This window comes from Alosa sapidissima, chromosome 2, assembly GCF_018492685.1.
Source record: "Alosa sapidissima isolate fAloSap1 chromosome 2, fAloSap1.pri, whole genome shotgun sequence".
NCBI classification, from domain to species: domain Eukaryota; kingdom Metazoa; phylum Chordata; class Actinopteri; order Clupeiformes; family Clupeidae; genus Alosa; species Alosa sapidissima.
The window spans coordinates 22,560,744-22,632,832 of NC_055958.1; the positions used below are offsets into that span (position 1 = coordinate 22,560,744).

General features: G+C 42.6%; 4 protein-coding genes across 10 annotated transcripts; all 4 read left to right on the forward strand.

Annotated features, from left to right (window-relative positions):
• The first annotated feature begins 2,074 nt into the window (after positions 1–2,074).
• On the forward strand, positions 2,075–42,602 carry frmpd4 (FERM and PDZ domain containing 4). 6 transcript variants are annotated; one of them, XM_042084174.1, is made up of 18 exons: positions 2,075–2,141; positions 6,802–6,948; positions 27,848–27,967; positions 31,680–31,840; positions 32,322–32,424; positions 33,210–33,255; positions 34,229–34,333; positions 34,583–34,690; positions 35,177–35,308; positions 35,661–35,780; positions 36,058–36,194; positions 36,499–36,625; positions 37,185–37,274; positions 37,387–37,569; positions 37,706–37,829; positions 38,062–39,090; positions 39,456–40,661; positions 41,100–42,602. In XM_042084174.1, exons 2-18 carry the CDS (start codon positions 6,872–6,874, stop codon positions 41,102–41,104), a joined length of 3,873 nt encoding a protein of 1,290 aa, XP_041940108.1. In that variant the 5' UTR covers positions 2,075–2,141; positions 6,802–6,871; the 3' UTR covers positions 41,105–42,602. The 6 variants fall into 6 exon arrangements, with proteins under 6 accessions (XP_041940108.1, XP_041940107.1, XP_041940106.1 ...); XM_042084173.1 differs by lacking the exon at positions 2,075–2,141 and adding an exon at positions 6,152–6,280; XM_042084172.1 differs by lacking the exon at positions 2,075–2,141 and adding an exon at positions 6,252–6,280 and having other exon boundaries at positions 6,715–6,948.
• Positions 42,603–43,621: 1,019 nt separating this feature from the next.
• Positions 43,622–48,055, forward strand: tlr7 (toll-like receptor 7). The gene is made up of 2 exons (XM_042084179.1): positions 43,622–43,934; positions 44,635–48,055. Exons 1-2 carry the CDS (start codon positions 43,929–43,931, stop codon positions 47,770–47,772), a joined length of 3,144 nt encoding a protein of 1,047 aa, XP_041940113.1. The 5' UTR covers positions 43,622–43,928; the 3' UTR covers positions 47,773–48,055.
• A 10,010-nt stretch (positions 48,056–58,065) lies between these two features.
• LOC121702816 (toll-like receptor 8) lies at positions 58,066–64,796 on the forward strand. 2 transcript variants are annotated; one of them, XM_042084222.1, is made up of 3 exons: positions 58,066–58,201; positions 58,624–61,616; positions 64,549–64,796. In XM_042084222.1, the coding sequence occupies exons 1-3, from the start codon at positions 58,199–58,201 to the stop codon at positions 64,652–64,654; spliced, it is 3,102 nt and encodes a 1,033-aa protein (XP_041940156.1). In that variant the 5' UTR covers positions 58,066–58,198; the 3' UTR covers positions 64,655–64,796. The 2 variants fall into 2 exon arrangements, with proteins under 2 accessions (XP_041940156.1, XP_041940155.1); XM_042084221.1 differs by lacking the exon at positions 64,549–64,796 and having other exon boundaries at positions 58,624–61,972.
• A 2,417-nt stretch (positions 64,797–67,213) lies between these two features.
• tmsb4x (thymosin beta 4 X-linked) lies at positions 67,214–68,964 on the forward strand. Its single transcript, XM_042084180.1, has 3 exons — positions 67,214–67,355; positions 68,211–68,322; positions 68,463–68,964. Exons 2-3 carry the CDS (start codon positions 68,223–68,225, stop codon positions 68,495–68,497), a joined length of 135 nt encoding a protein of 44 aa, XP_041940114.1. The 5' UTR covers positions 67,214–67,355; positions 68,211–68,222; the 3' UTR covers positions 68,498–68,964.
• The last annotated feature ends 3,125 nt before the right edge of the window (positions 68,965–72,089 follow it).

Sequence of the window (72,089 nt, forward strand, 5' to 3'; positions counted from 1 at the left end):
AAAACATCAGGCATCAATATTATATTTAACTTCTGTAAATGACTGAAATTGGTATATGGATCTAAACATTTGTTGTGAGTTGAATGTTCAATTATCTTACCTCTGTCCTGTGCAAAGGAGGTGATCCACAGCTCAAGGACGCAGACATTGCTGACATCTAGAATCCCTAATTCAATCCTTACTCCTCCCTGTCTGTACTTTGTCAAGAACCTGAGAACAAATTTGCCTCCTCCTCTCTCTCTCTCTCTCTCTCTCTCTCTCTCTCTCTATCTATCTCTTGCATGCACACCCTCTCTTCTTTCCTTTCAGTCTTGTAAAATATACGTAACCGTCTCACAGATTACAGGTGCATGTCAAAAAATTAGAATATCAGGGAAGAGTTAATTTCCCCCCCGTAATTTATTTCAATAATTGAAACTTTCATATAATCTAGATTCATTACACCCAAAGTGAAATATTTCAAGCCTTTTTTGTTTTGTTTTAATCTTAATTATTCTAGTCCTGATTATTTCAGTTTACAGCTCATGGAAATCAAAAATCCAGTATATCAAATAAAATAAAGAATTTGTAATACAAAAATGTTGACTTGAGAAAAGCTCTAATCAACTAATTAAGTAAAAATATCAGCAATGCTGTCCTGAGTTTTTAATCCCTCAGTCTGGGCGGGACTATGGACATTTTTTCACAATATTTTAAGACACGCACCTGTATGAACAGTTACAGTAAGCTGATGTTGAGAAATTCAGAGAGTTTTCATATGTGATTGTGAAAGGTTTTAAATGTGAATATGTCAGCATATATTATTCTCTGTGCAATGATCTACTAACTTTTCTCTGTGAGTTTCATCCTGAGATCCAAAGACAAGGGAAGGCATCACATGTGTTGACGTGCATTGACCAAATGCCATAGTGAAGGCTGATTTCTTTTAGTGTTATTAGCTCCTTCTGCAATTACAATGGTCCGTGAATCAAATGCTACATCACTGCACAGATACTAGCAGACACATATGTGGTGACATACAAAACATACAAGAGCCCATGCATAGTCTATGTGAGGGAGAGGCTTCACATTCCAGCACAATGCATAGAGAGACTCAGTCAGTGTAATACCCCACATAAACACTGGTCTGTGCTGATGGATAGTGTGAGTCTGATCAGCAGTGCTGCATATGCAGTACAAACACAGGCACTTTGAGAAGCACCGGCTTCAATTGAGGATGAGTGTATGCTCCGATTTAAATGATTTGGGTTAATCCCTTCTCAAAGACACATGTTTGTTGTTTGTGTGTGTGTGGATGTGTGTGTGCTTGTGTGTATTGCATGCAGCCAGATATCCAGCAGTTAGTATTTAGTGTTTAGAAATGTTGTCATTGTTATTCCTAGGTAAGCAATTCATAGCTTAATGATGAGGAGTTCTAACTAAAGAGCCTCCAGCATGAACACTGAGCTCTGTGGCATCATCTTTTCAGACAAACATTGCCTCAGAATTGCAGTCATGAAGCTTAATAGGTGAGGAAAGAACAGACCATGTGTATTTATATGATTTGAATTTACAGGATGATCTAGTGATGTACTTTTTACTTACATGTGCTGTAAATATAAATGCTGGGGTGGCTTTGATCTACCTGAGATTGTTTTGCCTATTTTTGCCTTTAAGCATGTGAAGTGTACAGCCTCAGTCTTTCTAAAATCTTGCCCAGAACAGTTGATATCTTTCAGCTGACCCATTTTCATATACAAAAAAAGTAAATGTCTATAAACAGAAGTTGACAGCCATCTAACCAAATTTCTAGAATCGTCTCCAACATCAACTCTGCGGCACTTCTATTCTTGCACTTCTATTAATTATCTTTAGTCCTCTCTAGAAGAGAAACAAACCATTTTCTCCTTGAGCAGGCCCGGCCTCTTCCTGTGTTATCTATCCCGGAGCAGAGCACCGCAGCGCCATGGTGACAGAAGCCTTGTAGTTTATCATGCCTGTCAGCCAGGAGGGGCTGCTTTGCTGAGGCATCTGACCTGAGCAGGTTCTACCGATGAGCCCCCATGAGGATGAAGACAGCTGTGACCCAGTGGGCTACTGTGCTTAACCAAACCATAGGGGCTTCTCCTGCTGCGATGATGTCTAAATATTTCATTGAAAGGGTGAGCGAGTGAATGATTTGTTTTGCCACAGCGTAGACCATGTCAGACAGTGTGACAGGGTTTTGGTCAATTATATCCCTCTCTTGCAGTTGAAGGGTTTCACCACTGCTTGACAGCAGGTTAAAGCCGCTCCCTGCAGTCAACACGGACTCAGTCACAGCGTGGAACAGGAAATTCTTTTTCATTGTGACGTGCATACTACCTCGTTAGCTCTGGATTTACGAGCGAGTGGCAGATAAACATAACTACTGTAAGAACTGTAAGAAAATCACTCCTCAGAATATTTTCTTTTTATGCCTACAGGATTATCATTTATTCTGTCTAATTGGATCTAACACTTCAGATTTACCCTGTCAGGTCAAGTCAAGTCAAATCAAGTTTATTTATATAGCGTATTTCATACACAGAGGTCATTCAGTGTGCTTTATATAGAAGGGCAGTCAAAGAGTAGTTTAAAAAGTAAAGATCATAAGGTAAAATCATTTAAAAATAAAGAATTAAAAATACACAAGGTAGAATAATTTAAAGAATTTGTAACTCAGTGCAGTTAGCAGAAGGCATCTGAGAACAGTTTGGTCTAGATTTAAAACTGGCTACAGTTGTGGCCTTTTTGATGTCATCCGAAAGTTGGTTCCAGAGCTAGCAGCTAAAAGCTACTTCACCATGTTTAGTTCTGACAGCAGGTTTTACTAACAGGTTTTTCTCCTGGGACCTGAGAGGTCCAGAAGGTGTGTACTGCTGAAGCATGTCTGATAGGTATTTAGGTCCTGCTCCTTTAATGATTTATAAACAAGCCGTAGTGCTTTAAAGTAAATTCTGTGACTTACTAAAAGCCAGTGCAGGGACTTAAGAATTGGAGAAATGTGGTCAATTCTTCTAGTTTTTGTGAGAACTAGCTGCTGTGTTTTGTATCACCTGAAGCTGTTTGATAGTCTTTTTAGGAAGGCCTATGGAGATAAATGCATTAATTCGTTTTTCTAAATCATGTTTTGACATCAGCCCTCAAAGTTTGGCAATGTTTTTAAGGTGGTAAAACGCTGATTTATGTATTGTTTTTATGTGGCTGTTGAAATTTAGATCACTGTCAATTAAAACACCAGATGTTTAACAGTATCCTTTGTTTTGAATCCTTTTATGTCAAGGAGAGTGGCAACCATAAGTCTTTCCTTTGTTTTACCAAATATAATTACACTATTACCATAGTGATTTGGTGACAGAGTTAAGTAATATTGGGTGTCATCTGCATAGCTATGATATGAAATCAAATTATTTTTTATGATTTGTCCAAGTGGGAGCATATAGATGGCCCCAAGATCAAACCCTGGGGAATGCCACAGGTCAGGGTACAGTTGCTAATGGCAACAAGGAAGCTCCTTTCTTGTAGATATATTTTGAGCCAGTTGATAACTATACCTGTAAATCGAACCCAGTGTTCTAATCGGTGTAGTGATATGTTTTGATCAACAGTGTCAAATGCTGCACTAAGGTCCAGTAGCACTAGGACTGATGTATTGCCTGCATCTGTATTGAGGCGTATGCTATTTAAAACCTTAATAAGAGCGGTTTCAGTGCTGTGATTAGCCCGAAAACCAGACTATAAATGTAATCAAAATACCCATTTGATGTTAGTAAGGTAGTTAGTTGATTAAAACTACTTTTTCAATACTTTTGTAAATAAAACGTAGATTGGATATGGGCCTGTAATTGTTTAGCATGGAGGCATCAAGGTTATTCTTCTTGAGAAGGGGCTTTACGACAGCTGTTTTCAGGGCCTTTGGAAAAGTGCCATACAGCAATGATAGATTTACAATGTGAAGGACATCTGCCGCTAAAAGGTAAAAACAGTTTTGAAGAAATTGGTAGGCAGACTGTCTAAGCCACATGTGGAAGAGGTGAGATTCTGTACCATTTTTTCAAGAGTTTCGTAGTCTATTAAACTGAACTCTGGCATGAAGTTAAGTTTCCCTCCCTTTGTAGCTGGAAGTTCCGGATGTTAAGTTAGTAATTGAGAAGATAATGTTGAGACTGTCAATTTTACCTTTGAAAAAATATGCAAACTCATTGCATATATTACTTGAGAGAAGTTGAGGTGCTAATTGTGAGGGGGGGATTTGTTAACTTCTCAACGGTTATTTGTACTTCTACTGATGTTAGAGAAGAAAGACCGTCTTGCTTAGCATATTTCAGAGTTATACTGTGCAGAGCATGGATTTCATATCTGAAGTTTGTATTTGCGCCATTTTCTTTTGGTCTTCCTACACGCTCTTTTTAGGATGTTAACCACTGGATTTTGCTTCCATGGTGCTTTTTGTTTGTACTTAACTTTCTTGAATTGTAATGAAGCAATGTCATCCATAATATTTGCCATTTTTTAATTAAAATGATCCAACACGTCGTCTACTGAATCTGACAGTTGAATTGATGTCTATGAAAGTGCTTGCTCAAATTGTGTGATCATTTATGATTCTCCTTTTTACCATCATTCTGATCTGTTCTGAGTGTGTGAGAATAGGCACATCAAAGAACATGCAGAAATAATCGGATAAGGGCAGGTCTTTAACAGTTGTAGAGACATTGAGACACATTTGTGTGTGAGTGTCACGGTACACAGAAGGAGGACTAGGAGATACTGAACACGGTTATGGAGATTTATTGAATGGTAAACAGAAAAGTACTTGCAGGTCCAGAATTCAAAACAAAGCAAACACACAGGAGATCAGACTAAGGCAACTAAAGATTGAGGGCTACGTTTAGTGATGTTACGGTTGATACCGAGGCTCTGGAGCGTGTGTCGAGAACGTCAAGCCATTCCCAGCAAAGCCCTGTATCGAGGCCTGAGTTGTATTGGTAATTTGACGTCAGACGTGACGTTCGAAGCCTCGTTTGGCTCCACTGCTTCGAGTTGTGGTTCACTTTAGGCAGGACGCTTCGACTAAAGATGCCCCATACTCGGATACGTAGCCTACTCGCGGGTAGTTGTCAGTCGTTGGTTGGTTGTAGGCCTATATTTCACTTCTCTCTGTTCATCGAAAATACTACCCAGTTACCAAAGCACTTTCACTGCCCTCTGTTCTTCAATCACACTCAGTTACAAAAGCACTTTGCTCTCTTCTGGGGCATTTTACCCAACGTTAGCCTACAATTTAATACAAATTCTTTTTGCAACTGGGTTCGATCCTTATCTTGAGTTTCATGAAATTCATGAAATTTCACACATTGCTTAGCTAGGGTAGCCTACTAGGCTACTTTGTTAGGCTACAAAGAGAGGAAATATTTCAACATGGGAATCGCTTGTATTCCCCAATGCCTGTACTTATGAATGTATCAAGCATTTGTGGACCAAATGGCGCTTTTTGTATTGCTTTTGTGTTTTTTTATGTGTTGTATTTTTATTGACCAGTAGGCAGGGATGGATTACTGCAGGGGCCCGAAAGTTCATAATCCGCCCATGCCAGTAGGTGTCCTAGGGTGCATTCGAAGCCTCGAGAAATGAACCACTTTCCAACACATTTGGCTGGAAAGCTTCAAGGTTTCAGGAAGCTTCATCTCGCCATGACTAGCTACGTCCAACAAAGTTCATAAGTCCATAACTTAACTGAATCCAATGAATACTGACGCGCATGCGCGGGCGCGAGTCTTTGGCTGGGTCCTTCATACAGCATTGACGAGGCCAGACAAAGTGTGCGTGTGGAGGGAGGCTTGATATAGTGCAGCTGATCAGCTGATTGATCAGCTGCTGATCAATCAGCTGCACCTGCACCTGCTGAGTGAGGTGCTGCTGAAGAACCTGGCAAAGCTGTGACAGTGAGAGAGTGCCAAGAGTGTGTGTTGGCCCCTGTACTGTTTTAAGAAGAAATTATTAAGTTTTGCAATTAATTCCTTAGCATAATTGTTTTCAGGATTATCCACATGCAAATTCAGATCCCCTGATACAGAATAATAAGACAGTCAAACCCTGTAGCATCTATCCCTGATATTATCATATAGTTTTGGGGGTATTTGTAAGGATTTGTAAGGCTGCCAAGAGCACTCCATGCACCTCTGCATAGCCTCAGGAATAATGAAATTGTTTTAAAGTACACTATGAAATAGTGGTAGTAAGTGGCATGATTATCCCTGCCAGTGCTCTACCCAGAGTTGTAAGTGTACAATTCACCGTTAGATAAATTAGGCTACTTTACACTGAAGAGGCGCCTCAAATGAGATTAATCCTTTTATCTGTGTATATAACCATCTCTGTTACACCTGGGCACTCACACATACATGTATGATGGCTAGAACATTCGTTCACAGGGAGTCATGTAATGCTTTTAGAGGACCGTCAGCGTCAAAGTGCTATGATTACCGAGGCTCTGTGCAAACATGGACCTTGTCTGTGATGTCGAGGGAAATTGAAGTGTGTTGAAATCCAATTTGATGTCAGGCATGATCTTAATCAGCTACTTACAAAAGCAGAGCTAGAGGCAGGCCAGCATACCTCCAGTTTAACATTTCCACTCATCCTAACTGTGAAACACGTTAGGGTGAAGACCACACCGCACATTGATTTTTGCCTCTTCTCTGTGTCCATAAGCTGCAAGTGGACTAACTCTAGACTATCAATATCAAAAGCCGACACGCCGATGAGACTCTGCTTTGATTTCCTCTCCGCCCCCCTCAGACTGGAAGAGGACTCAAGGCTCCCCTTCTCCTTGTATTCAAAGAGGAGCTTCCTGCCCTGTGGTGAGAACATGAGCCACATGGAGCCACTTGGCACTGCTACTGAAACAAGCTGGAATGAGGAGGAGATACTACAACTGCAGCAGTGGTAAGCTCACCTGAATCAGTAGTCTTTTCTCTTACTTTGTCTGGTTTGACCATTTTAAAGCTCTTATCGAGTAGTGCAAGTCAGTACTGACATTAAATCACTGATTTGTCCCTGTAAACTCTGTGACTATGTTTGTGAGAAGCAATATCCCTTCATTGATTTGTGGAAATGTACAGTTTGAAATGACATTGCTCTGTGAGCATTAAATGCTAACAGCTCTAACACCAACACAACCACAATAGTAATGGAAGTAATTCATTATTCCCCTCTGTCACCAACAGCAACATCAGCTGTTGTTTTTCTCTTTTTCATGATTTAGTGCCCACCATTTAACAGGCCTCTGATCTGACAGAATGGATTTAAGCTCTTTTAAGTGAAGTTGTAATGTATGTTAATCCATGGGATGATTTTATGCGTAATAAACTGTAGACACATAAAGACATAGTTCAGCTATTGACTGAAAAAGAGACCAAATGTGTCAGTGGTTTCTGAGGAATGTTAGTTGTGCAGTGACCATTTTAAGCAGTCCACCCCCTGTTTGGTGACCTTACCGGCTTTCCATGGGCACATTGATTTTTCTCCCACATTTCAGATAATTGCTGAATGCCCGGGAACCCGATCCCCTCTAAGCTGTGGGTAGGAGAGGGGTGTGTGGAGATGGAAAAGCAGCCAGATGAAACTATGAAAGCACAGTCTTGAGCTTTGCCTTTTATCACACCCCTGGCTGACATGGTTCAGATAGATAGATAGATAGATAGATAGATAGATAGATAGATAGATAGATAGATAGATATATACTTTATTGATCCCCAAGGGGAAATTCAAGGGTCTCAGTAGCATACAGACATCACACACAACATGCACTTACATCAGAAATGGTAAACATAAGTATAAGTATAAACTCATTCAGTAACACTAAGCAAGATATTAGTCATATAGAAATGAGAGGCCATTAAGTCCTGTGTTTTCAGTGGAGGCTGAGACAGCTGATCTTTATTTCATTTCATAACAATCTGGAGGATTCATGGACGCTGTCTAGATTTGTTCCATCTGAAACCATGGCAACATTTATAAAACACATCCTGCTCTTGCAATTGCTTTAAAAGGAATCGTTTCATGTCCTGCACTTTGATACCTATCTGCCAGCCTCTAAATAATGAATGCACCTCCCAAATCAAGCCTTGTTTCTGAGACAGAAACAACAATGATTCATTCACACTCATACATAGACAGTCCCTTGGGCCATGTGGAGCCGGTAGGATGAAACGGCAGATCTATTAGTTGGGTCCAGTAGGGTGATGACTATTTTGTAGCATGGCCGATTACTCGGAACTCAAATCACATGCATTAATGAATGTTGCATGATCAGCTGTTGAGTGGTCATTCAACTCACACATCAACATGGTAGTCTAATCCTAGTTTCATGCAGCATTACCAAAATCCATAAAGCAGTCAATACAGATCTTACTGCAAACATGATTATTTATACTGTGCCTCTTCAGCAGCCATGTAGGTATGTATGTATGTGTATATATCTATATATCTATATATATAGAGGAGAGAGATCTTAGGGCATGCCATGATAATAGGGTAATTCAATTTTAAACTCTTAATAGCAAGCTTGTACTATCAAATAAGTGTCCTTGCTGGATATGATACAATTGATTGAACACATTGTGTAGTATTGCAAACACTGTAATATATCCTTGGCAAACACTGTCTATCTGTATTTATTCTATTGATATAAGCATCTCTGGTCCAGTGGCGGAACAAGTCAGAGCCGGGCCGGGGGCGGGGCACATGACCGGGCCCTTTATTAAACTCATCATAACATAATTTTACAACATACACATGCGCAACAGCGCGTCTTACAAGCGTCAGCGCCACGGAGAGCAACTATGTAATTTTGAAGTCCATCGAACGTACATGAAGTGTAACCAAGAGAACAACAACAAAAACATTAGGCTACATGACCCCTAATAATAAAACACCAATAATACGCAGCACTATTTGAAGGGCATACCACGAGCCTTGCGCTCCGCGAACTCCTCCACGATGCTCTGTGTATGTCCATTTTCTTTGCTCTCTCATTCTCTATGGACAACATGGCAAGTCCACTCAGTCTCTCCTGTCCCACTGCTCCTCAAGTGTTTTTTAATGATCTTTAACTTGGAGAATGAGCGCTCAGAGGTTGCAACGGTGACGCATATTGGTAATGTGATAACCGTAGTCAGCTAATTAAAGCCTCTAGGTATAGCGGACTTCTACTCTTTGTAGCAGGGGCACCTGTGGTGCCAACCGCCAGCTATGGAGACCCATAATGGGGAAATTCTACTAGGCTACTCGGGCTCTGTTGTAATGACCGGTTTCCACTACTTCTTGGATTGTTGACTAAAGCCCGTTAACTGTGAGGTCTAGAAGGCAATCGAAGCACATCAAAGCGACAAGCTCCCAAACAATTACAACACGTAGACCTAGGTCCTACTGTTGGTACAAATAGGCTACTGCGTATTAGTGGTAGCCTAATACCCACCCAATACAATAAGGTTCCCTCTAGCGCCCGATGGGCCTCACCATATAACCCACCCGCACACCAATATATGATGCACACAACGAGGTAAGCTTTGATACGGACTATGAAAGTGGAGACATAAACAGTGACGTTCACGATGCTCAGCTTCTCAGGCTATGTAGCCCAGCTCACACCGTTCGCGATAAACACCATAGCTCTGCATACACTTGGACCTCAACAAACACTCAAAACTTCGGCAAACATTCAGCTGGACGATGATGGCAAGGGGCCTGTGCAAACACACACAACCATCTGCTCTCCCACCTACAGCCTACCTAACGGGACTATCCTAGCGTTCATGGGCTTCGGAAAAACCTTTCTCCGAGTGAAAACATCATCATAGCGCGTCATTCACGTCACTTAATGTGTGAGTCAGAGGTCGGAAACTGGGGCTAGATTTTGCTAACAGAGTTGCCCAGTTAGGGGCTCGTCATCACTTTTGTCGTCACGTTGTAGTTCGTTTGTAGTCCATGTGGCCTTTCATGTCCAACAGTTTTAATGTGAACTTGGGAATTTGCCCTTTTTATCACTTGAAAAGCTGCATATCTTTCTTTCACGAGCATCTTACACTATATTTTAAGCAAATACAGCTGTTTGTTTAGGATTAGTGAGTGTATGTTTTAACCTTTGTTGTGGCATCCGTGTTTGTCACACATTCGATGGCAAAGCACTTGAACACTTGCTGTCGGAAAAACAAAGTAGCCATGGGGGCGGTCCTTGTCATTCCGAGGTGCTCTGAATGCACCCGATCCAGGTGCACTGTAATCAATGAGATTCCCTCTACGTCACTACAAGCGACACACCTCCCGACGTCATTCCCGGGGATACCCCTTGACACTACGTTTTTGTGCACACAAAACGTAAAACAAGTGCACAATATAGTTAACAACATAGTTAAACGAGAGCACAATTTAGTTAAATGAGAGCACAATTTAGTAAAACGAGTGCACAATGTAGTAAAACGAGCGCACATTCTCTCAACATGCAAAACATTTTGCGATGACCCCTCTAGGGCTCCGTACAGTTTAAACAGCAAGCCGGTCAGAAAAACTGTTGTCTAGACATTAGGCAATTAGGCTAGCCTGAAGAGCCAGACCCACATTAAAATGTAGGGTCTGGGCACTCACCGTTCGCAGTGCTCAGTCCGATAAACAGTTGTCTTTCAAATTCCCTCTGCACGCAATATGACAGTGGCAGCGCTATGAGTCCCATGCTTTCCCACCAGCGGAGTTGGTTAGTTCAAACGTTTGCCAACTTAATAAAAGCTTAACTCGTGACACACTGTTCGCCAACAGCAACATTCATCTTATTTGTTTTCAAGTAGCAGGGAATTCAAGCCAAACCGTTGCAACTCTGCCATCAATCATTATGTTAAAGCCCACCTAACGACTCTATACACGATTTCATTGGCCTGATTGAGTTTCGATTTCTGGAGCTCACAAGCCAACGGAGAGTTGCTAGACTAGCCCTGGCTGCCGCTAGGGGCGCGTCTAGATTTCTAGCTACAATTAGGCTACTGTACCCCGGAATACAAAAATAAACTTCAGAAAGACAGAAAGTTTGTTGTACTGTATTCTGTAGTCTCAATGATCGAATCAGTAGATAGGCCTATACCTGTTGTCAGTTCATTCAATTCATTTATTGTAGGCTAGTAGCCTAGGCAAATATGAAACGGAGATGTAACAAGGCTACCGGCGGGATTTTGCTTGCATGTTTCATGCATTTTATGGGCAAAAAATACTATGGGATCGATGTTTTCTCCATTTGAGGAACGTAATCAACTGTGGACGTGCACAGACAGCTCAGACACAGAGCGCATATAGGCCTAGGTTAGGCTACTTTCACTTTCTAGAGCGCATTCATTAGGCTACGTAAAAGATGCTTCATACCAAAACAACGATCAAACATTATCAAATGTATCATGACGTGTTGTCACAAAGACTTACTCCAATTATAAAATCGAAACCAAAATCATGTAAGTGTAAGTGTTCTCTCATTGATGCCTGTAGGAGACAATATCGTTGATCCAATTTTGTAAATTTGCACGTTGTAAAGTTCAATATGAGAGTTAAAATAAAGCCAGTCATACAGCAGAACATTTTATTAAATATTTTACACCTACTAAATCATCAAAGTAAACTTCAAAACATTTCAGCAACCGTGAGTCATAACTCGTCCTGACTGGGGCAACCTGTAAGTCTAATACGTCCCACTCTGATGAAAATGATTGAAAAGAAACCGTTTGCATGATCTTAGCTCCTCCAGCCTTGTGCCGTGGGAGAGGCCCGTTCCACCTTACCCGGAGGTGGAGGAGGGGCGCCCTTGCACCGGGCCCTTGCGGGTCCCGGGCCGGGGGCGTGCCGCACCCCCTCAAGCTCCGCCCCTGCTCTTGTCGTTGTGGAGTCACTCTCATCACTTTATGCAAATAACTGCTTCCAGTTTGTTCTGCTCCATAAATCCTGCTCTTCTCTGATGCAGGACCTCTTCCTCTTTATTACAGTAATGTGGCTAACATAGAGCATCCAACAAACCTATAAACCAAACTCATTGTAGAGATCAAACTGTGTCCCACTAGAAAATAAAAAGTTCCTTATGGATGTACATTTACTGTAGAGGCTGGTAGAGACTGCTTTCAGGCTGGTAGGGAGGAAAGGCATAAAAAGCCTGGGTAGTGTGTGGTGTGTGTGTGTGTGTGTGTGTGTGTGTGTGTGTGTGTGTTTATGTGTGTGTGTGTGTGTGTGTGTGTGTTTGTTTGTGTGTGTGTGTGTGTGTGTGTGTGTGTGTGTGTGTGTGCTTACGTGTGTGTGTGTGTGTGTGTGTGTGTGTGTTTGTGTGTGTGTGCGCGCGCACGCACATTATGGAAAAACAGGCCACTGAGGCTGTGCTCTGTGGCCTAGGGGCCTGTGTCATGCCACATGACTGGATCGGTCCATGATAAATATTCATCTCACAGAGGGAAATACTTATGTCAATGTTATTGTCCTGAGCATTATGAAATATTTTCCCCACATAAACATTTGACGTACCATGACCCTTAAACAGTTGTAATTGAAACAAATTATTCACATAATGCAAAAGTACCGTAAGTATAAAATTGTGTTTTGTAGTAGCCTATTGTAGTAGTATAGTAGTAGTAGTAATATATTTGGACTATAGTTAATTTAACTATCACTAATTATGCATAAAATTGTATTGCATGTTAATAAATGTTTTATACAAATCATGATACATACGGGATGGATGTTATATATTGTATTACATCATGTGCTCAGAAATCAGAGAGAGAGAGAGAGAGAGAGAGATGGCATATGGCATTGGGATGTCAGGATGCCCAAAAGAAGACAGATTTGTTATACTCGACAAACAGTCTTATGTAATCCAATGTTCATTTCACGTGAGACTCAGTCTTCTCATAACTAATGAAAGACATGGCTGACTTCATGCGTGAGGAAGTGAAAATGCGGTGGCACATGCTGGAGTGTTTCTTAAATGTTGTTGATTCATCTGGAGATGATTCTCTCTATAAATAGACTCGATTCACAAGTCATTTGCTGATTTGAAAAGGGGCACTGAAGTCAAACACACATTTTGTTCACGCTGACTAATCCTGGTATAATATGTGTGCTGGATGTTGTAAAACATGGAATAAATAGTTTTTTTAGCTGCTACTAATTTCAAATATAATGCTAAAGATGTTAAAAAAAGATACTGTGTTTAGTCCTTGTATTGAACTGCCCTGTGTTCTGAATCAGGACTTTGTCTCGTAAGAACAGATCCTCTGGGCCCTTTGGTATTTCCAGTGCTGTTGTTCTGTGCATCAGACAAACACTGAAAGGGGCTCATGTTAGATCATTATCAGGGATTGCCCAAATAAAGTTTCAGATTCAGAGTCGTCTGTGTGCGAGGCCGCCTGTGGTGTGTGCTGTCCAGCAGTAGAGCACTAACTGGTCGTCTGGCCTTACTGGCCTGTATGTCCAGGCACGGGGACAAGAGGACACAGTTCACTTCCACTGGATTTTCCATTTTTTCGGTGGCGTCAGGCGCGGTGGCTGTGGCAGTGGCGGCCCCTCTCCTGTGCCAGATCCGCCTGACTCTGGAGCCCAGCTGCTCTCTATTGATCCCTGCTGCCTGCCTGCCGACGCACTGGCCTGGAATGTGATGTTATTTCATTACTGAGGCAGAAGAGCCGCGCGCCCAGTGCCCCCCCCCCCCCCCCAGGCCATCAGCCCCCCCCTCCCCCAGCAGACTGGGCCGCCACTCGGGCTGTGCATCCGCTCGCATCCGGACGCACTGCTCCCTCACTCCACTCCGAGCAGGAGAAGAGGTGCTGAACTGCCGTTGTGAACTTGGAGAGGGACAAGGAAGGCCCTGTGATTGGATCCAGACCCACGTACTGCTATGGATGGTTCAGACAGTGAGCTGGGAGTCTTCACCGTCATCCAGTGAGTCCTGATCTGTGACTGTGTTTTTAGATTTTGTCATTGTGAGTAGGGCTTTCTCAGACCAACAGCTTAAGTATTCATAACTCTGGTAAAGTGTGTCGTTGGTTCCGTTTGTTAGTGTGTAATGACCATGGAAAATATGTTGTGCAATCCCAAAGAGTGGAGATTAAGTTAGTTTGTTGTTAATCTCAGATATATCCAGGCAAGGAGAGGACTTCACACATACAGTATTTGTCATAGGGTGTTTAAATTAACAAGTCATAGTCGGTACATGCCCGCTTTTAGTTTGGCAACCCTATTTGCATTAGCTTGTTACAGCCATCTTTATGCTATGGTGTATTGCAAAAGGGAATTCAAATAGAAATCTTTCTGCTGATCTATTCTTGAGTTGTACTGGATAAGTTCACTGTATTAAAGGGACTACATACTGTACTAACAAAAACAGACTCAGCTTAACTATGTGTTATACAGCAATCAATTCCAATTTGCTTCAGGACTGCATATCCCATGGAAAAAAAAGACGTTTAATATTTCTTGTCCTTGAATATTCCACTGGTGGCAAGGACATGTGTAGTGAGATATGTGTGCTCCTCCTTTGCTCTCTGTCTGGCTCCTCATACGTAGGGTGTCACAGCAAATGTGTTGTGTGTGTGCCGAGGGCGCAGAGGTTGGGACAGAGCACAGGCTCATAGCTGTGTGAAGAGCAGTCGAGGTGGAGGCCATGATGCAACCCAGTCTGCTGTTACTGTAGCTCACACACCCACACTCACACACACACACACACACCACAGACCACACACACACACACACACACACCACGCACACACACACACACACACATACACACACACACACACACACACACACACACACACACACACACACCACGCACACACACACACACACACACACACACACACACACACACACACACACACACACACACACACATCTGGCGTGTGGGCCAGAGGCTAGTGCACCTAGGATGAGAGGTCAGGGGATCAGAGCTGACAGGTCGTCCTCCTCCTGCCCTCCCCTCCCCCCCCCCCCCCCCCCCCCCCCCTCCGCCCCAGCCTTCAGATTACCCCCATCTTACTCATTCTGGCCAAGTCTAATCTGCATACGCGCTCAGACGTGCCCTGGATGAACAGCGGGAATGATGAAACCCAGTGGAATGAATCAGGAGCTTGCATCATCACTAGCACTGAGGAGGAGCCGCACACATTTCTGCTAGCAGGCGGCAGGGATCTAAAAAATGTAGGTGTTTTTATGACCTTGTTCCTTATCTATTTCTGACACAGCTACAGGTTTAGGTTGATATCAAAGAACCATAGCACTATCCAGAAATAACCAGGCACCGGCACATTCTGAACTAATAATTACTGTATTCAGAATAGTGTGAACTGTAAGGTGCAATTAGAGCGAGAGAGAATTCTCCTAGGAAATGGGAAATGAAAATGACCCACATCATATTTAACCCTTTTATGGTGCGGGGGAGCTCACCTTCTTATGACCACCCATTAAATACATTTGTAATTATCCAAAAAAATAAATACATGAAGCGACCACGAGAGATGTAGTTTCCTCGTTCAGCGCGCACAGTAACCTGAATCCCCAAAGTAATTACAGCGTCTCTGTATGTGTCAGTCTGCTTTTAGCTTAGTTTATGAGCAACTCCAGCCTAGAGGATCAGAGTCTGCCAAGCACTTGCAGAATTTAGGCTGTGATGGGCTTAAACATCTGAGGGGATGAATGACTGAATTCCTGCAAAGGATGAGGGCCAAATCTCTGATTGGACAAGTGGAGGCACCACAGCCTACGTGGACGCGGCTGTGACTTGACCTTAATATATGTGGTCACTCCCGGCTGGCCCTGGGCCTGAAGGCCCCGACTGTCCAGGACTCCCAGATGGGCTGAGTCGTTGTACCACATGGCCATGTGAGGGGTCACAGGGAACTGTCCAAGTCTCAGTCTTTCCCCCCTCCTGTCTGCCCTAAATACAGGGCGGGACACAATCTTTACACAATGACAGCCACCACTCACATTTCCATTGGCAGTGGCACAAAACACAACCAACACAGTACACTTGGCCAAGGTCTGGGATTCTTCTCAGTGTTGTGAGCGTTGAGACTTTCTTTGATGTCTGCACACGTGCATGCATGTCGTAACTGCCTGTGCCTGCATAATGCATGTGGAGAGGTGGGAGCGTATCATGCCGTATCATGCATAAACAAGTGCAGCCCATGGTAGTAGACCTCCTTGGTGACTCATGTGCGGACACTGTGGACCTGGAGGAAGACGCATGGGGCCAACGGAGGGGCCAGCGCAAGCGAGCAAGCGCAATATCGCGGAAGTCTTTGTCATGTGGACTTTGTGCTCTGGACTCTCTTGCTGTTTTTGTTGAGTCCCTCGGGCTGTTTTTTTCCACCCTGAAATATTTCCACCACTGAGGAGCCTCGGCTCTACAGCGCGGGCTCCACAGCGTCTCTCCAGGCAGGACAGATTCCTAATTTACCCCAAAATGTGAGGCAGAGACACAGCGGCTCAGCGTTTGACGTCACAATGCCGCTCAGTGACATCAGCCTCTCTGAGGTTGCTTGTGAGTCTAGATTGTGGCCACCCCAGCCACAGTTGCAGTTGCACATCGAACACACTGTGAGTCCCCGCATCTGACTGAAGTGGAAATGACAAGTTTCCTCAGTGCACGCTTCACCTCCAGCAAAGGCACTTTGAGTCATTCATGTAATGCTAACATGCACTGGCATTTTAATATGGAATTGTGGCTTTATGTCTGGAGAGGTGGTTATAAATCATTGTCCTCATTTCACAGTTTTCAGATGTTATTTAACACATTAGGAATGAGCTCTGTTAGAATGTAGATGATGCTACCAGGTATTATGCTAAGTCGTTTTTGCAAACGTATTGGAAACATGCACAGAAAGATACATTCTTAATACTTGCATACACAGACACGCACAACATCACACGCAACATCACGTTTGCAGTCAGCCTTTAGGGGGATAGCGGATTCTACACAAATGTTTAGGGGAAAGGTCAGATAGCCAAGCACATCTTCAGACACACACACACACACACACACACACACACGTGCATGTGTGTATCCACCCCTCAGGGAATAGGAAGATCCTACCTATAGTGGGGTAAGGTCATACAGCTGAGCATGCCATTCTGTGACTAATTACAGTAGAGCGTGTCTGTAGATGACTCAAGTGTGACATATTGTTCACTGAGTCATGCTGTTAGTGGGAAAGTTGGAGAGTTGGAAGTATGAGGAATAGAAGAAAATGAGTTTTGAAAGGATCTTTTCTTTTGTATTTATTTTTCCATTAGATTTTAAATGCACTGGGAATGAAATTATTATTTATATGATGATAAATATCCAATGGAAGCTCCCTCATTTATTGCTTTGAAGACTGTGAGGTCAGAAGCATTGTACTATTGCTGTGGATCAGAGTATTATGATCAAACCTGGCGCTTGGTTCTCTTATGACAGAGGCACCTCATCGGAGGTCTGTGATTAATGAAAGGCAATTCTTCCTCAATTAGGCACAGGATGGTCCACAATCCATCATGTGGAAAGCTACGAGCACAGAGTCTCCTCCCTGTGAGTCTGCTCATGCTTATCACTTAGGGACAGGCCAGTGTCCTCACAGCAACAGGATGTGTCCTCATTTGGTTGCCTACCCTTTTATAATGGGTAAAAAAACATGCAAAATAAACATTATACAATATAGATGTGCCTTAACATCTCTTTACTCAAAGGAGATTGCTTCAACTTCTAAAGTAGTTCAAGCTCAGATTTGCTGTCCTACTGTAGCGCCGCATGCCCACAGCAGGGGGGTATTGACTTGATTATAATCAGACTAGGCAGTATTTAGCTCTAAGAACAACCCCGTTCCTGGAAGAAAATAAACAGATGAAGTAAATAAAACCAAATCAAATCCTGAGCGGGTCAGAGGGAGGAGAAGGACGGTGATGTATGTGCAATGGAGCTCATATTGACTCTCAGCCCTGTGCTAGTAATGACTCAGCAGGTCTCCCATGTCCTTTGGTGTGCGTAGCACCTCCAGGATGCTGATTAATTGCACATCAACCCCTCTTTACCGGGTCATATCTGCACAGGCTCTCTTGCGCTCATTTTCTGTCCCCCTCCCACGCCCCCCCCCCCCATGGGGGTCAGAGTTCAAGCTTACAGTAACCCTGGCCAGCCTGACTGGTCTCAGGAGCGGAGACACCTGCAGGACAGTGAAGCCGGGGAGCCACATCCGCTGGTCAAGTGTGTGGGGATGTGAGGATGTGCAGTGTGTGTTTTGATGGTGTGAGGAGGGTAGTGTGTGTTTTGATGGTATGAGGATGTGCTGTGTGTGTTTTGATGGTGTGAGGATGTGCAGTGTGTGTTTTGATGGTGTGAGGATGTGCAATGTGTGTGTTTGATGGTGTGAGGATGTGCAGTGTGTGTGTTTGATGGTGTGAGGATGTACAATGTGTGTGTTTGATGGTGTGAGGATGTGCAATGTGTGTGTTTGATGGTGTGAGGATGTACAATGTGTGTGTTTGATGGTGTGAGGATGTGCAGTGTGTGTGTTTGATGGTGTGAGGATGTGCAGTGTGTGTGTTTGATGGTGTGGTGTGTTGGGTCGCAGCTGAGGCTCGGTGTGCTGTCTGGGGCCGATGCAGGGCTCTTGGGCGCGCAGAGAGAAGACCACACGTGTAAACAGTGGGACTGGACTCCCTCAGCCTCCGCCTGTAGCCAGTGCCTCTCCAGCCTCTCCTCCACAGCAACCGTCAGAGCCAGCCCCATCCTCATCTCATCCCCACACCCTTATGTCTGCTCTCTCTTCTCTCTCTCTCTCTCTCTCTCTCTCTTCTCTCTCTGCTCTCTCTCTCTCTCTCTCTTCTCTCTCTTCTCTCTCTCTCTCTCTCTCTCTCTCTCTCTGGTCTCTCCTTCTTCTGTCACTTTGCCACACCTCCTGTCTAACAGAACAATAACCCCCATGTTCCTCTGGATCCCCCTCTCATTTCCCCCCTTTCAATCTCCAAACTCACAGCACCGGGGAACTGATGATACTGCCCTTTGCAAAGGAGGAGGGGAGAGAATCAAGGAATCCGGCTGCCTCCATCAGCAGTGATTTGCGTGCCCCTTCCACCCCTCCCTCTCATTTGTTCCACCCTCTCTCTCTCTCTCTCTCTCTCTCTCTCTCTCTCTTGCTGCCGCTCTCTCTCTCTCTCACTCCCTCTCCCTCTCTTGCTCCTGCGCTCTCTCGCTCACACTCCCGTTTGAAAAGCTGTTGTTACTGCACAGCCTCCGCACGTCATTCCACTGCGATGGAAATGAAATAGAGTTGGCTTAGCCCAGCTGACAGAGGCATGCTTTGAAGGATGTAGCCTGGGAACCTGCACTGCCAGATCCTGTTCAATGGGTTGTGAATCTGTGGCACCGATGCGGAGGGGACGCGGCAATCACTCAGCCGTGCACAAGCCCCGGCAACAGGACTAATCTCTCCACCTCACTCCTGGAAAAGCTCCTCTGCTTCCTCTGTTTTTGTTTCATTATTCTGAATTATTCATCCTCGCCGCGTGGACGGCAGACCTCGCCATGGAGGCAGAGTGAAGCACATTTCTGGACCTTTTCGCTCTGACCACAGCCTGCCGCACGTATGGATGTGTTCAGCTTTGTGAAGATGCCAAAGCTGTCGGGGTGAGTTGGCTTGATGCCGCGAATCGCCTTGTGTGCTAACGTGCCCTTTTGTGTTCCTGGCAGTGCATCCATTATCCAGGGACATGACTTAGAGAAGCAAGGAGGATTTACATGAAATCGTTTCAAGCAGCTCGTGGAAAAAAAAGCTAAGCAGAGGCTGAGTGTTGAAGATGATAACTTATTCCTTGTGCTGTCACATGTGATCATGTAGGCAAGAGGAAGAAAGAGAGAGAGAGAGAGAGAAAGAGAGAGAGAGAGGGAGTGAGAGAGAGAGAGAGGGAAAGGCAAGGAGGAAGGGGAAGAGAAGTACTCATAAAACTTAATGATGTGTTCTCTTAGTAATCATAATTTGTCTAAAACTCATTTTGTCTTTACATGTGTTTGGTGGGCTATATTATTGCTGTACAATTTTTATTTATTTTGAATCCTTAAATCCCCTTTGATATTTTAAATATGAAATACTGCAGAACACCGAAAGGTTGATAGAGCACGGAAGGATGATTTGAACACATGTGTCTGACTTGATAAATCTGCATTAGATATTTTTTGAAGAAGCAATACGAACATGAATTTTGTGTCTTAAATTATTTGCAGTGGCCTGCTTTAGCAGATATTGCATTTATTTGAGAAATTAAGAAATTAAATTATGATTTTTTTTGAATATTAAAGTATAAGGGCAATGGGCACAATGACATGTCTGTGAGAACAGAGTGAGTAAATGTCAGAAAGAGGTAGAGAGGAAACATATCTAAACATTCACAAAGACAGAGAATGACTTGTTCTTTGCTATTGCCATAAGATCATAGAGAGAAGTTCTTGACATTGTGCAGAATCAGTTCACAGTTCTTGGTATGATCTGTGCACAATATTTCCAAGTAAGCTTAATATTGCACCCTACTGAGCACCGCTTTCACATATTGGGTTGACTGACTTTCTTGATTTGAACCCTGTTATGAATCCTAACGGACTGATTCCCTGATCATACCAGCTCATTGTCAGCAGGTCTGCTACTGAGTTCTGACTGTAGATTCGAAAAATATGCAATTTGTGTGTGTGTGTGTGTGTGTGTGTGTGTGTGTGTGTGTGTGCGTGTGTGTACCCTTTCACTCCAATCCAGTTGAAAGGTACAGGCACAGTCATCACTTTTAGAATGTTTGCTATCTCATGTTGCCACTGATGTCACAAATATTTGATTTAAGCACAAAACATGGAGCAGTGCTAAATCTGATGCACCTCCAGTTTTATAATACATATTACTCAAATCAGTAGATTGAATTATGTGATGTTTAATTTCAGGCATGTTGGGACTATTGCCAGCTCTTGTTTGCAGAGGAATTACAAACAATTGTGCACATATGCTTTCAATATATTGTGTCAACAATTCCCTAAAAGCATTGGTTTGGGAATGCTTCATTTGATTTGTATGCCAAGCCAACATTTTGCTATGGTCAATTTCAAATCAGAATATTGTTTATCCAGAGCAACCACTCACCAACACCATATGGATAGGGTGGGTTTTAACCCGAATATTTTGAACATTATTTACAAATCATGATGACACTGGATTAAGATGACATCAATCTGAGATGACATCTGGTCCATTCAAATGAGCAGTGGCTGAAGAGCAGCCTATGGAGTTGTAATGCCCATAGGAAAGGCATAGTACACCAAAGACAAACACAGACCCCAGACTTTTCTCCTAGTGGCATGGGTTCTTACTGTGCTACTTTTCTGAATCAGTGATTCAGTGGAACAGTTGTAAAAGAGAAAAGACTGTAGTATGTATATTTATCCCCTCTGGTATCATTTTAATACTCCGCTTGTGGTCTGAGTCATCTACAACTCTATTCCCATTGGAAGTGCCCTATTAACACTTACTATATTACTGAATATGATGGTGTATTCCAAAAATACCACATTCATACACTGAAATGCGTTGAGTGGTTTAAGGCTATGGGTTATCTGCAAGAAGAGGTCTGGGGCTGCTGCCCACTATAGAGAAGCAAATACATGCACTGTTGCCCTGTAGTCTGTTGAATCTGTCATTTGCTTTTAAGCCAATGGTCCTAGTAAAGACAAATTCAGGGAACAGGCTGAGCTCTTAAAATGTTAGTCTGACATTGGCAGTTTGTGAGCAGCTCTGGGAATGAAATGATGTAGGCTGTATATTTCAGGAGCATCCTGCAGAAGCACAAGTAAGGACACACTAATGAGAACAAGCCCACATGCATTTGCTCATTTTCCAAATGGATGACTGCACTGAGCATTTGTGAGCACTAAATTTAATCATGCTTCTGTCTTCTCTGTGTGGCATACTGTATACTGGGCATGTAAAGCCTCTTTGTCTGTCCTCTGCTATCATTTCCCCTGTGTTTGGCTAAAACCCTTCAGGTGAACATCCTTTTATCTTCACTGTGCTATCTTTTGGATCATCAGGAACCTTCCTTTTATAGTTGCTCTCATTCCAGTATTGTCCTTGTGATACAAACTGCTGTATATATTGTATGGCCTTCATGACACAGAACACATAATATTCCAACGTGCCTCTTATATGAGAGTAACATCTTTCTGTATTATTTTTGGGTATCTAAAATACTGCAGTGCTGCCCTATGCAACATGTACCCTGCTTAAAGTTAGACAGACTTCAGCATCTTGTTTGTGAAAATGTGTATAAAAAGAAGCACTTCATAGAAAAATGGAAGGGGCATATTTAATTCATGAATCTGTGTAGCTCTTTGGCTGAGTCCTTTCTCTGAAATGGATGTATAAAGTAACACAAGCTTTGAATGAAAAGTATGCAAGCTGAAAATTATGTTTTTAGAACTAGAAGGTTATAAACGAAAGGTACAAACCAGAAGGTATAAACTAAAATGCTTCATAAGCAAGAAACTCTTTCACTGGATACTTGAAACTTAATGTGCCTGCGGTTCTGACACAGTTCTGCCATTCTTACTGTATATTGGATGGTAGATGTGTTCAGTTCATATTCACAGCCTGCCTTTGTGGTAGAGGCAATTTTGTTAACCTAATTGTTCATTAGGGTACAAGAAGACTTTAAGATAAAAAGTGTGTCTCCTTTTGAAGCAGAAGCCACTCAGGGTTAGACATTGTCCAGAGTAGAATGGATGCTCCGGAGCCCCAGGTGGCAGGAGCAAAAGAAAGGTTGCAGGCCAGTATTCATCCCAATCTTTCAAAGCCAGGCCACAGAAAAAATACTGTGGTATAATAAGGTGAAAAAGCATTCAGAGGAGCAGGTCCCTTGCCTGTAGGGCAGTAACACAATAGAGGGTGTTTTATGTTTGCTATTAACGTTATAAGGGCAAAAGGGAGAAGAGGGTTTATGGCATTCAGTGGTTTGTCAATGGACAAGTGCTGTAGTTACTGAAAGCCATTGTGGCTGTCTGTACATTTACAACCATGCCAACTATGAACATGGCCATTAGAGCTAATACTTATGTGTCCTTCAGCTCTGTTATAGCCATCGCCACATCAACTCTCACATTAGACCTATTTCATATTATGGACATCAAGTTATGGACATCATGTAATGAAGGGGTAACATTAATCAGTGTGCTGTTGCTGCCTTTGTGGTGCTCTATACAAGGTATATTGGGCTTAACAATAGAGCAGTGTTCTGCTTGGAATCAGCTAGCATGAGGAGGAGGCATGCGGGGGGACTGAACAGGCTCTTTAATGGAGTGCCTTACCAAATGTCTTAGGTGGGTGGAAGACAGATTTTCCTGAGTAGAGAGAATTGACTACGAAATTAAAATAAGACAAACAGCTCTCTCTCTCTCTCCCTCTCTTTCTCTCTCTCTCTCTTTCTGTGTGTGTGTGTCTCTGTGTGTGTGTGATGTTTTAAACCCAAATTAACCTGACAGAAGCAGATGTAATTATGTGCGTACTCTGTGGTCATTTGGATTCAAACTGAACATAGTGTACACACACAAGCAGTACTGTGGTGTCGCTGGTGGGCCAGTTTTATTAGCTGTGTGTGACCAGTGCTGTGAGGTGTATTGATGGCCGTGTTGGTGGGTGTTATTGCGTTATAATTGGTGCAGTGCCCAGTTATTTCCCGGAACTGCTGTGGTGCCGTGGAGTGCTGAGATGGGGGTTTGTTGAGGCTCTGACGCCGCGGCGCATCGCTCACCAGGGCTGCTGGAGGTGGGACAGCTCTGACAAGATGGGTGGCGGATCAGACGTCCATATGGGCAGCACAGGACAGGGAGTAGTGGGCAGCGCTGAGGCGAACAGGAGGAGCAGCCGGAGATCGGACAGCAACAGGCCCTCTGAGTCCGTGTAGGAGAAGAGAACGTCCGCAGGGGGAACACGCGGCATAATCCACATTTTACCACTGCATAGCACTCACTAAGACAGAGACACAGAATGCATAATGAATATGTATCCCATTAAAAATGTAAAAAGGTAAAAAAGATTGAAAAAGTAGCTGTGTAGCGTGTTCTTAGAGGAATGCAAAGTAAGCAGTATGTTTATTGTTATGCAAAATAATCTAAACGGCACGGAAGCTCATCTCTATATGGCACATTGTCTGCTCCAAATAGACTGTATACACATGGCCTATGGCTGCATATCCTCTTGATAATGTGAGAATGACAAGACAGCATCATTTTATTCTACTTTCATGAAGCGCACCATACGCAGCTGTGAGATATGGCAGTGTATGTCAAGAGTCACAGGAAAACATATTTACATTCATAAAATGACGGAATGGCGGCATTACTCGTAGTCATATTTAATAGTGGCGTGAGATAGATTTGGTTCTGAATGCTGGGATTGTATGTGACATCAGAAGCTTTTTAATGAAGGTTGGAATTCCAGGGCGCAAACAGTGAACAGTTTCCCCAAACACCCAGGAAAGGAGAGGAGTTTGTTTTGCTAAGCTGAGAGGCTCTGTGGTGCATGAAGTCGAGAGTGGCTTCACATCGATGCTCCAGCACTTTCTGTACTTTTCTAGTCGACTGGGGCCATCTCCTGAGATGGTCATTAAGCATGTTTCTGTATATTAAATTTTCATAAAGATTTTCTGTTACATAATCTTGTCCACCAACCTGTCTTCTCACCAGCGCTGTCATGGGCGCGGAGCACGGGCACATGTGAGTGGGCAGAGTCACCAGGGCTCTCCGCCTCTCTTGTACTTCTGTCATCTTCATCATCATCATCATCACATACCACATGATCATCAGCAATTCATATTCTACACATCGCTGTTAGCTGAAAAGGCTGTTTCAGAGTAGCTATAGTTGGTCTGCCTTCCATGACACGAGTGGTAGCCAGACGTGGTCTTGCCTTTCATGACAGGGATGCTAATGTGGCCTGCCTACTATGACAGACATGTTACCACTCTCATAGTGTGACAGAAGCATGACAATTTAATACAGCTGTATTCAAAAATCCAAAGTGCTCAGGCTAGATCCTAACACAGTCTTCATTCCTACCAGACTCAGACTAGTCCTCATTTCTGTATGACTGATATAAGGCCAAGCTTTATTATAGTATGGAACCGATAAAGCATGTTTCAGAGGAATGGGTTTCATTAAGCGAGTGGGGATTTGCATGTCCCTGTTCCTCAGTAAGCTGTGTGGGAAGACAACAAATGGCTGTCCAGCAGGCTGGCTTGTGTGGACTGATAACTAGTGAGCTAAGCTAGGGTGGCCGCCTGGGTTTCATTTCACCTCCTCTTGAGATTGGTGGGGTGAATTATTTACTCAGCCCCGAGGATCGTGTTCATGTGCTGGAATGTGACAACTGTGTGGTCTCTGTAGTGGCCACTGAGGGAAGCTTAAGTAATTACATATTTGGGGAAATAAAACATTGATCACTTTTCAATGAGGTCAGCAGAAGAGAGGGGTATGGGAAGTGGGAGGTTTTCATGCTCTCCTGAGCAAATATCGGTCACATACACTTCCTCAGTTTTACCCGTAATTACAGTACTTGCCATATAGTTCAGGCATGTAGGACTATATTTTGACAAAAATATATCTGCTTTTCATTTATTGGTGAAGGTGAAATACATTATCGTGACATGTGCAGGTCAATATGTAGCAGTGCTCCATGAGGAATGAGACAGGATGACCCTCTGTAATTTCCACTCAGATAAAGTACTTCAACTCCTCTGACCTTTATTGCCATAGCAACAGAGACCAGTGTGGCATTAGGCAGAAGCCTCCAATTTACTCCTGTTTATTTTATCAAGGCATTGCTGATGGGCTTTCTCATTTATCCAACATCATAGGTTTTGAGTGTTTGTAATTGGCATGCTACATTTATGATGTCACTAGATGTAATAGAATTAGCAATTATCCAAGCCTGATCCATAAAATGAAATATTGGAGCTTCTAGCAGGTGGTGTGCTTTATTTATTCATTCTGTTTACTGAATCTTGTGCAATGTTCTGGCTCTTACACATAGCATAAACACAGACAAACACTGATTTTTTATAGAAATGAATCCCCAAATATGATTTTCAGTCCAATTGACACCTTCGAGCATAAACGATGAGGAGTATGACAGTGTGTATGGCCTGCGCTCTTGGTCAGCTGTCTATGAACAGTGCACCGTGTGTTAGTCAGGCCCACATGACAGAGGCAGCATCATTTATTGATGGCTGCTGAGGAGGCTCAGTTTCACTGTGAGGCTGTGTCTCCGGGCCCTCTCCTCTGGGCTTTAGTCAAGACCAGCACACCCACCGTCAGGGGCCAAAGAGACATACTGTAACAACGCGTCAAAGATCGACATTCTACAGGCGCCTCTGTTCTGTTTTTACTCTGAGTGGGAATATGGACTTTGAGCAGTGTTTGGGGCATTCATTTCACTTTTCTGAGGGCCCATCAACTGAAACTGTGAGTACAGAGCTCCTCTCATATACTTAACAGATCTTCAGTCTGCCTCAGTCACTCGCTTGTTTGTCTATTCAGAACAATACTGTTTCCACATAAATACATACATTCTGTACATCATGACTGATTTCACAAACTACATGTCTGTGGCATTAACAAAAGTCTGTTACAAAATTTTACAAAGCTCTGTCACACACTGTTTTATTGCCAACTTACTCATCAACTACAATAGGCAAATGACAGACTAATGGATGAACTAGGATCTTGAACTCTCACGTTAATTTTGCCCACAGTGAGAATTCATGCACACATTTCTTGTTGAGCTATGTAATCAGTCACTATCTCTGCATCTCTGGTATACAAACTGTTGTTGTTGTTTTTTTGTCTTTCTTTTTAAAGTTTTAATGAGACTAATGTAATGAATGCCCAATGGAGGCAACTGGGTCACATCAGCATTGGGCTAAGTGCAGAGAAGCTCAGGCATTTACCTCACAAACTGTGTGCATCACATATGTACTCATATGGACCCTAGTGGACACATAAGCATGACATTATAGCAGAGGATACATAACTATCAGATCTGCTTTGAATAATAGATGCTCAGAGCTTAGTTAGATAGCAGGCATTCCTTTCAAGTGACAAGGCTCCCTTTTAAAAATAGAAGGCAAGAGAAGGAGGAGGAAGGGCTGAGGAAGAGGTGGGGATGGTTAAGCAAGACATGATGAGGAGGCCATTCACACTGACAGAGCCCCACAATTATAGGCAGCCCGCTCTGAAAGAAGCACTTTAACACCTACACTGAAGAAATGGACAGGGCTTCATCAAAGCCAGAAGAGCACCAGTCAGTACTAATGAATCTGAATCAATCTTTTATCTAGACAAGTGTGTCGTCTGGAGGCTCACCACAAAATGAATATTCTTCTGTTAGATAGGGGAGGTTAAGGCCTATGGTTATTTTTGTATATCTTTAAACTGCATTTGACATCATCTTGAATAAAGAATATCTGAATTAAAAGTGCCTTCTAGGGAATCTACTAACAACCAATTTCATGGCACTGAGAGCACAAGAGTGAAGCATAACAATTATGGTGGCGTGTCAAGATTGAAAAATTAATTCACTCTGTACCCAGTGATTAAACTCTGATGGCAGACTACTTGTATGACGCTGTATCCACACAAACCATATAACTGCTCTGTGATTATTGCATAACTCTGCAGTTGTAACAGTAGCTGTGACAGAATGCAAGCTTTCTGATGTTGATGTTTGCTGATGAATGTGATGTTGTGGTGTTGTGTTTTTCCCCACAGCAGCCACAGGACCAAGGCGTCAGGCTGGCCACCCCCCTCTGGCAGCTGGAGTCCCTCTCAGGGAGCCCCCAATGGCTGGGACATGGCGTCCAGTAGAGAGGGCAGAGATTGCTTCATCAAGTGAGTAGGCTGCGGATGGGCTCCCATGCAGATGTTCGGGAGGCTCTTTTTATCCCAACCCGTGATTATCCCAGACACGTTACCCAGCTCTCGCTCCCCCACCCCACCCCCGACCCCCCCCCCCCCCCCAATTCTCCATCTGTGCATCCAGCATACTGATGCTCCCTCTCCTCCCCTCTCACCCTTTCTACTGCTGCTGCTGCTGCTGCTCACTCCGCTCTGTGGCGAGCAGGCAGCCTGTGCTCCGTCTCACACCCTCGCGCTGCCCAAATCTCCCAGGAGGAGCAGGGAGGTATAGCATAGCCAGAGAGCGCTGCTATATAAAACACTCCACCCCATCCCCCTGAGATGGCACTGGGGAGCAGGTGCTTTGATCTCACTGAGAGTTCTTAAAGAATGCTGCTCGGGAGATAAGAGGAGGTGCTGCTGTGTCACAGCGGTCCGGCTCTAGGAGAGAGAGAGAGACTGGACACTCTGGGCATCGGGCTGCAGGTAAAGGGAAGTGTTTTTCTTGCCTTCCGTGCAGCACTTCCACTGGATGCTAATGAGGGATCCCAGTGTAACAAGTGCGCCTTCAGGCTGCTTTGGGCAGGGATGCTGCCACTGTAGGAGGATGAGGCTTTTGTAGCTGCTGCGTCTCTTTTCTCTCTTTGCTTTCTTCCCCCAGTAGTTGTGTGTGAGTAGCGCTCATTTTCTCCGATTCTAAAAATATGACAGTCTGCACAGAGGCATCTTTTGTGGCTGTATTCTCCGGCATGCTTTTCCACCCCTGCCTCCGATTCCAAAGCTTTGTTGTGTTGCTATGGCAAATCTTGCTGCAGTTGAGCATTCTGCCTTGGTGATAGTGGCTGTGGCAGGAGAGGAGAGGGTTACATTTGAATCGCTCGCATTGGGTTGGAAGTGGGACTCCGCCGCACAGGGGTTGTGGCCTCAGCAGCCACAGCAACCACTTACGTAAGAACTGAACACCACATCTCACAAATGCACAGAGCGCAGAGACAGAAGCTGACTGGTATACAAAGGGCCATATGAGCCGTGCTCACACTGAGGGACCCTGTGCGTGTCTGCTGTACGTGAGGCCACTCCATTCTAGTGACGATACTCCTGGTGTAAAATGCATGAGGGGCTGCCACTCTGAGTTTTAATGTTTAAACTCTGGTGTCAATATTTTATTATGCTGGACCATAAAGAATTAGAGGGCCTTGGCAGAAATACATGACTAACCTCTTATGTGACATTGCATATATAATGCTGGCTACAATAACACAGTTAGAGTGTCTAGGGAGTGCTGAGGTACTGAACAGTCACGTTTAGTTTCAGTTAGTTTGATGTTGGTAGTGTTAGTGTGATGATGGGCCTTCTATTTATTTGCTGTGAAATGTTGGCACAATTGCAGAATTGAGATAGTATTTGTGTGTGTGTGTATGAGAGTGAGAGAGAGAGAGAGAGAGAGAGAGAGAGAGAGAGAGACTGCCAAGCTTTAAAATGCTGGGATGCAGATGTGAAGACAAGGTTAAAGTGTGGTTAAGGAAGCCTTAAAAGTGCATGAATTGTGGGAGGCGGAGGGTGTCACAGGAGGCAGCCCGCACACTTCCTTCCACCTGCCAAGCCTTTAGGCTCAACAGCTCAAGGAGAGTGAATTATTCAAATCTGGTGCTATCTCACCTGAGATGCATGCTTTTGACTGCAAGTCAGCCCAGAGACATTCATGGTATATGAAACAGTGGGCTTAATCTCAGGCAGAAATCAGAGACTGAAGAGGATAGGGGTGGCTGAGAAGAGGTGGTTGGATGGCATTCTGAGGACACTTCATTTCTCTATCATACACATGCAGGAAATACCTTGAGGTGCATGCCACTATGCAAATGTTTGTGTTGGAGTAGAGCATCATGTGGACAGAAGCACACTAACCAAGAATGGACTGCCCAGTAGCCTGGTAAACCCGATCCTTTGTGGTAAGAGAAGACACAAGCATGTCCACAAAGGTCCTGCCCCGACATCAGAAAGAGTTACCCTTGAGAGACAGTTTTCGCATTTGTATATTTTTATTGAAAGAACTCTGTGACCAGATGGAATAACAATAATCAACAGCTGTAATGGCGCCGTGGCGGTCATCCCTGCTGGGCACATGGAAAATTATGGTTATCTAATCCTTCATCAGCTCCACAGCGCTTGCATGAGAGGAGAATGACCTCCCCCTGGACTGCTCCTCTCCCGTCCCTTCAGCGGGCACCCAGTGCCCACAGCACCTACTGGCCGTCTCAAACTCATCTCACACACTAGTGAAGTAGGAGCTCGTGTCCATCAGCCCAATGGACGCCAACACAGGCAGAATGCAGTGAAGCGTCAGATTAGATTGATGTGATATGAAAAGGGAGCTATAGGGTGATTATTGGCCCACATATTGATTGATATGGGGACGTGTCATGTGATCGGCCAAATCAATGAGAAAACGGCAGATGCTGCGGGACGGTTTGAGGCTTGAGTAACAGATAACAATTCACTCATCTGCACTTCGTCTAACAATGAATGATCCTAAGTTTATCTCTTGTACACCTTTGTAATGTAAAGTTGAATTTGAAAGAGATTTTTGTGGCACGTGCCACATGAATTAACAATGGCTGCTGATTAGATTCCGAAAGCGAAATGTCTTACTGACAAAATGCAGTCTGAAAGGAGAGAACCCCGCTTAAAATGGGGATTCATTACCAGCTAATGGTGATGATTAGGGGCCATTAGCTCCATGGCTGTCATCACATTGGGAGGCTGGCCATGTTTAGCAGGTGGCCATGGCTAGGGAGAAGACAGCACACTTCCTGGATGCAGAGGTCCATATGCTTTCCATCGCACGCAATCTGGTGTGCTTGTCACAACTATTACAGAAAACTTTAAGCAGGATATTACGTGACAGACATAGTAAAGGGTTCCATTTCCAAAACAAGTGTTGTGACATGTAGTGTCAATAGAGATGCACAACGTGCAACAACTCACTGTGTGTCTAATTAAAATAAGAACAGTGACCCTATGTTTTGATGGAAACACCTTCCTAACACTGTAATGCGACACAGATGTTTGTATGGTAACTTTAACTTCACCCGTTGTCTGCACTAACCCTTGTTCTCCCAGAGAATGCCTTGAAAGATTAATTGCAGCTCTTTACCATGGAGGAGAGCATGTGTCAGAAGTGATGGTGAATTGCACACTGCCTACCCTGCCCACGGCTTTAATTAGCCAACAATGTGAGCATCGTGGGGAGACGCACGCGGAGCGCCGCTGTAGAAATGAGCATAAAGAACCATAGAGACACTGGAAGGCAAGCAGAGGAAGCAGGAATGGAACACTGGTATAGCATATCGACCACAGAGCTCTTCTGTGGTCCACGCTGAAAAGCCCTGGTGGAGGAAATACTGTAACAGGCAACAATTAACTAGTGTCAGGTCACCATGCTGTCCAGGCTTATGGCAGCAAAATATTTCTATAATAACTGAAGAAGGCAGTATACATGATAGTGATTTAATTCAAGGCTGAAGACGAATTAGGTTGGCTTTCTGAAAGAAATGACCGTAGCTCAATCTCTGATGGAAAAAAATATACAAATGTTAATGGTCATTTGCCAATTTGTCTGTTTTCTGGGGTCCTTGGGGTCATACAGTACATGTATATTTGTGCGTCCATCAAACAAGGAGTGTGGCTGTCCCCTCCTCCCTTGCAGTCACGTTTCCCAGAGCAGCTCACTGGAGGAGGTCCGTCTGGACGGGGAGAAAGTCGCTCCTCCAGCCCCGCGGAAGGTGGAGATGAGACGGGACCCTGTGCTGGGATTTGGCTTTGTGGCAGGAAGTGAGAAGCCTGTAGTAGTCCGCTCTGTCACCCCAGGTAACATGACCCGTACAGCTCGAGGACTATATGCTGACATGCTTGATGTACTAATATGAAGGCCTTGTATGGTGTGATATATCTGAAGTATTGTATGCTAGGATATTTGTTATGCTTTCCTTGACATGAAGGAACTATAAGTTTTAGTTCATGCAAAGCGTGCAGCAGTTTACAGTGATGTATCTTAAGTGCACCGTTCTTGTGAAAGTGATGTGAAAATGCCACTGAATTGGGGTATTATCAAAAGTGGCAAGCATTTACTCATATGACCAGAGATGGTGTTCTTTTGTAATTGCCAGAACAAACTCAGAATACCAATACCTAAATATTCTTTAATATGGTAGATCCTCTGCTAAAATGCACTTCATTCAGTGAGTGCATTTGGCATTCATGAATTTAAAATGGTTTGTGATTTCAATCTAGTATACATGAGGGCTTTCACAACACACGCGACACACTCTCAACTGTGCTTCCTGTGCAGGGGGTCCTTCAGAGGGCAAGCTCATCCCCGGGGACGAAATCGTCATGATAAACGATGAGGCCGTCAGTGCAGCACCCAGAGAGAGGGTCATCGACCTGGTCAGGTAACATCCAGCTCCCAGTCATCCACTGTGGAGTGCATGAAGTGACCCTGCTGTCAGGGCCATCCTAACAGCCAGCAGCTGGCACTCTAGCTACCTCCACTCCAAACAGAGAATGTCATTTTCCCTCCTGCCATTTCATCGGTTAAAGTTAGCAGAGGATCAATGATTGATACGCACCTGTGCCTGTGACAGTAGAGTCCTCAGGTGACCTGCGGCAGACACTGATGGCAGTCTGTCACGACTGCCTCGACCCTGAGTGCATTCAGCCATGACAGCAGGATGCTGTTGGTTTAAAGTGGCTGTTCCCAGGAGTGATGACCTCTCACTACTTCTGTTCTTTCACCAACATGTACAGTGTTCTGCAGCAGGACTTTTATGGGAAATTGTTATGCATAAGTTGATCGGTCCTCTGGAGAAACACAACCATTAATCTGAAATATTTTATGAAAAAGTATTTTTTTAAGAAGTTTTTGTGAGTTGTGAAATAAATATTATATATTAATGTATATTGTAATGTAATATATTACACAAATCTCTATTGACAACATATAGTGGAATGCTTCTTACATTGTAACTCAGACCCATATACTGTATACAGTAACTCGTGTTGGTAAAAACAAGAAGCATTCATGCATTTTTCATAACCTAACATCACTTTTTAATAGCATCTGTTATGTAAAGATAGAACCACCTTAACCGTATGTAGAAATGGTGGTAATGTGCCATCTTTTATTCAGAGGATGTTGGGATCTGTATTTCCTTCTCACGTGTGTTCCCTCCTGCAGAAGCTGCAAAGAGTCTATCGTGCTGACTGTGGTGCAGCCATACCCAGTAAGTACCTCCATCCATTTCACTCCCATTTCTAATCAAGGGCCATTGGATGATGCAACGGTGCCTTTCTTTTGTGATGTCCCCTGCACTGTCTCCCTCACTGAAATAGTGACAGTAGAAAAAAAAGAAAACTTTTCAGCTCACTAATTGGGGGTGCAAATAGTTTCCGGCTGTTAGGATGCTGAAGCGTTTCACACTTGGCTGACTTCAAAGGTCTTTAATCCAAACACTGGGAGCTCCCTCCAAACACACACTCGTGGGGTAAAGAGTGAGTTAAGGGAGTAAAGAGACCTTGGCTGAACCTCCCTCCTCAGTATTCACATCAGAGGACACCACCACTGTGGACAAGACACACATGCTGGGTTAGACTGGGCTGGAGGGATGGTGTAAATGGACAAAGCTCAAAATAATATTTACACTTTGAAATATGGGGCCATTGAATGCCAACAGTTCTTAGTTTTATTATAATTATAAGTTATAATTATACGGTGTTTGTCCATTTTGAAAACTCCTTAGTGCTTAGTGGCCTTAGTGGCCATACATTTGATCAGAGATCAACAGAAACGTCTTATGTTAGTGATGAATAATCTTTGCTCTGGCTGCTGTGAATCTTTTTTTTCTTTTGAACTCCTCTGTTTAAATGATGCATCAGAAGAACAGAAGATAAGAAACGCTCCCTTTAGAGAGGAGAGGAGCTTGATCATCCCACTGGATGGCAAAAGAACAAGAATAAGAGCTTTTATAATGTAAACTGTGAGCGCTCCTCTCTCTGTGCCACAGCGTGACAGCGGTGGTTACCAGCAGGACTACCATTGTGCTAAGACACAGAAAGTATTCAGATCTCATTAATGTTACAATAAGGAAGAGTTGGGATTTTACAGGCCGTGACTGATGTAGTGACCACACAAAGGAAAGGTTAGGATTTTGGCAAAGGCTGGACACATGTGAGGATGACTCTCTGTGCCCTTTTCAGTCACCCAAGTCTGCGTTCATCAGTGCAGCCAAAAAAGCCAAGTTGAAGTCCAACCCGGTGAAAGTCCGCTTCGCAGAGGAGGTCATTATAAATGGCCAGGTCCCAGTAAGTAATGAATGACCTCTTTGAATCATCACTATTCATTCATGTGCATGAAATTGAGGGGAATTTAATTATTTTAACAACGGAAAAAATAACAGAAAAAAAATTCTTGCTGTTCATTTGAAGCCTTGTAATATTTCAGATATTAAGTAAATTGTGAATGCATTTTGTCAGCAGAACTTCAGTGGCCTTCCTTTAGCATTTTACTGTGAAATATATGGGTAATGTTGTTGTATCCTCGTGTCATTTCAGGAATCAGTGAAGGATAACTCTCTTCTCTTTATGCCAAACGTTCTGAAAGTGTACCTTGAAAATGGACAGACGAAATCATTCAAATTTGACAGCAACACCTCTATTAAGGTACTGTCCCTACATACAAGAGGGATATGTTTTCTGTTTAAATCAGAAATAATCAGTGTGTCAGTAATCAGTCTACTCACTGTCACAGACATGGACATGTATGTCCAGAATGTTAGATGAATTCCATGAGCTGCAGTGATACCTTCAGTGGGCGTTTGCTTCAAGAGCTGAAGTTAAGATGAGAAAAAACACAGCTTGGAAACTATATTTCTCTGTCTAAAATATATTAAATAACAAACCTTTTGGAAAATGTATATAATAACAAACACAACAAAACAAAAAGACAACAACAACAACAAAAAGAATCACCTGGAGATATGAAAAAATTGCACGGCACATAGAAGTAAAAACATGGCTCTGTGTCAATCCACAGAATCACTGAGCCCCATGTTATTTTGTCTTTCTCTCTTGTTTACTGCTCGGTTTTCCTTTGTGCTCCTGTTAATAATGCATGTGTGTGTGTGTGTGTGTGTGTGTGTCTGGCAGGACGTCATCATGACCCTGCAGGAGAAGCTGTCCATTAAGAGCATTGAGCATTTCTCTCTAGTGCTGGAGCAGAGGGCAGAGGGCTCCTGCAGCAAGCTCACCCTCCTGCATGAGCAGGAAATGCTAACTCAGGTGAGCACGGCTAGCTCCATTAGAGACAGAGCCAAAGCGGCGCGCGCGTGCCCTCCTACCCCACCTGGCCAGCGCCCTCACATTACAGGCCTCGTGCCTGAATAGGACCTGCGTGATGAAAATGCACCCAGTTACAGAGCCATCATGTTCAAATTAGAATTTCCAATCACTTTAGAGTTTCCACGTGAGAAGTATTTATATATATATATTTAATGATTGGTGCTCTGCAGCAGATTACATGTCTTGGTGAGTAGTAGTCAGTAGATTTAGTGGAAGTGCAGCAGCCATTCATGTGCTGGATGTCATTGCCATGATTAATCCCCCCCCCCCCCCCATGTTGTTGTCCACCTAGGTGACACAGAGGCCAGGGGCACACAAGATGAAATGCTTTTTCCGCCTCAGCTTTGTTCCAAAGGATCCCGTCGACCTGCTCCGAAGAGATGCGGTGGCATTCGAATACCTCTACGTCCAGGTCAGTCTCTTCACTCACAGACAAAGGAAATAGCCTTTGCCCCATACAAACAAATAAAACAAATACCCTCAGGCTACACAAGGTCAATAATTCTGTTTTCAACACAATTGTGTGCCATATGGAGGTCATTACCCCAGTCGTCACCACTGACCACTGCCCTTGCAAATCGAAGGTAGCAGAGTGTGGGCATTGAGGAGTGCTGGGGCATGAGTGCCTGTGTGACTTCATCTGCACCTGCCCCCTCTCTCTCCCCTCCCCTCCCCTCCCCACGCTCCAGAGCTGTAATGATGTGATTCTGGAGCGCTTCGGCTCGGAACTGAAATATGACACCGCCCTCCGCCTGGCCGCCCTGCAGATGTACATCCTGACTGTCAACACCAAACAGACCCAGAAGGTCTCCCTCAAGTACATTGAGTGAGTTTAACCCTGAGTGGGGTAAAAATATACCCTACCACGCATCCTTTCCCCCCTTCACAAAAACAAAAACTGACTGACAGCTCTCAATGCAGATTATCTGCGGGGGATTATCTAGATTCTATTTGCTGCCATTCTCCATTGCCAAGTATTTATCTATGTGCTATACTGCAAATGCACAGGATAATCCAGTCAATGTGTTCAGCAAAATAGAGACGCCACATGTTTATGGATGAGGGATCCATGGTTAAAAGCCGGCATTTTGAGTCAGAAATCACTTTTGCTTTTTTTTCGCGCTTCACAGGAAGGAGTGGGGCTTGGCTCTCTTCCTGCCCCCGGCAGTACTGTCCAGCATGAAAGAGAAGAACATCAAAAAAGCCCTTACACACATTCTTAAAACAAACCAGAACCTGGTGCCCCCTGGCAAAAAGGTACTCTCTCTCCCCTTTTCCTCCTCTCCTCTCTCTTCCTCCCTCATTCATGCTCAGTGCTCAGTCCTTTTGTGAGCCATCTCCCTTTGGTAGACAGATTGGGAAACCAGGGAGAAATTGTGCATAAATAACAGCTAACTCAATTCTGGATTTCGATAACCACTTGTGAATATACAAAACAGCTGTTTGTCTAACTGGTAAACATATAAATTGTAAACTGTCTTGCTATTCTCTATGATAACGGCATGTAAATAAGATCATGTGTTATTAAATCAGGATAATTCCCCAGTGCATTAGCCTGAAGGCCTGAAAAGTAACAAAATGCGCTTAGGAAATGATGATTAGAATAGAAAAACTGGACCGATCATCATTTGCCAGCCAGCAGTGGTAAACTGGTTTTAGATTAATGCCGTATTTCTGTTTTTGGCAATGAAGTTGCCCAGTGGCATTAGTCAGCCAAACGTGATAAAGCATATGGCCAAATGCTGCCCCCTGGTGGTTATGAAAAATAAAACATGTTCTACCATCTCAGTGGAATTAACTCAATGTTGTTTTGCAGCTGACTGCCTTGCAGGCAAAGGTTTACTACCTGAAATATCTCAGTGAATTGCGACTGTATGGTGGCCGTGTTTTCAAATCCACTTTGCTGGTAAATTAACAGCTACTTACATTTATTATACTGAATCTCATAATGATAATGATGAATGACAAAGATGTAATGACACAGAAAATAAGTCTAATCTCTTCTGTAATACTGCTAGCAAGGTGAGAAGCACACTGAGGTGACTCTACTGGTAGGGCCAAGATATGGCATCAGTCACGTCATTAACACCAAGACCAACCTGGTGGCCCTCCTGGCAGACTTCAGCCATGTCAACCGCATTGAGATGTACACCGAGGATGAGAAGAATGTCCGAGTGGAGCTGCATGTCTTAGATGTAAAGGTGAGATGGCTGCTGTGGCTCTAAATCTTTCTAGTGTTCCCTTGCCTTTTCAATGGTGTATGCTATGCATTACATGCCAGTGTTGTTTAGCTGCTGTTAGCAACTGCTGTTTCATTATGATATTTTTTCTTCACAGCCCATCACTCTGTTAATGGAGTCCACTGACGCCATGAATCTGGCATGCTTGACCGCTGGCTATTACAGGTTATTGGTGGATTCTCGCAGGTCCATCTTCAATATGGCAAACAGCAACACAGGAGGTAAATGCTGGGTCTAATACATTAACATAATGTGACACAAAATATTTTTAGCACAGCCAATACATACATTTCATTCACATGAGTTATTGGGACATCACATGTTTTACTACAATTTCTGAGAAGTGGAGTCAGGCTGAAAATAGATGGTCACCTCAAACTGCCTCAAAACTGGTCCAGATCTGATTAATGTGTAAGCCAAACCTCAAATCTGCTTGTTGTGTTTCCTTATCAGGACATGACTCAAGGGGGAAGCACACCTATCAAGCCATAGAGTGGAACTACAGCGCCCCCTGTGGAGCCTATGAGGAGCACAATCACCAGGCGTACACAAGAGAACTGCCCAACAAAGAGCCCAACTACTCAGACTATGGCCGGCGGGACGGCGACGGCGCTCCCCTCTACATCACAGAGGTGCAGCATCCCCAGCACACTGGCCTCATGGGGGACAGGTCAGAGCAGGTCAGCCGAGGCACACACGCCCAGCCTTACCTGTGTGTGCCTCGGGCCAAACCCCACGACTCCCCCCGCAGCGCCAAGGTGTCCTTCATCTTCGGAGACCCTCCTCTGGACCGCGTGAACCCGCAGAACCTTGGCTACCAGCGCTTGATGGACGACAGCCACGAGGTGTTGGACAAGCACAGGCACTTGTACATGCAGCACGTGGACGACTACAAGACCCTGGACCCTGTGCTGGACGGGGACAGCTTCCAGTACCCGGCGCACCCGGTCTACAGCGACGCCAAGATCTTCGGCAACACCGAGGGCATCGAGGAGCCCCTGCTGCACGACATCTGCTACGCGGAGACGACGGACGACGCCGAGGACGAGGACGAGATCAGCTGCGAGGAGGACATGGTGGTGATGGGAGACTTGCGGGACAAGCAGCCCACCTTCCTCTCACTCTCCGAGTCCAGCGACGACATCATCGACCTGACCTCGCTGCCGCCACCCCCCGAGGGCAACGACGAGGAGGACACCGACGTGCTCCTGCAGTCTCTCAACCTGGCCATCGCCGCGCCGCCGCCCGGCTTCAGGGACAGCTCCGACGAGGACGAGCACCACGGCCCGCCGGCCGCCGGCAGACAGTCCGGTCACGTCCGGCGCAATGACATTCCCGTGTCCCTGATCGATGCCATCCCCACACAGAGTGAGGGGGAGTCAGAGGAGGGCCTGGACGATGCTGTGGTCTCCACCCTGCAGGCGCTAGAGGCTCTTGCAGCGTCTGAGGAGCAGTCACACCCTCAGTCGGACAATAGTTCAGGTTCTTACACTATTGTAACATTCATTCATTGACGGCACATCCACGTTCCAGCCATCCATTCTTTTTGTGTTTGTTTATATGCCTCTCTTGCTCTCTTTCTCTGTTGAATACGATCCCATTTTCCTTCATTCTGATTTTGTGTGAGCATTGTTTGTTTATTCACAATTGTGACTCATTTTTCAATGTGAGTTGTCATTTCTTTTCATTCATTTCTTCTGTTTGCTTTATGATTTATGTATCAGGACATTTATTGCATTTCAATTCATAATCCTCAATCATTTTGTACAAATAAACTCTTTTCAAATATCTGTGAGGTGCCTCATAAGTTGTTATTAATAAAATGTTTGTCTTTCTGTGACACACAGGTGTAGAAATATCAAGGGCTTTTAGTCCCGAGTCGTCTTCTGATTCCGGAAATGAAACAAATTCCTCCGAAATGACGGAGAACTCGGAGCTGGCCGCAGCTCAAAAACACTCAGAGAACTCCTTGCGAATGTTTGTTGCTACCGCTGAGGGCTACCAGACACTGGCCGAGGAGAAGACAGACTTCCGCAGGAGCGTGTGTGAGGGCGAGGGCATAGTGTCGGCGCAGTGCAGCCCTCCCACACCTCAGGAAGAGGACCACCAATCCACGGCTGTGCCTTCCTCGCAGATCCCCCACTCAGATGCCATTGAGATGGAGCCAGAAACCATGGAGACCAAATCTCTCACAGACTACTTCAGCAAAATTCACATGGACACAGTGATGCCCGGCTCCCAGAGACAAAGGAAGCCAAATGAGGTGGAGGGCAGTTTGCCTGACGAGGGCACAGATGACCTGAGACAGATGAAAATGCCCGATCCAAACGGAGAGGACCCGCACCTAGTAGGAAAATACAACAGTTTTAATGCACGTGATTCACACCAGTTTGAAATGGAGAGAATGTCGCTTCCATTTCATGAGAAGACCCAAAGATGGCAACAGATGGCTGAAAATAAAACAGCTGGGCGAACGCCTCCAGAATACACTCACGACTGCAATGCGTTGCCCATGGCTCATGCTGACAAAGCTATGGCCAAGGGAGAGAGACTCGACGAAAACGGTTCTGCCGGACTCTGCAAATACACGCGGTCTCCGGCAAAAGAGCACTACTCCACAGAGCAGCCAAACACACTCCCTGCTAACCAGCAGCAGCAGCTGGGCCAGGCTGGGCCAGCAGAGCCCGACGCCACACGCTTGTACGAGTACCACCTGAGCAAGCGCATGTCGTCGCTCCAGAGCGAGGGCATCCACTCGCTGCAGAGCTCGCAGTGCTCGTCCATCGACGCGGGCTGCAGCACGGGGAGCAGCAGCTGCGTCACGCCCATGGACTCGCCGCTCTGCACCGGGGACGGCGCACACCTGCTGTCCGAGTCCTCTCTCAAGGGCCTGGGCTACGGGGGTCCGGAGGAGAAGGCCTACGCCAAGCCCCCGCATCCCAACATGGACCCGTCCTTGGTCCGCAAGGTCCATGCACAACCTGGCACCGAGCCAGCATTTGGAACCATTCGAGATGGTTGCCATCGCATGCCCAAGATAAGGGAAACCACAGGTACACCTAAAAAGCACTCTCTCTATATGTGATGCATGGTGTATACACCCATATACTGTACAATAGAAGCCGTGAAAAGATACAGGACATGGTGGCAAATACTGTAAATGCATTTAACAAGATAGAATGCCACAAAATCAGAAAACTATGAGTACACATTAGTGTCTTGAAAAGGTAAAAGACCAAGTGTTTTCCCATGTCATATTTTGTCAATTGAAGCCTAAATCTTAGAAATCTTAGAGACATTCTTTTTCATGTAAAAAGAGGAACATGTTAGTTTTTAACTGATAAATCAGTAAGAAATCCTACAATATCTAGGTCAGACCAGTGATTAATGGGTAGCCCAACACTATAAGAGTGTTAATTAATATGGCACCTTGACATAATCTACAATCATTTCTGGGTCCTTAACCATTCTCTTTCTCTCTGCCACTCCAGTGTAGCGTGTTCGGAGCTGTAGGGAGCCAGAAGAGGAGACCAAGTCGTCTGGCTCCACTATGTCTACTCTAGTCCCATGCCACCACTGTCTCACAACCGCACACTGTCAAAAAAAGTGCCAAAGCAGGAGAGTGTGGAGGCTCTGAAACTAAATTTCCCATTTGATGTTTTCCGTCAAGCCTCTTTCCTCTCCCCTCGTCCCCTGGCACAGGCGGCCACTGGGGCCTTTATCAGGTTGGACACACAGGACAAAACAGAACGACTGGCTCAGGGAGTGTTACTTTGGGGGGGGAAACCAAAAGCAAGAACAGGTAGAGAAGAGGGTTGGATGGCCCCGTCCCAAATGTCTGCAGGCAAGTATTGAAGGGATTCTTCTCCCAGTGGCAGGTGATTCATGCTAACGCCATCAGCAGCATGCCAAGTGGACGTCCCTGCAGGAGGAAGTATCCCCATGTATGTGCTGCCTCATCGGGAGCTGCCAAACCCTGACGCAGGGCCACTGGACGTGCCACGGCCCCGCTTGCTGCTGCCGAAGAGAGACAAAGAGGAGTGTTTCAGCTAATGGGAAGAAATCATGAAGTCTCATGCTGGCCACACACGTTATGAAACAGAGTAGACACACGCTGATGAGGAACTGAAAGCCCCCTGCTGCAGCTGGTCCAAGTCAGGCTCTACACCAGAGAGAGAAAACCTCATGGATCCCTCCAGTACAACTAGTGGTAACAGGATGATGTATACGGGTGCTATGCATTTTGAAAGACATAAAAGTGGACTTGATTGCGGTTTGGTGTCCTCTCGACTGTTGCTAGTGTTGTTAGTGACATTATGAGATGTCGGTTGGCCCCTAAAGTATGCAGTTCACCTTAAATTGGGAAGCCTCAGTGGGAAGCAGAACAAGAGGACTAAGGAGTCCTGGTCATGACCTGGCCGTGCTGCTGATGTGTCAAGGAGTAGCATCCCATCCTCCCCTGCGTCACCAACCAAAGCATCAGCGCACTGACACATCATTCCACTGCCGTGTCCACTGTCTGCTCACTGACTCGCTCACTTGAAAGGAACACTCTTGTCTTTTTAATGATCAATTGCAAAAGCCATACATAAAGACATGGGTTGATCCGGCCCACCCATTGTGAACTGTTATGATTTATCCCTTGCCTTGTGTATATTTTGTCTAATATGTAAAATTATAAATTCTATGATAGAGTTTCTAAAAAAAAAAAAATCATCCAGATAAATCCATCCAGATTATTTCAAGTACATGATCTGAAGTATTGCCAACGTCCAATAAGTTTAATGTCCTTGTGGGTTCTCTGGTAGACTTAGAAAATTATTTTATCCAACAAAACCAGGGAACCAGCTGTTCTTAATTTAAAACCGACACACTGAAGTGGTATTGAGGATTATTTTCTGATAGTAAACAGACTGAACACAAACAAAACACTAAACACATTCACATCACATGTTCACATCTAACATATTTTTTGGCATTTATGCCAAAGTCTACAATGCATTTATTATGAATTCATTGCATATAATGATATTTCTTTTTGTGCTTAACCAGTATTATTAAAGTAAGAAGTAATTTAAGCACTATCTCTTTGTTCTCTTCCTTTGCATCACATAAAACACATTACACAAGGGGAAAAAACATTCACAATGACAAGACAAAGAAGAATGATACAATGTGTAATGTAATCTGTCTGGCTAACAATGCAAGAGACCATGCACGTTACAATATGCAAGATACAATTACACAACTGACATTTCAATATAGGACACGCTGCTAATCAAACAATCATCTGGAGATCTCTGTCAGATTATCTGTATAAAATAGGCTGGAAGTGTTTGCTAAATGATTCGCTAAAGCACCTAACCTCACTATGGTTCCAAAACAATGTCTACCATGCCAACTGTGGGTCATGTGTGTTGTCACGGTGTGGAACCCTCACACGTGTTCCAGCTTTGGAACTTCCTCTGTAATGTAGTTTCACTCTCACTTACTGAAAACTAAAACAGCCCTGTGGGGGTCAGTTGTGGTGTACAAACTAAAACAGCCCTGTGGGGGTCAGTTGTGGTGTACAAACTAAAACAGCCCTGTGGGGGTCAGTTGTGGTGTACAAACTAAAACAGCCCTGTGGGGGTCAGTTGTGGTGTACAAACGAAAACAGTCCTGTGGGGGTCAGTTGTGGTGTGCAAACTAAAACAGCCCTGTGGGAGTCAGTTGTGGTGTGCCAGACTTGTTGAATTAGTTGACAAATATTAAAACAATGACAATGAGTGATTCCTATGCTTTATTTGTATGGAAATAAAAAAAATAATCTCAGCTGTAATAAACTAAAAATTATTGTGTAGAAATGTATTCACGATCCTAACTATCAAGTCCAATTGCGAGAGAGAGAAATTATAATCAAACTGTACTGCATGAAAACTTGAACAGTGTTAATTTTTCTTGATGTATTGACATTTACAACAGGTAACTCTCGTAGAGATTTGGATATTAAGCGAAACCTGGGTATGTTGCACATGACATATTGGTTCTCTCTTGGGAACTCAGACAGGAATTCTTTAGTCATTGAGGTCCCACCTGAGCCTGAGGTTTGTAGGGTCTGAACTGTTTGATAATGGGGAAGTTTCAGAGGCTAAATATACAACTTTCACTTGCAATGTGGTACAGAGGTGTGTGGTGAGTACTGTACATCTGACATGCAAGAAAGGACGCTTGACAACATTTTCTTATGATCACACTGCCTCCCTGCATCACTGTGAAGATTTGTACCTTGTGTCTGAAGACTCATATCTACTGTACGATAGTTCTGCTTCCAAACAGAGATGGTGGTGAGTAACTTTGCTAAAACAAAGCTTCATGAAATAGGTTGGAAGGTTGGAAGATATATTATTCTGATAGCCAGGTTGGAAGATATATTATTCTGATAACCAGAGCTAATTGGTTTGCTTACCTAATGTTGGCACAATGCGAAAATGCGCAATCTGAAACTATTATGCAATTTACCATCTTAACTGTTTGTCATAGGATGCTCTTGATGTTAAAGGGGCAATTGCTGTCTGATATCCTTTATGGATTTCTAGGCAAATAAAGAGTATCTAGGTGTTTTTGATATTACCGTAATTTCCCAACTATTAATCACAGCATATTCATTGATTTTGCAAAATGTCTTCAGCTATGAGGTTAATACACTGGGGCAGTTAATATGGTATTAATATGGTTTTGTTTCTTTTATAAAACACTGTCCTGCGGCTTATACACAATGCGGCTAATACACAGGAAATTGCTGTATACCAAATCAGTTATTTCCTCACAATCTGTTGCTATTCTGAGGTATTTTTTTTAATGTTTAAAACAAAAAATGCACACAGCCCCCTTTAAAAAGGCTGTTTTGGTGTTGACTATTTTGGTAAAGTCAACTCCACTATGCAGGTCATATTATACATGTTCTTATTGATGTATATTCATTCTTTTTGATGAGATGCTGTATTTTCTTGATCACATTCACACAGGTTTTCACTTTTCTCTTAGGTAAAAGCCATCGGCTGTGCTCTGGTCCTCTTGCCTGTTATGGTGGCGGCTGTCTGGTACCCTAAAAGTTTGCCATGTGAGGTCAGTGTGGTAAGCAATGGCAGTGAAGTCAGTGTCAACTGCACTCAGGTGGGGCTTGAATACATTCCATTTGGCATCCCAAAGAATACAACCAACTTGACTCTCACCATTAATCGTATCCCTCATATTAACATAAGCTCCTTTGTGGGACTGGAGAACCTCACAGAGATTGACATGCGTTGCAACTGTGTCCCAGTGAAAGTAGGCCCAAAGGACCATGTGTGCAACCAGAGGGTGACCATTGAAAGTGGAAGCTTTCGACGCTTGAAGAACTTAAAATCTCTCTATTTGGATGGAAACCAGCTAACCAGTATTCCCAAGCACCTCCCTAAAGGCCTTGTCCTGCTAAGTTTAGAGGTAAATAATATCGCCTCAATCTCAAAAGAAAACTTGACGGAACTTAGACATATAGAGACACTCTATTTGGGCCAGAATTGTTACTTTCGAAATCCCTGCAATGAATCGTATAAGGTTGATGACGATGCCTTTTTGCAGATGGAGAGGATGACTTTGCTATCACTAAAAGCAAATAATTTATCCACCATACCCCAGAGACTGCCGTCCAGTCTTAAGGAACTTTATCTCTACAACAACAACATTCACAAGATAACTGAGGAAGACTTCCAGAATTTGACCAATCTGGAGACCCTTGACCTTAGTGGGAACTGTCCAAGGTGTTACAATGCCCCCTATCCCTGTGAACCCTGTCCCAATAATGCCCCTCTGCAGATAGATTACAAAGCCTTCAAGAACCTAAATAAGCTACAGATCTTGCGCCTTCACAGTAATTCTCTCACCAAGGTTCACCCACAGTGGTTTCAGGGCTGCAGCAACCTTAAAGTACTGGACCTCTCAAGCAACTATTTGGCACAAGAAATATCAGTCACTCGTTTTCCAACTTCATTACCCAAACTTGAGGAGTTGGATCTGTCTTTTAATTATGAGTTACAGAAGTATCCAGCTTCCCTAAACCTCAATGAATCATTCTCAGGACTAAAATCCCTTCAGATCCTCAGAATCAGGGGTTTAGTGTTCCAACAGCTAACAGAAAAGGACATTAATCCACTAGTCTCCCTAGAAAACCTTAGGATGATTGATCTTGGCTTCAATTTCATTAAAATCACTGACCTTAGTATTCTAGCTAAGCTTAAACATGTTCATATCATAAATTTGTCTGAAAACAAAATCTCAACACCTACTGAAAATGCTATTTTACCTGATGGCTATGTTGGACATTCTTTGTACAGCAACCCTACGTTGCACAATGCTCAGTATTATAACAGGGAAGTGAGGGAGATTCACTATTTTAGGTATGATGAATTTGCACGCAGCTGCAAGCATAAGGATAAGGAACTGGGAGTGGTGAGCCCCCTCAACACTGAATGCACTCAACGTGGAAAGACCTTGGATATCAGCAGGAACAACATCTTTTTTCTTCACTCAGGATTTTTGAACCTTCATCTGCTCAAATGTCTCAATCTCTCAGGTAATGCCATGAGTCAAAGTTTAAATGGATCTGAGTTTAAAAACCTTGAAAACCTTGAATACCTTGACTTTTCATCCAACCGTCTGGATACAATGTATTCATCCGCTTTTTCAGAGCTGACCAAGCTGGTTGTTCTTGACATCAGCTACAACAACCACTACTTTGAAGCCGAGGGTTTAACACATATGCTCAATTTCACAAAGAACCTGTCACACTTGCAAAAATTGCTAATGAATTACAATCAGATTTCAACATCCACCAACACTGAAATGGAAAGCTTTTCCCTTGAGCACTTGGAGTTTAAAGGAAATCGCCTTGATATGCTCTGGAGAGATGGGGATACCAGATACATAAATTACTTCAGTAAACTACTCAATTTGAAGAAGCTTTACATATCTGAGAATAATCTCAACTTCATCCCCGAAGATGTTTTGTCAGATCTACCAGAGAAACTTACTGAACTGCACATAAACAAAAACAAACTAACAACTTTTCCCTGGGATAAACTGGCAGATCTTAAACTGTTAGAACTATTAGACCTCAGTGAAAACCTTTTAACTGAGGTCCCAAAGACACTTTCCAATCATGTCTCTCTGAAAGAGTTAATCCTGTGCAAGAATCACATTTCAGAAATTACCCCACTGTTTTTGGCAAATATAACCACGCTGAGAGTGCTTGACCTAAGTTATAATGAAATCCAGCATATTGACCAGTCTAGCTTTCCAGAGGATGCTATTAAGAAGCTTGATACTTTATATCTAAACAATAACAAATTCCTCTGCACCTGCCGTGCCATTTGGTTTGTCATGTGGCTCAACCGCACTTCCGTTCACATACCACAGCTGGCCACAGATGTCAAATGCGCCGCTCCAGGTGAACAAGAAGGCAAAATGGTGATCTCTCTGTACCTCCCAGCCTGTCAGGAGAACTCCCTCTCCATCATTCTCTACATCCTCTTGAACTCGCTGACCCTGTGCTTTATTGCACTCTCGATCTCCAGTCATCTCTTCCTTTGGGATGTTTGGTATATCTACCATTTTGTATCAGCCAAGTTGAAAGGTTACAAGCGCATGGATTCAGACAGCACCTTCTACGATGCTTTCATTGTCTATGACAGGAAGGACAGTGCAGTGTGTGAATGGGTAATGCAGGAGTTGCGTGTTCACCTGGAAGAGCAGGGGGATCCGGCCCTGCAGCTGTGCCTGGAGGAGCGAGACTGGATCCCAGGGTGGCCCCTCATTGACAACATCTCCCAGAGCATCCAGCAGAGCAGGCGGACAGTGTTCATTCTCACCAACAGCTACATGAAGAGCGGTGACTTCAAAACAGCCTTTTACCTGGCTCATCAAAGGCTCATGGATGAGAAAAATGATGTCATTGTTTTAATTTTCCTGGAAAAGATTCCCTGTAACTCCAAATACCTTCGACTTAGAAGAAGGCTGTATAAGAGGTCAGTGTTGGAATGGCCACAAAATCCACAAGCACAACAGTACTTCTGGCACTGTCTTAGAAGTGTCATGGTTACTGACAGTCAAAAACATTACAGCACACTTTTCCAGGAAATCCTTTAATTCATGTTTGACTTGACATGTAGTCAAGAACAACTATATGTGCTGTATTGTATTATATTTGTATATAGTATATATCACTTACGTATTTCATCACAGAAAATATTAAGATGAATGTAATTATATTTTAAGCATTTCTTGTTTCCTTGTGATAGATAACTCCAATAGGGTAATGGGATAATGAGAGTGCATAGAAGGCCAAGATGCAAGCAATTATTTTAAGGATATGTATTGAAATTGATAATTACTATATAAGCGCTTTTAGAAGGAAAATTGGCATGGCAACTGTTTACAGGGGCGTCATGCAAGGCAAAATTCAGAGGAGGCACAATCAGGCAATTTTTTTCGGTGGGGGGTCCTGTTAGAGGGTGATTTCTCCCAGGAGATTTTGAAATTCTGGCTGCTAAACATACCATTTCAATGCAGTTTGGGAGGGACAGAAATACCCTAACAGAGCAGCAACCATCCTCTATCTGAGGACTAAGCTAAAGTATCTATTTTGTAAGTTAATGTAAAACACATAGGTTGGTGAAAGAACTGTAAGCTCAAATTCAGCTCATTAAAGCATGTTTAGACACACACATTTACACTTAGGCCTGCTACACATGATTTTAAAAACAGTATCATTGCAGTTGTTATGATTTGATTGATATGTGACCTAAGAACAATCTTACATTAAAAAAGTTGCTGAGGTCTGACTTTGTGGTGCTCAGAAATTAAATTATTTTAATCTTAATTCATGTGATGAAGGACTTTGAAAGAAGTTAGACAGGTTTCAGTGCTGAGTAAGGTTAACCCTAAATATTTGAATATTTTACTAGTAATATATTTTTCATGACCATTATGGCAAGCAATAGGCTACCTCATTTGTAAGTTGCTATCTGCAAATCATGAGCAAGTGACCTGATAATATGAGCACGAGAGAGACTATTATACTTTCTTGCCCTCTACATCAGGGTCATAGCGATCCTATATAAAACAACTTTAAGCCTCCTTTTGAACGGGTAGGCTATCCCTTTTCATTACATGGATTAGCAGCCAGATACGTGAAGAGAACAAGTGGAGAAACATCCAACGCAATGCCTTGGTAGGCCTAATGGTATTAGGTTGGATTTTGTAGTCACTGCAAATCTAACACCCTCGTTTATGAAACTGGAAACAATTGAACCAGGAGACTTTGCCAAATATTTGTAATATTTGTAAGAGTAGCCTAGGCTACGTTATACTGACACCATGTAGGCTAACGTTAACGTAATGCTCTGAATTCGCGGCCAACATCAAATCCATAGTTCTAACTATTTGATCATCAAGTCAAAATTTCCTGGTCAACTACAAATAATTCCACTACTTTTTATTGCTTAGCTAGACTACTTACCACTTCAACACCATTGACTGTATCTGTTTAAACTGTAACTGTAACAGTTCAACTGTTCAAACTGTAGCCTAAAGTTAACTGTTAACAGTTCAACACAAGCAAAACATTGCGAGCTCAATGCACGTGTGAGTTGTTACGGGAACATACACAGACACCAATTTTAGGAAAAGGGCTGTTGACTGGTCTTCAGCTATTTTGCTACGGTTTATTACACATCTAGAAGAATACATTTGAGTCGTTATAGGCTCTGGCTTATTATGGAGCATAATAGGAACAAAGTTATGATCCAAAAAATTATCAGGGACGAAAAATCCGAGGGGGCACGTGTCCCCTTAACTTCAATGGGCATGACGCCACTGACTGTTTAAATGCATTTTTCAGGCTGGTTTGTGTCTATACAAAAAACTATTGCCAATAAATTTCACCTAAACAACATTTATGTTCTGAAATTGTGGTCTTTGCCATATGCACACATATACTGTAAACTGAAATACACATTAGACATTTATCACAAAAATGAGGTGGCTGATGAACACATTTTTGGTGAAGCCGATTTAAGTTTTCCCTTACAAAAAATCTGTAGATCTAGGCTCCAAGATGTGGAGTAGATATTGTTTACTGATCCTTCTCCAATTAATGCTCTGTCTCTAGTTGGTTTCCGAGGGTGGCTGGTATTGTTGTGCCCACTTGAAACCACACTACTAGATGTCAGTGCTGAACTACGTGAGAAGGGAAGAAATGAATTGATGTAGCAGCCTATGTTATGAGAACCTGGTATTTGTATTCAATGAGTTCTAGTTAATCTCATGTCTGCCATCTGTGCTGTAGGCTATTAAAACACAACAGGAATAACACATATCCAACGTTAAATTATTGATGGCAATGCCTTTGATTAGTACTGGCTTGTGACATGTCTGGCTTGTGTTCTATAAGTGCCATTGACGTGATATTTGGAGTGAGACCTCTTGGGAGAAATGGCTACACATGACAAAACTAAACATTGTGGTCAGTCACCATGCAGCCATTTGATGTAACTCCTTGTAATTTCTGAGATACAGTAATTTATGTTAACATACAATTTTCAGTTGTTGGTCACATGGGGTTACTAATTTTTACAGTATTCCTAAAAACACATATAGAAATACAGGTTCCTGTGATCACATGGTCAAAAAATGTGATTTATGAGCCGCAGAATGCTTTAAGTAAAAATTAATTTAAAAGATATAAAGACATAGATTTAAAAAAAGATTTTCCTGTTTGGTTGAAGGTACACTTGATGAGAAATGTAACTCCATGACAATGACTTTCAGTGCATTCTACTGAGAGATCCTCTAATTTCATATAATCAGTTTCATCCTAAGAATACAAGGAATTTTATCAGCATTATGGATGTGATTATGGAGGAGATTACAGGTTTTCTACAAACTCTGTGAATTTTGAAGGAAACTGCCGAAACTATGACATATGTAGCATGAAGGAGACTTGAAGGAACACAAAAAGTGTGTTTTTGAAACTATGCGTCATTTTCGTGATGCATTATGTAAGAAAAACTGGCGTTATGGATGTGACGGTTTCACATTATGGATGTGACGTGTCTGAACCAGTCCTTGACAAACTACATAAAACACATAATTAAGTAGTGAATTTTGACATGAAACAATTGAAATAGTAATCATGAAAAACTAGCGATGAAATTATTGCTTCCTCAGTGCCCACTAAGATCCACAGGAAGAATCAGGACAACAAGTCATTTAAAATCTAAAAAAGAAATAAATTTTTTTCTTTTACCGTCATCAATTTTGGTCAGTGATTCCCGTGTTACTCAAACACCAGGGAACATGATACTTGGTGGCCCTAAATAACTAGCCCTACCTGAACCGTTGCACCCAAGATGACAAAATATTTATGGTATGTTAGCCTCAAGAGCCCGCATCAACCTAACCCATACCCACTCATTTGTGATTTGCACACATGAAGTACATGCATGCGCACGTGCACAGACGCACATGCACACACACACACTCTTAGCTGTCCATCGTGTCCGATGATGACGCTTGTTCCAGGGGGTTGGGGGGTTGGGGGGGGGGGGGGGGGGGGGGTGCGGGGTGATTGGTCAACGTTGTTGCCGTTGATGCCACCTCACGTGGCTATGGAGGCCGATTTTGGAGCCGCACACTCTTCCACAGATGGAGCAGGTATGTCCTGATGATTGGGAGGTGGGGTCTGCCTGCCGGTATCGTTGGGCACGTCTTGCGGTCCTCCTTTGGATAAAGGTGTCGTTGATTTGCTTAGCTGCTTTGTTGCATGTGGCTCTCCAGGCTGGTCTGTTGGATGCTATTGCCTCGAGCTGGCCAGGGTTGACGTTGCAGCGCTTCAAGAGTCCTTTGGTAAAGTCCTTGTATCGTCTCTTCTGGCCACCAGCAGCCCGCTTGGAGTTGAGCAACTGTCCATAAAGGACTTGGCGTGGGACGCGATAGCCAGGCATGCGAATGGTGTGGCCAACCCAGCGTAAATGCCTCTTGGCCAGAGCTGCTTCCATGCTGGTGGTGCCAGTCGCAGTCAGAATGTCAGTATGGGTGATGCGGTCCTCCCAGGACAGGTTGAGTATTTTTTGGAGGCATCTGATGTGAAACATCTCCAGGCTGTTTATGTGGCGTCTATACGGCGTTCATGTTTCTGCCCCATAGAGTAGGGTGGTGACACAGACTGCATTGTAGACAGCTACTTTGGTACTGATTTTTAGGTTGTTGTTGCCAAATACTCTCTTCCTAAGGCGCCCAAAGGCTGATGAGGCTTTGTTGATCCGATGGTGGATTTCACTGTCAAGGGTGGAATCTGCAGAGAGTGTGGAGCCCAGGTATGTAAAATGGTCAACAAGACTGAGTGGACTGCCATTGATGTGGAAGCCAACATGTGAAGGAGATTTGGTACAGAGTTGTGCCATGACCTCTGTCTTCTTGGTGTTTACTTGAAGACCAAAAGACTGATACAACGCTGAGATGGTGTTCAGGGCATGCTGCATGGATTCTGGGCTGTGTGCCAAGACAGCACAGTCGTCTGCATACTGGAGCTCATGGATGTGGCAGGTTGATGTTTTTGTCTGAGCTTGGAGCCGCTGGATGTTGAAGAGGTTGCCATCAAGGCGGTATTCCAGGTCTATACCATCTTTGTGCTGCAGGGCGTGGTGGAACAGTCGGGTGATTGCTGTGAGGAGGAGATTTAACAGTACTGGTGCCAGGACACAGCCTTGCTTCACCCCAACATTGACCTTAAAGGGATCAGACTGAAGCCCTCCCATAACAACTCTGGCTTGCATGCCATCGTGCAATTGTTGCAGGATAGAGAGGAACTTGGGTGGTACACCAAGTTTGCCAAGTTGTGCCCAGAGCATGTCACGCGTAATGGTGTCAAAGGCTTTGCTGAGGTCGATGAAGGCGATGTAGAGGTCTCTGCGCTGCTCTCTGCTTTTCTCAAGTAGCTGCCGTAGAGCAAAGATCATGTCAGTTGTGGACCTGCACTTACGGAAGCCACACTGTGTTTCAGGGAGAGTAAGTTCTGAGATGTACTCGACCAGTCGGGAGAGCATAATCTTTGCAAGGACTTTGCCTGCTGGAGAGGAGCGAAATTCCTTGACTGTTGCTACAGTCTGCTCTGTCCCCTTTCTGCTTATAGAGAACGATGATGTTGGCATCCTTCCAGTCCTGTGGTACATTCTCAGACTGCCAGATTTTGGTGATCAAGAGGTGTAAGCGGCGTGTGAGGAGGTAGCCCCCATGTTTGAACACCTCCGCTGGGATACCATCGGGTCCTGGACACACACACACACACACGCATGCATGCACAGTCGCACACATACAGACAGGCAAGCACACACACACATAAACACATAGACAGGCAAGCACACACACACACACACACACACACACACACACACACATGCACAAACACCCACCCACATGAATGCAGACACATAAACACACAGGCACGCATACGCATGTGCGCATGCAAACACACGCACAGACACACACACACACATAAAAACACAAACACAGGCACGCATACGCACATGCACACACACAGACACACACACACACACACAGACACACAGACACAAACACACACACTCTTACACACAAAAGCAAACTCACATATACACACACTCATTTACATGCACATGAGTTACAGGAGTAGATGGAGACAAATTGACAAGCGTGATTTATTTTTGCGAAGAGAATATGCAGGACTGAGAGGCGGTCATATTTTGTACCGCTATGCGGTACATCTAGTTTATTGCTGCCGTTACTTATGTTACTCTGTGGGTATTAGCTACAGAGGACCTGACACTTCAAATGCTGGCATATCGCGTCATTTCAAATTAAACTGTGTTAAGCAGACGTGAACGGCAGGCTGAACAGATCTGCAACAGAAGGAGACTGCTATGTTAACGCCAGCTGCAAAGTCAGCCATCTTCACCAGCTAACACGATAATCCAGTTACTGTACAACAACAGTATGACAGTTACGGGAAGATAATCGCTCAGATCAGATTGTCAATTGTAAACACTAAGGTGACATACGTTGAAACTGACATGCCACCAGAACAGACGTTTTATCGGCTTTGAGGTATAATAAAGTCTCCAGTCTTGTACATTCACATTATGTAACATCTATAACGTCATATCCATAACGCAGCATTAAAGGTTTGAAAAGTAAGAAAGGGGCACAATTTGGTCATCACACTTTACATTGATATAAATCAGCTTTGCACACACACTATGGACATTGTCGCATCAACACTGTATGTGTAGCATAAACTTTTCCTATAAAAGGAGTTGTGCTCTTAAAGGCAAGCTGAGCATAGACGTTGCTCTACCATTCCCTTGTCAATCTGGAATTTGTCAAATGACACAATTTGTTTGAACCTTGGGTCCATTTATCCACTTTTTAAATATGTATAATATTACCATGTGAAAAATATTGTTTCTGGTATGGTTGCACACCATATTTATGATGTAAAAGGAGAGTCATTCTCCATCAAATTCAATCAGATCAGTTACAAACAATATAAAATATAGACCTAAATGAAGATTTTAACAACAGTTCTATTTGCGTATGCACAACTTTTTTTTTCCATGGTAAGGATGACCTTTGCATGGAATTGCCCTAAACTGGAAGCATTCAAAAAAGGACTTAGGTGTGAATGGGAAAATATGCAAACTGTAGTGAAAAGTTGAATTGACTTGATTTCTCAATGGTTTCTAAGACTATTCCTGTTCATTTTAGATTGATTTTGATAATAGGGGTTACATACGTTATTTAGGTCATCAGATAAGAAGTTTTGGCATGGCAGGTATTACTCTTTGTAACTCCAAATCAGGCATGAGTTCATCCAACAGTTTGAAAATGGCATTGCTGGAGAGGCATATGTCTGCATTATTCCTTCAGTCATATACAATATTAACACCTTCACTTTGTCTTCCATTATGCCTACATTTACATTTTACATGCACATTTAGCAGATGCTTTTATCCAAAGTAACTTACAAAATAATGAGAACTAGCATTCAAGCTACATTGCAAAGAAGACCCTAAGTAAATACTACTACAATAATAGTGCTACCAGAGGATGCAAGTGCATAATTATAAGTAGGCCCTACTAGTCAGGCAAGTGTAGGCAAAGGAGATAGTGGTAGAAGAAAATAGAAGGAAGGAAGAAAAAGGAATTGCACGATCTAAAGTCTGAGTTATGATGCTCCATCTTTTATGCTAGAAGCGGGTTCGAAGCCTCCTACTTTCTATGTCACAATATCCGATCAGAAATCAGGGTTCATCCCTTTGACTGGTGATTGACATGTTGACAAGCCAATCAGAGCCCATGTCAGAAAGTCAATTGATCATATCGGTGGAAATTCCCACTAAAGTTACCATTGAATATAATGTATGACATCAGTTGGTCTCAATGTCAGGTTTGGCAATTAATCTTCATGGGTTTGGGTTTTTGACACTTAGGCGTAATTAATCATGTCGGTCTGTGTTATGGGGACTCTTTCCTAAGTGCTTCTTAAGTGCTTTTTACATGTTTCAGTGACAATTTCCCAGTGTCCAGTAGGATCTGATTCTGCTTGGTGCATGTGCGTGTGAAGAAAGGTGTCGTAATGGGCAAGTTCATGCACACATATGAGTACATGAACCCAGGGGAATAGGACGAAGGGTTCTACTGCAGAGTGGTACATACGCCTCTTCATGGAAAATTACTACAGAATGTAACAGCCAAGCCATGTAATGCTGGGGTAATGGTGCCTAGGTATCTTCTTTGTAACAGTAACAGTTGTGTTCAATGCTGGTCTGATTAGCATCTTCTTTTCATACTTACAGTAGGGACAGACAATCACATGAAATTACTTTCGGGCTTGGTAAATCACAATGCATGTGCTAAATTAACCTACAGCATGCTCTCTTCTCAGTAAAATGTACCCTAAATTGCATATTCATGTGCACGCTGATCTACTAACGACTAGCACTGAAGGTTGTGTCCATTTAGGATGATGTCCATGTAGTATGTTTGGTAACACTTTACTTGAAGGTATCTACATAAGAGTGACATGAAACTGTCATAACCCTAACACTAACTTGTCATGACAAAAACCGAATGGCACTTGACAGAAGTGTTATGTCATAAACGTTTATGACTTGTTTATAATGTTTATGACACCTTCATGACAGTGTCATGTCATTGTTACTGTATGTAGATACCTTCAAGTTGTCTAACCAAACATACTAAATGGACATCATCCTAAATGGTGGCAACCTTCAGTGCTAGCCGTTAGTAGATCAGCTTTGATCACATTTGTTCACAGGTTACACATGTTTTATAAACACAAGCTTTAGCAAAGTTATTTTTTGTTTCAAAATCTTTCCATACATATCTGTCTTGGAGGCTTTAGGGTCCGTCTAATGCTTTGCAGTGCTGTGTTGTATTTGCAGAATTCACATGAAAAAATTATAAAAAAAACTATAAAAATAGGCTTAAAAATCCGTTATCCAATTATTTAGTACAGCACAGTAAATGGGTTATTGATGCTTATTTTGATTTTCAATTGAGCACAATTATGGTTTTCTGTTCAGAAGTTAAAAATTTAAATGATGCGTCAATTTTCTAATTTTCCTTTTTTGCGCTTGTGGTTGGACTGAACCACGAGCACCGGGGGGAGAACACCATCTAGCTGGGCCAGGCTAGATGGTGGACGAGAGTGCCGCCTGAAGTTGTTTGTGATTTTGACTCATTACTTTAGAGATTGACAAATACTTCACTGATTTTTGGGAGATGGAACGTTAAACATAACTTTCAGCCTATGTTGAACGTATCTACAGTAGCCTATATTTGAATACCATGGCCATGCCATACCATAGCAAATAATTCCTCAAAGCAGAATGCTTTGCCATCAACGTCAGTCTAGGCCTATAGGCTGCTACCCCAAGCACTGTTTGACATGACATTGGGGCGTTTGGGATACGCAATTTCATACAGGCTTGGAATGCACACTCGATCCCGTCTAAAGGCATAGGCCTACCCGATTCCCTGTTCGGCGCTAACCTGAGAACCGCTTGAATCCCACCCCGGTTCCCGCCACCTGGTGTCGACGTTGCCAATGACTACATCAGGAACGGTGGAACCCTGACTTTTCCGTCCCCCTATGGACGGGACCCCCTCCATGGTCACCCAGAACTTCAGATGCAGAGGGAGACATTGCTGCGTCCTGACACTTATGAGTACGTGTTCTACTCATGTCTCACAGAGAAGAGCTGTTCTGGGAGGCTTTGGAGACCTACATGAGCATTACCAATGGACTTTAGCCGTAGTAGCCTACAGGCCAATGTAAACTGATAAATGACTCACTGTTGTGTCTTCGTTTAATGAAACCTAGACTAGCGTAAAGTGTTAAATAAGCAAAAATGCCCCGTGTCAAACAGTGCTTGGGGTAGCCTATAGGCCTGTATAGCCTAGATTTATGTTTAACGTCCCATCTCCCAAAAATCGCAGAAGTTTTATTTATTAATCTCTAAAGTAATGAGTCAAAATCACGAACAACTTAAGGCGGCGCTCTCGTCCACCATCTAGCCTGGCCCAGCTAGATGGTGTTCTCCCCCCGGTGCTCGTGGTTCAGTCCAACCACAGTCGCAAAAACGGAAAATTAGAATTTCAATTTTTAACTTCTGAACAGAAAACCGTAATTGTGCTCAATTGAAAATCAAAATCAATTCAAGCATCAATAACCAATTTACTGTGCCGTCCTTAAGAATGGATAACAGATAGATTTTTAAGCCTATTTTTATATTTTTTCATGTAAATTCTGCAAATAGAACACAGTACTGCAAAGCGTTACACGAACCCTTTAGCATTCTGTCACATTTTTTGATTTTTTACATTTTAAAAATGTAAAAAACATGTGAAACACATCTGTGTATGTAATTAATGTTTAGTGGTCATGAACTTACCATGAAAGGACTTTCTGATACACAAATTAATGTAATTTTAACAAATAAATGCGTAATGTAATTTAATTCGTTTTTCATATACTTCTTTATGATATATTTCATAAATCTGCTAAATATGTCTTAAAGGTGCTACATGTAAGAATTGTGCAGCATTCCAAAGTTAACAAAGATGAAATACCCATTTTTAAAATACCAACTTTTAGCTCCTAAAATAGGTTTCTTCCTTGTCCTTACTCTCACAAGCATAAATCCTGGATTGTCCTATCTTGTGAAAAGGGAAGAGAAAATGTAAGAGCTTCCTCTTCTGTTGGAGGCCAGTAACCATTCTGTAGGCTTTAATGGTCACACTGATGTCCACACCCCCTTATGCACATGCACCACTAAACAACTATTTGGTGAGTCATTGCAAAGCAGAAAAGAGGAACAAGTTCCCTCCAAAGCCCTTTCTGCCATTCTCATGGTATCAGAGCTGTTAGGGAGGACGGTGGAGCAAAGTCGCCTCTGTCCTGCTGTTCACTGTCAACATTTTTCAAAGATGCAGTTCAACGATAGTCACTGAAATGGTGAGAATGCATGATCCAATTTCAGAAATATGTACATAGTGTGTTTATTTTCTATTCAAAGTAAGTTCTAATATATGTAACTGTATTTGACATAATTACTCTTTCCATAAGGACCTTACTGCAATATTGTGTAACTTTTTCATGTTGAATGTAAGAATTGGTATTTATATACTCCTTGTCATCAATTTTCAACATGATGAGTATCATTTTAGTGCTAGGCACCCAGTGCCAAAAACAGACAAAACATTACGTAGTGCAATACTAGGCATTCCGGGTGATACTGTGCATGGCAGAGTGTTATGAATCTGTGCATCATCAAAGTGAGTGTGAAATTGTACTTTTATGGTAAATAACTCGTGTTGCTTCATGCATTGCTGAAATCATCAATCTATTAAACCATCTAACATTTTGATTGTCAACAGGCAGCCCACACATTCTTGATTATAGAGAAGTGGTTAATTTTTTCACTCATCATCAGCTCAACATTGGGGGTTTTTGTCACCAAGGACCTGAGAAAAGTTCCCTGTGATGTGGACGTTAATGCTACAGCAACAGTTTTTAACTGCATGAGACGCGGCCTGAGGAAAATACCAGATGGAATTTACAGAAATGTTACTTCATTAAGCTTGGCAGGCAACAGCATAAGGAATGTGTCGGTGGACAGCTTCAGAGATTTCCTCAACCTGACACATCTGGACCTAAACTGGATAAACAAGAATAATCATGTAAATCTGACCGATAGTGTTTTCAAAAATCTGACAAGCTTAAAACAGTTGTGGCTTTCAGGTGTTGGTCTTCACAACGTGCCCAAACAACTCCCATCAGGTTTGAAGCATATTGTTTTAGATGAGAATAAAATCATATCTCTCAACGACAGTAGTTTCTCAGATATAAAAAACGTGACTGAAATTTCCCTGTCCAAAAACTGTTACAGTGGAAATGAATGTAAAAAAACCTTCAATGTTACAGAAAAAAGTTTCTCAAACTTGTCTCGTCTTGAAAATCTGATCCTGTCCTTCAACAACATAACCAAAGTTCCACAAGGCCTACCAGGTTCTCTCAAAGAGCTTGACCTAGCTGAAAACAGAATAGAATCCATTTTCAAAGATGATTTCAGCAACTTGGTGAACTTGCAATTTTTAAGGATTCAAGGAAACTGTCCACGATGCAAAAATGCGCCATATCCATGTGTACCGTGTAAAAATGGGTCCATTGAAATTCATCCACAAGCATTTGACAGTCTTTCCAAACTACAAGTGTTGCAACTAGCAGGAAACTCCCTCCAAACCATGAACAGCTCTTGGTTTAAAAACCTGAGTAATCTGACAGATCTTTTCCTGTCATTCAACTTTCTGACAAGTGCAATTGCTGATGGAACTTTTCTGATGAACTTACCTCGCCTGGAGAAATTAGATTTGTCATACAACTTTGATTTATTAGCTTACCCCAAAACATTGAATCTATCAATGCATTTTTCAAGACTGGTGTCCCTCAGGACACTACATATGGAAGGTTATGTGTTTCAAGAAATAATGGAAGACACATTTAAACCACTGCAGAATTTAAGCAATCTTTATGTTTTGAACCTGGGGGTAAATTTCATTGTGCATTCAAATTCCAATGCGTTCAAACACTTGCCTAAGTTGGCACTTTTGTATCTCTCAGAAAATAGGCTATATCCAGTAACTGTAAACAAAAATTCTGCATCAAATGAAGCTGAATCATCAAATGGCCTAGTAACAGGAAATTACATTACATTACAAGACAAAGGTTTTGTTTATGAACTGTCACGTCACCTTATTAAGCCTGAATGTTTCAATACTGGCAGAGTGCTGGATCTTAGCAGGAACAATCTTTTCTTTATCTCACAAAAGGAATTTGAAGGATATGATGGTGATATCCTCTGCCTCAATCTCTCAAGAAACGGCTTTTCAGCAGCACCTAATGGAACTGAGTTCACGCCTCTCCCAAACCTGACTTACTTGGATTTGTCATATAATAAGGTTGACTTAGCATATGACTTTGCATTCTCTGAGTTGAAGCACTTAGAGGTATTGGACCTCAGTTACAACAATCATTATTTTACAGTGGCTGGAGTGACACATAATCTAAATTTTTTAGAAAATCTTCATGCTTTGAGGATTCTAAATCTCAGCAGCAATTCCATCTTCACTTTGACAACCAAATACATGAATAGCACCTCTCTAAATGAGTTGCAATTCCAACACAACCAACTTAGTCATATGTGGAAAAAGGATGATGACTCCTATCACAACTTATTTACAAATCTTGTAAATTTGACTTACCTTGACATATCGTACAATGACATCAGAAAGATACCCTCTAAAGTTTTCACAAGCTTGCCACATTATATTAGAAAACTACGTATAAGCCATAACAGCCTCACTGATTTCCAGTGGAGTAACTTAAGCAACCTGCAATATCTTGAAGAGCTTGACATGAGCTATAATGAGCTGTCTACAGTCTCTTCGAATCTGTCAGCAAACACAAAATCTTTGTCAGTGCTTGACCTGAGTTTCAACAGGATATCTAAACTGTCAGATGGATTCATAAATGGTGCCAAAAGTCTTCGATTGCTTAATCTAAGTAAAAACAAGCTCAGTATAATCAGTGAGGGAACTTTCCCCCCTGGATCCGACGCCTATTTGAAAACTCTGCTGCTGCAAGGAAATCCCTTTCACTGCACATGTGATTTGTTAGAATTCATTTTGTGGATAGAAAAAAGTGATATCAACATCCCCAGACTTGCTACCAGTGTAGCATGTGCCATGCCAGAAGAAAGGAGAGGCCATCCAGTCATACTTTTTGACATAAACGAATGTGTCAATGACAGCATGGCGTCCCTGTTCTATTCCTTGTCTACTCTCCTCATTCTTCTCACTTTATTCATTGCTACCACTATGCATTTGTTCTACTGGGATGCTTCCTATGTTCTCTTCTACATTAAGGCAAAACTTAAGGGCTATCATTCACTAGAATCATCAGATAGTATCTACGATGCCTTTGTTTCATATGATACCAGTGACCCTCTAGTCTCAGAGTGGGTGCTCAACCATCTCAGCGTCCAACTGGAAGAAACAGGTGACAAACTCTCACCTATCTGTCTAGAGGAGCGAGACTGGACCCCCGGGGTGCCAATTCTGGACAATCTAACGCAGAGCATCTATCAAAGCCGCAAGACTGTGTTTGTGCTGACTGAGTCTTATGTGAAGAGTGGGAACTTCAGGATGGCTGTGTACCTGGCGCACCAGAGGCTGCTGGATGACAACGTGGACGTGATCGTGCTGCTGCTGCTGGAGCCTGTGCTGCAGCACTCCCACTTCCTGCGCCTTCGCAGGAGACTGTGTCAGAGGAGCGTTTTGGAATGGCCAAAGACTCCCTCCGCTGAGCCCTGGTTCTGGCAGTGCCTCAGGAACGCCATTCATGTGGATAACCAAGTGATGTACAACAAGGTCTATGCTCGTTACTTCTGTGACAAAGATAAAAGAAGAAAGCGTTGAAAAAAGAGTTACTAAACATGTCATACTCTTTCCCTTTATTCATGCTGTTAAATGGACATGTGATTTCATATGATATTCTCTGAAAATAATGGTTATTGAAGGTCATTGAACTTCATTTGTGTACCTGGTCCTATCTGATTGTATTCTGAGTCATCTTTTCCAGGATATGTCTTTGTTAATACGCAAAGATGTAACTGTTTGATTTATTTGAGTTTTGTCCTCAATAAAAAAAAAAAACACTAACCACTAATTCCCGAAAAGCAGATATAATCATAGAACATATATATAGTGAAATTGATCATTCCATAACATTTTTAAAAAAGCCAGTATCTATGATGCCTTTGTTCCATATAATACCAGTGACCCTCTAGTCTCAATAAAAAAAAAATCAATAAGTAGGTAAGTCGTCCATAAGTAGTTGTTTTGGTTATTGCAGAATTCAAATATATGGAAAAATGCTGATTTACATTACATTACAACAAGATCTATGCTCATTATTTCTGTGACAAAGACAATGAAATTGGTTGGAATAATCATAATTATCTATAGCATACATTATACATACATTATACATTACACACATATGCTAAATATGCCTTAAAAGAGCAATATGTAACAATTTTGGTTTGACACATTCCAAAATTCACTAGAAATTACAACAGAATGTGAAGGAATAATCGGCATGACACTAACTCAACTCTGCCTTTGTCATTTCCCTTATGAAAAGGGAAGAGTAAATGTGGGCGTCTCCTCTGCTTTTAGAGGCAGAAGTTTGACTGCAGCGTAACCACTCATCAGAGACTGCAGATTTCTGTGGCCACACTAATGTTCACACCACATTCCAATCTCAACACAATCAAAGCTGCTCACCACTAAACAACTACATGTTGACTTACTGTAAAACACAAAAGGGATATCAGCACAAGGTCAGTCAAAGGCACTCACTCTGTGTAACCATATTCACTGTACCAGAGGCATGCTGAAGAGTTGCACCTGTCAGAAAGGAAAGTAAGCAAAGCATCACCTCTCCTGAACATTGTGGGGTTTGTCATAACTTTTCAAAGCCGGTACTGGATAAGAGTCACATTTCATTAGCATAATATGAAACTTTTTTAAAAAAGAAATAGGCTACCTTTGTAAAGAATGTCAGCATCAATATGATGATATTATAGAATATGATATGAATATACTGTACTAGACACTGTATTACTGTTAATGAAATTATGTTATTACCACAACATTCTGAAATGTTGCACAAGCCAAATTCCAAAAAAGTTGAGACGCTTTGTAAAATGTGAATTAAAAAAAAGAGAATGCTATGATTTACAAATCATGTCAACCCTGAATTTCATTGAGAATAGTTCAAAGACAACACGTTTTTTGAAAAAGGATGTTCATTTTGAATTTAATGTCAGCAACATGTCTCAAAAAAGTTGGGACAGTGGTATTTTTAGCAACGTGTTGCTCCACCTCTTCATTTAAAGGTATGCAGGTTTAGGTATTTTTGGCGAGTTTAGAGCTCCCTCTAGAGTCACGATGTATTTATGTCACTCTGCTATTGTAAATAGAAAACTTCTCGCGACTTATCCCCCCTGTACACAATGCAAATGCTTTTGTTGTAGAGGTGAAGGATTAACAACAGGCAAAAAATATCTCCAAAGAACTGACAATGTTTCAGATTCTCGCGAGTTTTGGCGGGGCGCCACTCTTGGAAGTTGCATGGCTGGTTTTCTCGCTACATCTATGCTGTATAGGTGAACGATTCGCCTATTACAAGTCGTTTACCATCAAATTGGCTTCATAAAGGTGAAAATCTTGCATAGTGTGCCTTTAAAGACCCTATGCAGTTTTGGCAATTTCTTTGCTGTTTTCTCGTTTTTTGCTTGCAGGTTTCTCTGCAGAGCTCCCCCTACAGCTTCAGAGTATATATTTTACAACACTCCTCAATCGGTCAGTCTGCCATTTCCTCTTTTCCTGTTACTCCGACAACGGTTTCCTCGCTTTCTTTTCGCTGGCTCTGCAATGACGAATGTCTATCACTAGTCCATCAGTACCTTGTTCTAGCCGGTGCCTGGCATGTATGTGTGTAGTGCAGTGAAGCAATTTGTTACATTGTGAGGCCGCACGACTTTCTGTCTCTGAGGCCGACGGCCCGCCAGCCCAAAGTTGCAAGGCTGGTTTTTCAGCTCACAGATGCTAGGAGGAAGCAAGACGGCCACCATTCACCCCAGAATAAGTCATATAACCATCCAATGACTCAGAAGCTGTTAAGTTAAGGTAAATTAAGCTTTAAAAACGGCATAGTTCTCCTTTAACAGCATTCTGTAAATGTTTAGGAACTGAGGAGACCAGTTGCTAGAGTTTTGAGAATGAAAGGTGGTCCTAATCCTCCTCGATATAGGATTTCAGCTGCTCAACAGTCTGGGGTCTTCTTAATCATGTTTTTCATTCCATGATGCACCCAATTTGACAGGTCTGGACTGCAGACAGGTCATTGTAGACTCTTCCTCTATAGAGAAATACAGTTTAAATATTGCCATTGTTGGCATCGTTTTCCTGAAATATTCATGGTCTTCCCAGGAAAAGACATTGTCTGGACGACAATATACAGTATGTTGCTCGAAACCTGACCTGTGTACATCATTCAGAATTGATTGTGCCTTGCCAAATAGTCCCTCTCCTCTTTAGCACAGAGGAGTCTATTATTTCAAAAAGAATGGCAAATTTTGATTGGTCTAACATTTTTCTTCTTTACCTTAGTCTAACATTTTTCTTCTTTACCTTAGGTTTACAGGGAGTGATAAATACCTCCATATCTGAGCCCTGGTTCTGGCAGTGCCTCAGGAATGCCATTCATGTGGATAACCAAGTGATGTACAACAAGGTCTATGCTCGTTACTTCTGTGACAAAGATAAAAGAAGAAAGCATTGAAAAAAAGTTACTTTCCCTTGATTCATGCTGTTAATAACTAAATGAACATGTGGTGAAGTGTGATTTCCAGTTTTTCTCTATTGCTTTGACCTGCTTAAGGAAACTGGGATCCTCTTGGTCTTCATGAACACTTTCTTTGCACAGCAGAAGTCATCTCTTGCCAATGTGTCATTTAAAAACCCCAAACTCTATTGGTTTTCCCATGCTAAACAAAAGGAACATCTGCACCTGTGTCAAAAGGAAAACATCTACATCTGTGTGAAACTCCTTTGCACAATTCTTCAATCAGCAATCATTCATTATCCATAAGAGATGCCATGTCTGTTCTGTGTTGCTATTTGCAAGTATGGATCTAATGCACATTTAGACAAAGTACTGCATTGCCTATTTGGTGAAGAACAGTACAAAGTTGTAGTTCAATGAAATTTGTCTTGCCTAGGTGTTTACTGTAGGTCTTACATGTCAATGACAGTTACATCTCGGGAGGAATGAATAAATTATTTTTTATTCAGTACATTTTGTCTTTTCAAATGGAACAGACATAGCAAAAATGCTCATTTTAAGAACTAGATTTTGCATTTTGTTGTCCAGTGTGTAATGATTGATTGAAATCGCACAGTGATTTGACGACAGGATGTGTTTGAAGTCAAGATTTGCTTTTGCTGCATGTTTTAAATGTTTTGAGAGAGTAACAGCCTTTTGCAAGCAAAAGTGTCATTTTGGCCAGAGTGCTTTTGTTCAGACATGGGTGTTAACTATTTTGAGAACAAGTTGACACAAGCATAAAAACGATCGAGAAAAACTGTAATGCATAACTTCATTTGTGTACCTGGTCCTATCTGATTGTATTTGGAGTCACCTAATATGTCTTTACGCTAATGTGTGACTGTTTAATTTATTTGATTGTTGTCCTCAATAAAAAAAAAATATCCATGAGTGGGTAAGCCGTCCATAAGTAGTTGTTTTGGTAATTGCAGAATTCAAATGTATGGAAAAATGCTGATTTGCTGAATTTAATTCAGGAATGCAAAGAATGGAAAGTTAACAACCAAACCACCAAGTGTGGGTCCCTGATTTGATTAGTTTAGTAAAATTATCCAGCCCCACTAATCCCTGAAAATTAGATATAATCATAGAACAGCAGTTTGTAAACTACTATTTTATGAAGGATTTTTTTTTAAAGATATATATAGTGAAATTGATCATTTCATCACATTTTAAAAAGCCAGGACACTCTAAGTGTGTAGGACAAGCAATGTTATGACAAAATGATCACAGTGCCAGTAGTGGTCTGACAAAAGTGATGTTAAATAGGTGATGGAATAATGTTATATGCTAATAATCATTGTTCCTTCAAGAGCAAGAACTAATCAACATTGATGCATCTGCATCAGAACTTTGAATAGGATTTTGGTCATTGAGAGATTTGGTAAAATCTGGGTGCATTTAGGGCAACGGCAAAACCACTTCTGAGTGTATGTGTTCTCCAATACTGATGTCATGGCATGTGTCTGTAATGGATTATCTGCTCAGGAACTTCACTGCATTCACAGACAAGTTAAGGCTTCACATATGCAAAGCAGAATTATGTAACTCTGTCCAAAATAACTGCTGACTTCTAAGGGCTTGGCCTCATCTTAGCTAAAGAGTAGAACAGCAGAAGGTTCAACTATGTGTTTGGTAGTCAAAAGTGAAATAGATCAAAATATAGTCTTTAGAAAAAAACAGTTGTCTTAAAGTCCTAAGCTGTTATTAACATGAGGTCTAAAAGCCAGTGTTCGTATGGAGGTGTGTCAGTGTCCATGTCATGGATTACTTGCACATCTGCAATGACAAAATCCAGATGTCACCTTTGAAAAGTCCTGTGTGAAAACAACAAACCACTTTCTGCCCAAAAGCCCCTGACCTGTTCTCTGCAGCAAAAAACCTTGACCTGTCATTGTTTGAACATGTGTGCAGCACATCATAAACCAGCTCTTATTAGTAAATGGGTATTGTTAGCGTAATTCAATTATAACTGACAGTTTCACACTTTCTGAATGAATATATGAATGGAAAAACTGCTCTCACAGTGGAATGTTCAGTAAACCCCATGAATTGCATTCATTGCATCCAAGGACCATTATCCTACATTATTATGGTGTGTCTTCAGATTCAGTTACAAAAGTAAATTAGTAGGCTAGCCTAAAAAAGTAAAAAGTAGCCTATCATCGAACTTTCTCCTAATGTTTCAATCTTACTCCGCCCTCTTAAGAACAGTTCTCAGGTTGCTCCAGAGCCTCCCCGTCTGACTGTCTTCATGCACGTCCGCTGAATCTACAATACTTTATGAGCTGGTGTGCTAGGTTTTAACGTGTCCACACGGTGTCGCATAAACGCAGCTTTCCGCTTTGAAGCTTCACATAACTACGACGTCCCTCTTCAATTAGAAAAACCTCATAGGTCGAATTGCAGTTAAATAATATGTAATTACTTTATCAATCTGTAGCCGAATGCACACCTTCCTTCTATCTACATGAATATACTGAGTAAGTACAGTACCACACAGCACCTCCACATTCCTAAGTCGTTTTTAGAGGACTGTGGTTGCGTCACTGGTTAATTTGCATATTACGGCGTATATATACCCTGATTGCGCTACCATGCGCATCACAGCGCCACACCATCTGGAGCCAAATTAACTGTCACCAGTCGAACTCCGGTAAGTCTTTTATGTACTTTATCTCTCGTTTCTTCTGAAATGCGACTCCATTAAACGACAGTCATCTCAACTCTGGGTACAAAACTAGTCTTATGTCGAGTTTGTGTGCATAGGTTCAGCGAGACGCAACTTAAGTGTGAATGTAAATGTGATTAGGCACTTATATTAACGTGCAAGATTTACGTTAGCCTATCTCGTGACCCTATACGATTTGACTAAGTAAGTGCTTGATGTTTGAAAAATGTCTGAAAGACGAGGGCATGATCTTACCGGAGACACAGCAGTGGTCTTTGTTCATTTGCAGCCAAACATGTAGCCTAAATAATGAATCCTTTCAAGGTATTTCTGTTGGTTCATTGGTGTGATTGGATGTCGCCAATCGAGTGTTTTTCTGTTTAATTCACATTGTAGCCTAATTTTGTGCTTTGCAACGTTAAAACACAATTTTGGTTCCTCCACAAGTCCTTTCGGGTGACGCGGGGAAGGGCGGTGGTTGCATACCATAGGAGAATGGAGTAGGCAAAAAGATGCTCAAAGTAGACTGAGTTTGTGATCCTATAAGCTATTGTTTGGGCTGTTTCTCTAGTCTATACATTTTAAGAGCAGAAAACCGATTGCGTAGAGAATGAACTTTATGTAAATTGACTTGGTAGGCTCCATTCGTTATGGGCGCGGCTTTTCACTCGAATAACAATGTGTAAAAATTAGCAATATCCTGTCTTTATTTCTTGGCATTTGCAGTCGTGCTGATGCAGGCCCTTGTCCTGTTGTGGTATATTTGGAAGTATATAGCGCCTCTTGGCCAATTGCCAGCCTCTCGAAATCCCTTCACTGTTACAATTTTATTCCCACTAGATATCTGCTATCATGTCTGATAAACCAAACCTGGAGGAGGTCACCAGCTTCGACAAGACCAAGCTGAAGAAGACCGAAACCCAGGAGAAAAACCCATTGCCATCAAAAGAAAGTAAGGGTTTGTGATACTTGCTCACCATCAGGAGGGCCATGATGAAGTAAATGTGCAGGCCTAACTCTGTTTTGTAGGGGAGTTTTTAATGGGTTTGGAAGTATTCTCATGTTCTAACACAGAACATTGTGTTTTCACAGCCATCGAACAGGAGAAGCAGGCGGAATCATCATGAACCCCTTGTTGCCACTATGCACTGTACATTCCACAAGCATTGCCTTTTTCACCACTTTTAGCTCTTTAACTTTGTATTGGAAACCCTAAGTTGCATTGTGATTGGACAGATCGCAGATGACTGTACAGCCCATATGCCTGAGCCCCTTAAACTGCAAAGAAAGAAAATGTTCAGATTGGCAGTCTGCACAGAAGAAATGCCACCAATCATGATGTTTCAATTCCCCCTTGCATTGTGCCACCTGTGTTCCTCTGTCTGGTTCAAGTCTCTAGAGGCAAAAGGGGAGGAGCAAGAGTGATTGAAAAGTCCAGAATCCCACACTTGTAACAGCCGGAGTGTGGGACTGTTGGTGACTGATCAAAATGCTATCAAGTCATGCAGTGTTTGTTTTTTGTTTTTTGTATAAGTTTAAATCTGGGAATGCACAAATTTTGTTTTGATATGCAAATAAAATAATAAACCTGGAACTTGAGTTGCCTTGAGTTTTCCATGATTGCTTTTAAATGTAACTTCTAAGAATGCTATACATTTTGTTTATTATTCTAATATACTCTTACTTTATTATTATTATTATTTTTTTTTTTTTTTTAATAACCTATAATAGCCACATTGACCATTACCTACAACTAGCATACCAGCACCTGCAGGGCTCTGAAATGGTTAAGAGGGTGTGACGTGTGTGTTAACCTGGTGCAGGGACACATGCAGGCTTTACAGTGTTGTGGTATAAGTGGATGAACAGAGAGCCACTTCAGGCTGATTATTTTGCTAGCACTCTACTCTCGCCAACTGACCTTAAGCTTTTTTTTTTTTTTTTTTTTTTTGCAAACCAATAGAGTAGTCCTTCTGGTCTTCAGGCAAACATGTAAACTTAACCTCCCCGAACACCAGGATAAGGCTGTGGTAGGCCTACTTGCCCAAGCAGGCAAGTGTGTGTGATTCTTTCTCACAAACATACAGGTGTTTGAGGGTGTTTTGGGGCAGTAACCAGGTATGCCATGCTGTTGGAGGTGCAAACAAACGCTGTATCGCTATTGAGATCACAGTAAGGAGCTGGGAAGGGTTATAAAAGTATTTTGTGTTTAGTTGTATAATGAAAACAGTTTTTATAGCCACCCATGTGTGCACTTCTGGCTCCTTGGCTATCAATTTGGTAACCATAACGGGCTATTTGACATCTTTAGAACACTAAACATATTGGAGATGTTAAATTACTCCAGTCTAGATTTTTTGATGTTAATCACTCATGGTGTATTGCTATTGTCTATCCAAAATAGAGTGCCTGTTTCGAAATTAACTAATGATCAAATCAACCAAAAATCTGATTGTTTGCACCTCCAAGCGTCTGTGACGTAAGTTTGTGAAAGAATATATAGACAATTGTGAGGGGACACTGAAGACAGTAGATGTGAATGTTGGTTTGAAAGCTATACCTTTTTAAAACAAGGGATGCAAATTAGCATGTGAACTCACTATGTTGTAAAGCAATTGAAGATTTCTTCAACATATCAGTATCATAGTCACATATCAGTCGTATTTATGATTTCTAGAAACTGCTTTGGTACATGTCAGGATAAGTGGATTGTTGTTAAGCTGGTTACTCTTAATGACATATTAATCCGCTCAAGAGCCACTGAGTTTTCCAGCCAAGTATTTTCTGGTGTCCTTCCTGTGTGTAGTGAACTCACACATTCAGCGGAGTGAGGTCAGGACACTTTTTGGTGAAGCCAATTGACTCTTCTTCCTTGTCCAGCAAAACACCTTTTTCAGTTTTTACTAAATTGTCAGACAGCACTCTTTCCCTCCAACAAACTGAAACAACAAACATTAATATTTATCTAGAGATGCCAGCCCAGCAAGCATTCCTGAGGAAATTGTGAAATATTACATGAACAGGTTATAATAACTCCTTTCATTTCAGACATTCCCAGAAAAAATGTGCATATTAGATGCATGTTTCATATGCACTTGCCTTCATCTGCTGCTTGCCATTGGTCACATACCTCTTAAGCAGCCCCAGGGTAATGGGAATAAATGTCTGTCATGGTGGCCATACTACACCTCCATGGATAAGTCATCATGAAATCCCTGCCCCCCTCTTCTCCCTCTAACCCCTGAGGCCTTCCTTCCTGTCAGCTGCACTCAGCCACTGGCATTGTTCAGTCACATTACGCTGAGAGCAGGAGCCCATCCCCTATCACCCTGCTGCCTCCAGCTGTGCTATGGCTATTTCAGACGGTCAGCTGATCCAGACACAATGACACGCTCACCCACCACTGCAATGGCTTCTTTTCCTCTTTGCCTCTCTGAGCACTAGCCCCACATTAGTCCCCCCCCTCTCTCTGGTGGATAGTAAAGACAACCATTCATGTCATCAATTTTAAATAAATGAAAAAAATAAATTATTTCAAAAAACATCACATAGATACAAGTGTTGTTGCTTTGTGTATGTCTGAGTAGCTATGTATAAGTGCTCTTGACTCCACTCCAGTGATGTACTGCACTGAAATGAGGGCTGACAGGTAGACTGGAGTTGTGCCTGACACTAATCCACTGAGACAAGCACTGGGTCATGTGCCTGAATGTACACTGTCTACAGCCTCGCCCTTTGTCAGAGGGCCAGATACACCTGCAGCCGAGCCAGACATCACAGTCAGCTCTGCTAGTCAACTGGAATTAGAACTCAAAACACCGGACTCTAATTGCGGAATTTGTCACTAAGTCAGAAGTCAAGAAGCACTCAAGACTTTGTTGTGCAACACACATCTTAATGTCTATGTCCCTGCTGAATCTATGTCAAGTGGACAGATGATGAATGAGGATATTCCAGGAGAAGCACCACACCATGGCCTGGCAGGGATGACACTGATGAACTGCAGTAAATAGATGACATCACAGAGTAAACAATGACTCAGCTAGATGTACCCCAGAATAACATTGACATTGACTGTGTCTAAGAAAGCCTTTGTCTAACAGGAGTGAGGGGCTGAGCCAAACCCATTTAAAACAATAGCATGCACAGTGACAGCCATGGTCATTGGGTGTGAACATGAGACTGAGATAACACTGCTGGTGACTTGGTCAGTTCCCATTAATCTGGGGAGCAATAGAATAATCAGACTCGTTACAGTACACTGTTGGTAAAAATACTGGAATAATGGACATAATGTAGAACATTCAATCACACATTAGAATACTGGACATAATGATCAATTCCGCTTTCTCTTAGCACACACACTCGTATTCAAGCATGGAGGTGAAATCTGTTTCAGGAATTAATTTGGTATCTAGTGTAGAAAAGCCGCATGGAAGAGTATGTGAAAGCTGCCATTCTCATACTACACAAGAACATGTTCAGCTATTTACTGTACAAAGGGGTTATGTTTGACTACTACATTGTTTACTTTTTCCCAGATGCAGCTATAATCTCCCTCCCTCTCTCTTTCTCTGTGTGTGTGTGTGTGTGCGTGTGTGTTATGTAACTGACTTGTGTGCACAGCCTTCACACCAGAGCCCCTGAACAGCTGGGCTGAGGTAGCAACAATACACTTACCAGTAAAGGGCAGACCTCAAATGGATCAGTCTGAGAGGC

What these genes read in the sequence shown, in the direction of transcription:
- frmpd4 (XM_042084172.1), top strand. Translation starts at nt 6,764, where the DNA reads ATGAGACTCTGCTTTGATTTCCTCTCCGCCCCCCTCAGACTGGAAGAG. An exon ending in CTGTGGTGCAGCCATACCCA is followed by an intron (nt 33,256 to 34,228) that starts GTAAGTACCTCC and finishes TGCCCTTTTCAG; the next exon opens with TCACCCAAGTCTGCGTTCAT. An exon ending in TGCATGTCTTAGATGTAAAG is followed by an intron (nt 37,570 to 37,705) that starts GTGAGATGGCTG and finishes TTTTCTTCACAG; the next exon opens with CCCATCACTCTGTTAATGGA.
- tmsb4x (XM_042084180.1), top strand. Translation starts at nt 68,223, where the DNA reads ATGTCTGATAAACCAAACCTGGAGGAGGTCACCAGCTTCGACAAGACC. An exon ending in CCCATTGCCATCAAAAGAAA is followed by an intron (nt 68,323 to 68,462) that starts GTAAGGGTTTGT and finishes GTGTTTTCACAG; the next exon opens with CCATCGAACAGGAGAAGCAG.
- LOC121702816 (XM_042084222.1), top strand. An exon ending in ACTCCCTCCGCTGAGCCCTG is followed by an intron (nt 61,617 to 64,548) that starts GTTCTGGCAGTG and finishes ATCTGAGCCCTG; the next exon opens with GTTCTGGCAGTGCCTCAGGA.